General features: G+C 37.4%; 1 protein-coding gene across 4 annotated transcripts; it reads right to left on the minus strand.

Moving 5' to 3' along the window:
• Positions 1-21,808: 21,808 nt before the first annotated feature.
• Positions 21,809-54,953, minus strand: LOC5578271 (pyridoxal phosphate homeostasis protein). Of its 4 annotated transcripts, none has more exons than XM_021837250.1 (6): positions 54,851-54,953; positions 39,305-39,441; positions 34,116-34,328; positions 33,891-34,044; positions 32,827-33,068; positions 21,809-22,229 (listed from the first exon to the last, which is right to left on the minus strand). In XM_021837250.1, the coding sequence occupies exons 2-6, from the start codon at positions 39,395-39,397 to the stop codon at positions 22,155-22,157; spliced, it is 777 nt and encodes a 258-aa protein (XP_021692942.1). In that variant the 5' UTR covers positions 39,398-39,441; positions 54,851-54,953; the 3' UTR covers positions 21,809-22,154. The 4 variants fall into 4 exon arrangements, with proteins under 4 accessions (XP_021692942.1, XP_021692940.1, XP_021692943.1 ...); XM_021837248.1 differs by lacking the exon at positions 54,851-54,953 and adding an exon at positions 39,569-39,679; XM_021837251.1 differs by lacking the exon at positions 54,851-54,953 and adding an exon at positions 39,569-39,617 and having other exon boundaries at positions 39,305-39,464.
• Between the last annotated feature and the right edge of the window lie 17,136 nt (positions 54,954-72,089).

Consider the following 72,089-nt stretch of genomic DNA (forward strand, 5'->3'; position numbering starts at 1 on the left):
TAAGAATCAAAGGCCGATTCTTTAACTTCAGCATAATCAACGTGCATAGCTTACACTCCGGAAGCACTGATGATGACAAGGACGCAGCTCGAACGCGAGTACGACCGCTGCCCAAGCCACGACGTCAAGATCATCATAGGAGATTTGAACGCTCAGGTTGGCCAGGAGGAGGAGTTCAGACCGACGATTGGAAAGTTCAGCGCCCACCGGCTGACGAACGAGAACGGCCTACGACTGATAGATTTTGCCGCCTCCAAGAATATGGCCATTCGTAGCACCTATTTCCAGCACAGCCTTCCGTATCGGTACACCTGGAGATCACCTCAGCAGACAGAACCGCAAATCGACCACGTTTCGATCGATGGACGGCACTTCTCCGACATAACCGACGTCAGAACCTATCGTGGCGCTATCATTGACTCCGACCACTACCTGGTGATGGTGAAACTGCGCCCAAAACTATCCGTCATCAATGATGTACGGTACCGACGCCCGCCCCGGTACAATCTCGAGTGGCTGAAACAACCGGATGTCGCCAATGCGAACGCGCAGCACCTTGAGGCAGCGTTGCCGGATGAGGGCGAGCTCGATAGGGCCCCTCTTGAAGACTGCTGGAGGACAGTCAAAGCAGCCATTAACGACGCTGCCGAAAGCATTGTCGGATATGTGGAACGGAGCTCAAGAAACGATTGGTTCGACGAGGAGTTCCAGGAGGTTTTAGAGGAGAAAAATGCAGCGCGGGCTGCAATGCTGCAGCATGGTACGCGACAAAACGTGGAACGATACAGACTGAAGCGGAAACAGCAAACCCGCCTATTCCGGGACGAAAAGCGCCGTCTGGAAGAGGTGGAATGCCAAGAGATGGAGTTGCTGTACCGTTCTCAAGAAACGCGGAAGTTCTATCAGAAGCTCAACACATCCCGCAAAGGCTTCGTGCCGCGAGCTGAGATGTGCCGGGATAAGGATGGGAGCATCTTGACGGACGGACGCGAGGTGATCGAAAGGTGGAAGCAGCACTACGATGAACATCTGAATGGCGCAGAGAACACAGGCACAGAAGGTCAGGACAACAAAGGCGATGGCTACGTCAGCACAGCGGACAGCGGAAACCAACCAGCTTCCACGATGGGGGAAGTTATGAATGCCATTCAACAGCTCAAGAACAACAAAGCCGCTGGCAAGGATGGTATCGGAGCCGAACTCATCAAGATGGGCCCGGACAGGTTGGCCGCTTGTCTGCATCGGCTGATAGTCAGAATCTGGGAAACGGAACAGCTACCGGAGGAGTGGAAGCAAGACGTTTTATGCCCTATCTACAAAAAGGGCGACAAACTGGAGTGTGAAAATTATCGTGCAATTACTATCCTAAACGCCGCCTACAAAGTGCTATCCCAGATTCTCTTCCGTCGTCTATCACCTATAGCAAACGAGTTCGTGGGAAGTTATCAAGCAGGTTTCATCGACGGCCGCTCGACAATGGACCAGATCTTTTCCGTGCGGCAAATCCTCCAGAAATGCCGTGAGTACCAGGTCCCTACGCACCATTTGTTCATCGATTTCAAGGCGGCATACGATAGTATCGACCGCGTAGAGCTATGGAAAATCATGGACGAGAACAGCTTTCCCGGGAAGCTCACAAGATTGATCAGAGCAATGATGGACGGTGTGCAAAACTGCGTGAAGATCTCGGGCGAACACTCCAGTTCGTTCGAGTCTCGGCGGGGACTACGACAGGGCGATTGACTTTCGTGCCTGTTGTTCAATATTGCGCTTGAAGGTGTTATGCGGAGAGACGGACTTATCAGTCGAGGCACGATTTTCACGAGATCCGGACAATTTGTTTGCTTCGCGGACGACATGGATATTATTGGGAGAAAATTTGAAACGGTGGCAGATTTGTTCACCCGCCTTAAACGTGAAGCAACAAGAGTCGGGCTAATGGTGAATGCGTCGAAAACAAAGTACATGCTGGTTGGCGGAACTGAGCGCGACAGGACCCGGCTAGGAAGCAGTGTTACGATAGAAGGAGATACCTTCGAGGTGGTGGACGAGTTCGTCTACCTCGGATCCTTGTTGACGGCTGACAACAATGTTAGTCGGGAAATACGAAGGCGCATCATCAGCGGAAGTCGTGCCTACTATGGGCTCCAGAAGAAACTGCGGTCAAGAAAGATTCACCCCCGCACCAAATGTACGATGTACAAAACGCTAATGAGACCGGTATTCCTCTATGGGCATGAGGCGTGGACTATGCTCGAGGAGGACTTGCAAGCTCTTTGGGTTTTCGAACGCCGAGTGCTAAGGACGATCTTCGGCGGCGTGCAGGAGAACGGCGTGTGGCGGCGAAGGATGAACCACTAGCTCGCTCAACTCTTCGGCGAACCCAGTATCGTGAAGGTAGCTAAAGCTGGAAGGATACGCTGGGCAGGGCATGTTGCAAGAATGCCGGACAACAACCCTGTAAAGATGGTGTTCGCTACGAATCCGGTCGGAACAAGAAGGCGTGGGGCGCAGCGAGCTAGGTGGATTGACCAGGTGCACCAGGACCTGGAGAGCGTGGCTCACAGTCGAGGATGGAGAGAAGCGGCCATGAACCGAGTGAAATGGCGAATTATTGTTGGCGAGGCTTTATCAGGATAATTGATGTAAAGCCAAATAAGTAAGTTAGTAAATATCGATAGAAATTTCCGCAGTTACCGGATTAAGGTATTTTGTTGATTCACTGAAATGCTCTAATATAACAAAATTTCTTTTCGATGTTTTATGGAATATTTTGTAACTTTACTCATTACTGTTAACCTTATCAATCCAAACAGATTTTTAATTTTTTTCGACATTTTTAGAAGTAAACTTGTTTTAGAATTTCATGGTAACAACAGCAAAATACTACAAATTAAATTTAATCTGCATAAACTGGAAACCAAACATGACATAAACAGGAAAAAAGTTTGTTTCAACTGTTTTTCAAAAGACTTTTGAACGCTATCATTCCACAATCAACTATAATTTTTTAGATTATCCTGAATGAAATCAGTAATTATCAGTAGGGGAAGTGGTGGCAAAATGAACAGGGGTGGTAAAATGAACACCGTGCCATTTACCGAGAAAAATAAAATTTCAATGAATTTTTATCACGCACGGACGGTTTGGAGCATAAATCGGAGTGTTCAGGTTAATACGGAGGTCAATTTAAATAAAAGTATCATCGAAAATTAAGATTTCAGAAAACAACGTTTGAAAATTAGAACTGACGTAACTTTTAGCTTGTAGGTCTTGTGGTTTTTCAGTGAGGTAAATATCGTTATGTTATGATGTCGAATTTGATACTACTAGATTTCTTTTCGAATGAGCTACAATCCTTCATGGATATATATTCGGATAGACAATGAAAATTTTCAAAAATATTTGTTTTGTTCACGTTTTTTGCATGATGTTAATTTTACCCACATAGTGCAGGTAAAATGAACATTTGCATCGTTTTTTGCTAGCGATGAAAATATGTGAAAATTAAGCTATTTCAATATGAGTTCGTGGCGCTGCTATAGATAACATCCCTATTTTTGATGATGTGCGATAAAACTATATAAATTCCTCGTTTTTCTACCAGAAACAAGATGATATCCTTAACCCACCGTCGGTCGCCCTAGTGTACTGAGTACACGCACTTTGCGAAAACTCGAAAAACACGTTGAAAACCCCTTCTAATTGATCCGGGTGTTGGTCCTATTCCAAGATCTACTCTTCTTCTTGCTTGTAGGAATGAAATTTTTCGAAAAAATCATCGAAAAGTATTCGAAAACTTTGTGTTTCTAACCTAAGTTTTTACGCGTGTACTCAGTACACCAGTGCGACCGCTCGTGTAACTTTTTTTTACCGGGCCAGTCACACGAGCGGTCGCATCGTGTACTGAGTACACGCGGAGCATTTTGATTATAAATCTAAAACTAGGTAAGATAGAATATTGATGTCTTCGGCAAATTTCTTCAGTTCAGCGATACCAATCGGACAGCGGACAAATGAAACTTTGAAAACATCCTCACCCTTCAGTGGCCATCGGAATGTGTCCCGGGGGAACCGGTGAAGTGGACATTTCGCAATGCAACATCTCGAACACAAATATCTCAGAATCTGGATTTTTAAGCAAGATGGGGTTTTCGGCAAAGTTGTTCAGTACATCAAGGACTAACGTGTGATAGGCTGCTTGTTTCGGAATTCTGGCACCAGTTGGCGCTAGTGAGCATATAATTTTTCAAACACGATATCTCAGTATCCTGATTACCTAGAAAGATGCGGTCTTCGACAAAGTTGTTTAGTAAGTCAAGGACTATCATATTATAGGCCATCTAACTTGAAATTCTGCCATCAGATGGCGCTAGTAAACATGCAATATTTCAATCACGAATATATCAGGATCCCGATTTTTTAGAAATATGGTGTTTTCGGCAAAGTTGTTCGATAGTTCAAGGACTAATATGTGATGATCTATTTAATTCGGAATTCTTTCACCAGATGGCGCTAGTAAGTATGACATTTTTTGACACACAGATAACTTAGGATCCCGATTACCTAGAAAGCTGACGTCTTCAACAAAAGTGTTGAGTAGGTGATATGCCATGTGATAGACCACCAAACTTGAAATTCTACTACCAGATGGCGCTAGTGAGCATTCTGTATTTTGATCGGGGCAAGCTGTAAAGTACCGTTTTGATTCATATTACGGACACTTAAGGCCTCAGTGAAGTATAACCCAGCATGAACCATACAAAATAAATCATTCTGTATGATTTTTTAGCGTTATCGAGCGTCGGAAGCCCTTAACTTTCGGATGGTGGGTAAAGAATTCGTGCCCGCAACTTGAATAATTTTAAATAAATCAAAACGTGTGGCCTTTTCATGATTCTTATTCCGGACGCTCCCTCACTTTTGCCTCATATTCCGGACGCTTTGATTCGAATTACGGACAGCTCATGATAATCATTAATGGAACAGTCAAATCATCAATTGAAATCGTTCAACCACTTAAGAGACGTCTAAGGTAGTTGTGCATTATAAATTTGCAATGATATTTATGAAAAAAACCTAATAAAACGAGCCTCGAAAATGAGAACTTTTGGACGGCGAAAATTGAAACATTTCGTGTGAAATGTTTCCCATACAAACGAGAGTGTCCGGAATTTGAAGCTGTCCGTAATATGAATCAAAACGGTATATGAAGGACAGAACATGTGATGTGCCGTTTGATTCGCAATTCTTCCACTACACGGAGTTAGTGATTATTAGAGCGGTTCATAATTTAAAAAAGTTTGAAAATCCAATCTCGCACATGTTTGTTACTATAATTACCATAAAAATAATGTTCTGTGAAATTTTCAGTTTTCTAGGTGGTTATCATCCCCTTTGGCCACCTTTAAATCACCACCGAAAAAGCTAAAAATTTCACAGAACATTAGATTTTTAATGCTAGATATACCTCCATCAGGCTACGCTAGAGGTCCTAATTATTTTTTTTCTAATGCAGAATCTCGAGTTCCTGATTATTCTTCAAAGTTATTCAGTAAGCAAAGTGCTGACATGCTATGGGAAATTATATTTGGAATTATGTAACCCGGCGAAAGTGAGTATTTTATTTTCTGAATATCTTATGATTCTGATCATTTGGGCTATCAGTGCACGTTTTGTCAAATGTTAAAATATTTCACCACCAGTGAAAAAAGAAAGCACAAAATTAAACGAGAGATATAAGGTTCATTATCGTTCAAACTCTAGATTCAAATTGATCAATCTTATTTTTATATTTAGCCTATTAATCGAACTTCTGATGAATACATTGATTACACAGATAAAAATATTTAAATTTCAATGTAGAGTAAACTGAAGTCTACTGTAAAAATAAATCAAATCCGTGTATTGTTACATTATCATGTAAATTTAAATGAATAAACATTTAATTTTCAACTAAAAATGCTTGAATATTACATGATCGTGTAAATTTAAAGTGAATTCGATTGAAAAATAATGGATTTGTCGTTGAAATTTAGGTTTATTTTGATGCTCCAAATATGTGCATGAAAATAAACTTAATTTTACAACATTTTTTTAGCTGTGTATGTTGCGTGAAAAGACTTCGTAAAACGCAAAGCAGTTCTCCTCACAAAAAACGCACTATATCTACGCGATATACAGGTGAATGAAGATCCATACGAAACATTTCGCCAAGAACCCAAGAGCTGAGAATTCGGTAATTTTAAAAATCGAATCTTCGAACATAATCTACCGAGATGTCGGCTAACCAAATTTTTCACAACATAATTACTGTTCGATTTTGGTAAGATTCGTTTTCGACACCATGCCAGTGTTTCATAAATTTGTTATGATACCAATATAATATAGTATCAATTATGAACAAAGTATATAGAAAATCAATGTTGAAGGATGATTTTCTGTTTTATTGTTTAGATAGTATGAGCGTTGACTATAATGATAAACCCAGGGAATATGATTATACTAGAGAAGCGCTGAGAGCATTTTGAATTTATTTTTAATCAACACAGGCAATAACTATAGATCGTTGCACGCCTGACATAACCTCAAAACTCTATAAAAAACATATGTCAGCAATTCCAGCAGTGAACGCCAATTCCATATAAAAAATCGAAACAATTCCAGCAGTAAATTTCAAAGAGCAGGACAGTCCATTGAGCGTGATGAGAGAGGGACAGGGAAGGGGAATTATTCGTGACGTCACCATGCACTCTTCTATCACATTCGATGATTCGAGCAATGTTGTAGTGTCATCCTGTGAGTTGCCATAATAGACCTAGCTAACCGGTGACGCCACTTTCAAGTCGCTTTGCACTAACTCACACCCAATTGTTTTTGTGTAACAGCTTTCTGCCGCAAATTAGACAGGCCTTTTCATGAGACAGGTCCGTGTTTCCATTTGTTTCTATCGGTGGAGGACTTGTGCATACAAGGGATCGTCATTTCCATACAAGATTGTCAAAAACCTTCCGAATCAGTATATTTGACACATCTCGTGAAAACGCCTATTGTTCGATTGGAACCGCGTTTGACAGTTCTTTGATTTCAGTATTCGCGCTTCTCTATATAAACAAATTCTGTAGATAAACCCTACTTTCTTGATAATCTTGAGCTTCAATTTGGGTGAAGTGAATGAAAGCCGAATTTATTACTGTATCATTTAATTCCACTAGAGTGTGTATCTTTTGACAGATACACGTATTTCGATCTCCATTATAAGCCCGTCTTCTGTATCGTGTACTAGACTCGACGAAGACTCAACTCGTAAAGTGATTCTATAAAAAAAATTAAGTTAAAAGTGAATAGGAGGACGAATTTTATAAAAAATTGTTTATACTAGTGCAGCTGATAAAGAAAGGAAAATAAATATAATTTCTAAATGTGTTTCCTAACCTGTTTATCCAAGATTTCTTATGGTGTTTGTATTGATGTGTGCGTTTGAAATGCAAATATCAAATGCGGGAACACCAAACGCGGTAAGATTTTTAACAAGGAACGCGAAGTCAAAATTTGGGTTTCTTTGCTGAGTTAGCGGTGATATGTGTCATGGTTGCTAAGTATCCTTTGTATACTTTGTGTTCGCGCATTTGAAGCTCACTAAGACTGGATTTGCACGTCAAATGCAAACAGCAATAATAGAAGCCCGGAAGCAGTTGAATAATATTTGTTTCAAGAAAAATCCAACACAGTTTGTAAAGATAACAGAAAACGCCATATATCTAAACACTGTCAAACCTCCATAAATCGATGTTCCATAGCTCGATATCGACTCATGAAACAATAGGCCTCTGCACTGTTTTGATTTTGTATGGGATTTTGACGTTTACTGGACTTGTTGTTTACTAATTTCATGGGAGAGTGAAAGAGAGGGAATGATTTTTGTGCTGAGCCCCATACTTGAAACAAAAACAAAAATCATGGTTACTATGATGCACCCTTCAATAAGCTTTCCAAAGAATGATCCCTTAAATATCGACTGGAAATTTGACTGTAGTTAAGATTCTGAAGTATTTACTTATGGAATTTTCATGCTGAATAGCGCCGTTTGGTAGCATAGTTTTGAATCAAATGGATTATAGTATGTTAAACATACTTTAGCCTTGGACAGAATAAACAACTTTGTTGACGACATCATTTTCATGACTATGCAATCAAGATCCTAGTATTTGGGTTGGAAATACAACATACTCAGTATCACCATCTAGCGGAAGAATTCCAAACCAAGTGAGGCCCATCACAAGTTATACTTTATTTACTGAACCATTTAGCCGAAAATTTCATCTTTTGATGTAATCGGGATCCTTAGATATTAGTAATAATAAATATACATGCCCACTATCGCCACCTGTTGGATGATTTTCAAAACATGAGGTCCTTCGCATTTAAGCTTCTGTCTAATGAACAACTTTGCCGAATATGTAATATTTCTTAGTAATGAGAATATCTCAGGATCATTTTTTAGGAATGGGATTCAAAGATATCTGCGTCCTTGATCTACTAAACAGCTTTGCTGAAGACACCATCTTGCTATAATATCGCTATCCTGAGATGTTTTTTACAATAGGGAACTGACTGCAAACTGACGCCTGAGAAGGTAACTCAGGCAGTATGGGGTTGCCGCACCAACGACAACCCACTAAAAACAGGCAATGCACTGTGCTTGAGCAAATCTTGTTGAATTGCTCAAGTGGTGTCGACATTACCCTTGGCCTCAGACCCTTATCTCCCCGGACCCACCTTACGCTATTTCGGTATGGTACTGCTATCCTGAGATAGCCGCGATCAATATACATCATGCTCACTAGCGCCATCTGGTGGTAGCATTTCTAGTTGGGTGGTCTATCACATGCTAGACCTTGACGTACCAAATACTTTTGCCGAAGACGTCAACTTTCTAGGTAATCGGGATCCTGAGATATCTGTGTTCAAAAAATGTCATACTCACTAGCGCTATCTGGCGAAAGAATTCCGAATTAAATAGATCATCACATATTAGTCCTTGAACTATTGAACAACTTTGCCGAAAACACCATATTTTTAAAAAATCGGGATCGTGCGATATTCGTGATTGAAATATTGCATGCTCACTAGCGCCATCTGATGGCAGAATTTCAAGTTAGATGGCCTATAATATGATAGTCCTTGACCTACTAAACAACTTTGTCGAAGACCGCATCTTTCTAGGTAATCAGGATCCTGAGATATACGTATTTGAAAAATTATATGCTCACTAGCGCCAACTGGTGCCAGAATTCCGAAACAAGCAGCCTATCACATGTTAGTCCTTGACCTACTGAACAACTTTGCCGAAGACACCATCTTGCTAAAAAATCTAGATTCTGAGATATTTGTGTTCGAGATGTTGCATTGCGAAATGTCCACTTCATCTGTTCCCCCGGGGAACAATCCGATGGCCACTGGAAGGATAGGATGTTTCAAAAGTTTCATTTGTCCACTGACCAATCGGTACCGTTGAACTGAAGATATTTGCCGAAGAAATCAATATTCTATCTTTCATAGCTTGAGATTGACAATCAAAATTGCTCCGCGTGTACTCAGTACACGATGCGACCGCTCGTGTAACTTTTTTTTGAGCGACTGACGGAAGGTTAAGGTGTTCATTTTACCACCCCTTCCCCTATAAAACTTTCTATTGAAATTCATATATATATAAATAAAAATGGAATGGTGTTTGTATGTCACGAAATGGCTTTCAACAGCCTACTTGATGGCAAGACGAACTTTGCTGGGACCACTAGTTTTAAATAAAAAAATGTTGTTTGAAGGGGTGGAGGGTATGTATTTTCCTAGGGGGGTATCAGCATTTGTGACTAAATGCCGCGAGGGAGGGAGGTGTCTAAAATCAGTGAAAAAATGCTACGTTATCTATGGACGGCCCCTATAATTGAAAATTGAAAAATTTGAAATTTCATAGGGATATGATCAGTCAGCGTGAGTAAGCAGTTAACTTATAAGCAAATTGGCTATTGCCTATCGGGGTATTAAATTGAGAAGCTTCCTGGTGCGCATTCTCAAAATGGAATTGCGTTAAGAATTTTCCATAAATGATGTGAACTTGCTATCCAGTGCTATCCAACATGCATAAGAGATGAAAGTTTATAGCAAGCTGTGTTTCAACAGAAATATCCAAAGTTTTCAAAGCGAGCATGCCATTATTTAATACTTCATTTGAAAAACAAATTTGTTATCACTCACTTGAAATTGGAAGCCTTGTTTTAATGCATATAAATATCGAATCTTTAGCTTAACGAAGTCGTAGCCATAATTTCTGGAACATCTTATATGCGTCAGTGAAAATGTTTTTGCAGGGTCAAAATTTAAGTGCTTGACAAATTTGCAATTAACTGCTGCTGCTTGTTTGTTAATCTCTCCACTAAAATTTTTATTGATTTTTGTTTCAAAACTTTTTGTGTACGCAAAACCCTGAACGCACTTAGTTATCGCGGTCATGTCATACATCGAATCAACCTATTTATTTCTAACCGTCATTTTTATTTCGCCTATTCTCTTACACGCGACCTACATCCGAAAATAGAAACCCTCATTTTCCAATGCAACCATCCATCTCTCAGCAAGCATAAGCGAATCTTTTGGTCTCCATATCTGCTGAGCTAGATTCAATGCAAACGGCCGACTTCCAGAACTGTCCCAAATCTAAATATAAAACGATATAACTCAGAATTCAGCTCTATCCATTGAACTAGTTTGTTTCCCTTAAGAGGAAACTCATTCGTAGTGTTTGTACAATCATCGGGTTCAACCTTTCATTCAGAAGTAAACAGATTTTTCCTTCGTCCGTGTAGTCTGAGCTTAGTCGAGGTCAGATAGTTTGAACTGTCTTTTGGCGAAATGCGAACTCCTCGAACTGAGAAGACAGTCGTGCAATCATCACCGTTACCTTCGTCATCGTCAAACCACAGACAAACAGACGTAACATGTAGAACACATTTTTTTAAAATTTATCGCCCATTCCACATGATCAACTGGTGAGCATGTTGCACGGAATACTGTTTTATGCAACAATACCTGCAGAAGCCGCTAGTGTGAAACGTCAAACACAAAGAAAAGTGATGCGCGCGCCTCTGGTTGTGAAGTTTGAAACGTAGTAAACATGAAATGATGATGGCAAAATCAATGGTCGATGAAAGTCTTATCAATGTTGCGTCTGTGTGTCTGTGATCAAACGGGTCAACTCTGAGATAAAATTAGGAATCTTAAAGGAAGCGAGAGTTCGGTTTTTTTAAATTTTGGGAAATTATCACTCGCTTGTAAAAATAGGTTTCAAGCTCACAGAAATGTATTCCTTTTTTTACCGGAGAAATCAGGACCAACGATAATGCACTTGCGTCAGCTATTTGCAAGAATTGTCGATTTTCATGGGGCACCATCCGAAACAAGGTGTGAAATTTCGATGCTGGATAAAAACCACCCAAAGCCGTGCGACCGTGAAACGATTTGGCAAGAATTGGAATTTTGCGAGAGCACGCGAATTAATTCCGTCTGGTCCGGCAAATGAGATAAATTTTCCGAAATTCCGCCCAAAGCCCATCTGTTTGAGTTGCAACTCAAACCAGCATCTGTGTGCGGGGGGAATCATTCACGAACGGTTTCGACGGTTCGGTGCCATTTTCCGAGTGTAGGTACGTAAAAAGTAAATCCGATGGTGTGTTGTTTTTCAAATATTTCTGCGTGGTCGAAGCGAGGAGTATTATTTTTGAACGTCGTTCGAACAGAGCTCGTTCAATCATACCGAACAACTCGCAGTTTGGCGCAGTAAATGACTCATTCAGGAATGCTGTTCAATCGAATAATATTTTGTTAGTTATGGTATTGCTGTTTTGTAAATTTCAAATTTGGAATTAAGTCATATATCATCACTGAATCGATTGCTATTTTCGTCATACATTGCACAGTTGAGAAAGCAAAAAGCAACACCAAACGTAATCAGAATTTCCGAATTCACTGGATTTAGGCAGGAGATCTTGAAATCCATTTAAGGAATCAAGGTTTCTTCCAAATCGTAAAGAAATGGGACTATCGCATTTTGTCTGAATTTCTTCAACATTTCTAACTACTTATCGAACATCTTGGAGAGAAGAAATATTGTTTTACTTGTAGGGTAATTGGCCTATTATTGAGTTATAACAATGAAATCATCATTAGTAATCCAATTATAATAATTAGTTCCCTTATTTTTTATGGATACTATTGATGATGATGAAAGCTTATAATATTCCCAGGCTGGATCAAACAAATGCTTTCAAACTATTCGATTTTGATCGTTTAAAGAACAGTTTTAAATGATGCATCAAAAAGAGTCTATTTTTTGAACCGGTCCCTCTATCAATGGAACGAATTTTATAAGCGTAATTTTTCAATTATAGTTCCAAAACAATTTACATGTGGCAAGTACATCAGTTCATGATAGATATAGTTACATAATAAACATTCAACTTTTAATAAAAATTCTATATTTTTTCAGAAATATATACCACAATAATAGGACTGTGAAAATAGCTAAATGCAGCTCTGCCGTTATACGCATAATTGTCCCATGTTACTTTTGGTGATTTTTAAGTTTTTGTAGCCAAAAAGTATATTTTAACCTTTATTTTTAGGAAACAGTTTTAAAAAATATACTTTGCTCGAACACGAAAAGCATGTCAAGTCAATTTGCCCACTGTTGAATTTCTACACATAACTGTCTCGCTACTAAATTTCTACGCGCAACTTTCCCTTAGGGATCGACAAAATTATTGAGAATTTTTTCCTAAATTCAAATGCTTGAAACTTTTTAAAGAATGACCTTAATTGGATGCATCCAGAAGCATTCGACGGTATATTTGATCTAATTTCAGCAACTTGCTGTATATTGGTCACCGGATACCTTAGATGTTTCTGATTTTCGAGTTCATGTCTTATTCACATTCCTTCTGTCGCTCAAAACGTATGGAAAATAATAAAAAACGTAAATTATTTGCAATTATGAAACAAGATCGAAAAAATAGTTATGAGAAAACAAGCTTAATGTGAATAGATAATAGATAATAGATAGGGCCCAGATAGCCGTAGCGGTAAACGCGCAGCTATTCAGCTAGACCAAGCTGAGGGTCGTGGGTTCGAATCCCACCAGTCGAGGATCTTTTCGGGTTGGAAATTTTCTCGACTTCCCAGGGCATAAAGTATCATCGTACCTGCCACACGATATACGCATGCAAAAATGGTCATTGGCATAGTAAGCTCTCAGTTAATAACTGTGGAAGTGCTCACAAGAACACTAAGCTGAGAAGCAGGCTCTGTCCCAGTGGGGACGTAACGCCAGAAAGAAGAAGAAGTGAATAGATAACTTTTCATGTTTAGTTCATCTTCCATGGTGCTTTCTTTGCTTCAGGGTTTTCACTACCACTGAGAAAGAGCCATCGATGCCTTTTTGGTTTTGAATATCGCCCTATTTGGAACAATCCCGAAACATATCAATATGACTTTCAAATTTCAACGTTTTTCCATGAAGTACTTTTGAAAGAGCTTTTCTCTCGCCTACCTCCTACTTTCTCTACATTTCACAGACGACTTTTCCCTCAACTTTGCATTCAAGTTCCGGTGTGTCCTGTCTAACCCCATTTATTCACATACCCATATACGGCTCCACTTTGCAACATGCCACATGAGCCTTTGTTTGGAATCTTAGGCTTTACAATACACATCTTCCACTTTCGGTATAAGACTCACGTCAAATTTACCATCAAGAGTAATGTGCTTGGTCAATATCGGTCTGCTACAATAAGTGGGACTCTTATGCGTAGAAATTTCCCCAAAACGCGGTATTTCTAGGCATAACCGTCCCACTTCAAAATTCATAGCGATATTAAAAAAAATTCACTAGAACCAATTCTTGAAAATAAAGAACACCCATTGTCTTATATTATTATAAAGAAATAATTCAAATTTGTGATAACCTTCACCAAGACGGAGCATAAATGTGCCAAAATCTTTAATCGCGTTTTTCTCGGTTTCATATTTTGGAACATGGGACAATTATGCGTATAACGGCAGTGCAGCAGCTGTCATTTTCTCAGAGAACCTCCCTTCTTTTTAAACAAAGGTTATTCTGTTGAGTTATGGGATTACACACAAAATATGAATTATGAAATAGAATTCGTGTTGATCGATATGTTTAACAGTTTGAACATTACTATTTGTTTTAACCCTTAAAAGCCCGAGACGAACCTTGAATTTTACAATGACCACAATTCAGAGACTAGTGGATTAATTAATTTGAAATAAATCTTGAAGTACATGCGGTTAGTTGGTCTTACAATCCTATGGTGAGACATCCCCCCTGTCCCCTCCCTCCCTCTTCTTCAAGTTGTTGCATGTTTTCTGTTGTAAGATGTTATTAAGTTATTAATCTTATACTCAAAGCGTCTCTATTGCTCATTTTATTAATTTATTATATTCTGGAGACGCAAATTGATTATATATGTTAGATTTACTACAGGAGTATCATGGAGTCAATATATCAAAGATACTAATTGAATCACTGCGCTTCATTTCCGGATCATACTTTGCGAGATTAAAATCATCATATCCATCAAATAAAATAATTTTAACTCCTTATAAATCATATATGAACATAATTTACATTATTATAAACATCTTTGCATCTATATATTTTTAACATGTTGGGAAGTGGGAGGGTGCATCAGGGCATCATTGAAGTTGCAGTTGGAAGATGGAGTGGAGTGGGTTTCGCGTGAGTGTCTTTGCTTTCGGATCCGCCACGCCACTTTTGGCCCTTCATACAACGGTATTATGAATACAAATTAATAATGAAAATAAGTTTTGCTATCCAGTTGAACCGCATGCAGAGCAAGATTCAAGCAAGGATAATGGCTATGTACATACATACATACATACATGCATACTTTTTATCTGATTATCTAAAAGGGCCTGCAAACGATATTTTTATTTTATGTATTTTTTCAGGATATATCAGCAATTTATAATGCAGGAAGGGCGACAAACTGGAGTGTGAGTTATCAAGCAGGTTTCATCGACGGACACTCGACAACGGACCAGATCTTTTCCGTGCGGCTAATCCTCCAGAAATGGTGTAAGTACCAGGTCCCTACGCACCATTTGTTCATCGATTTCAAGGCGGCATACGATAGTATCAACCGCATAGAGCTATGGAAAATCATGGACGAGAACAGCTTTCCCGGGAAGCTCACAAGATTGATCAGAGCAACGATAAACGGTGTGCAAAACTGCGTGAAGATCTCGGGCGAACACTCCAGTTCGTTCGAGTCTCGGCGGGGACTACGACAGGGCGATGGACTTTCGTGCCTGTTGTTCAATATTGCGCTTGACGGTGTTATGCGGAGAGCCGGACTTAACAGTCGAGGCACGATTTTCACGAGATCCGGACAATTTGTTTGCTTCGCGGACGACATGGATATTATTGGGAGAAAATTTGAAACGGTGGCAGATTTGTTCACCCGCCTAAAACGCGAAGTAACAAGAGTCGGGCTAATGGTGAATGCGTCGAAAACAAAGTACATGCTGGTTGGCGGAACTGAGCGCGACAGGACCCGCCTAGGAAGCAGTGTTACGATAGACGGAGATACCTTCGAGGTGGTGGACGAGTTCGTCTACCTCGGATCCTTGTTGACGGCTGCCAACAATGTTAGTCGGGAAATACGAAGGCGCATCATCAGCGGCTCCAGAAGAAACTGCGGTCAAGAAAGATTCACCCCCGCACCAAATGTACGATGTACAAAACGCTCATAAGACCGGTAGTCCTCTACGGGCATGAGGCGTGGACTATGCTCGAGGAGGACTTGCAAGCTCTTGGGGTTTTCGAACGCCGAGTGCTAAGGACGATCTTCGGCGGCGTACAGGAGAACGGCGTGTGGCGGCGAAGGATGAACCACGAGCTCGCCCAACTCTACGGCGAACCCAGTATCGTGAAGGTAGCTAAAGTTGGAAGGATACGCTGGGCAGGGCATGTTGCAAAAATGCCGGACAACAACCCTGTAAAGATGGTGTTCGCTACGAATCCGGTCGGAACAAGAAGGCGTGGGGCGCAGCGAGCTAGATGGATTGACCAGGTGCACCAGGACCTGGAGAGCGTGGGTCACAGTCGAGGATGGAGAGAAGTGGCCATGAACCGAGTGAATTGGCGAATTATTGTTGGCGAGGCTTTATCAAGATAATTGATGTAAAGCCAAATAAGTAAGTAAGTAAGTATAATTGCAGGAAGCCGTCATAAACATTTAGCGTTAGCGTAGTTCAGGAAGCCGTCATAAACATTTAGCAGTATAAACATTGTCATTGTCATTTTGTTTCAGGCTTGTTGGAGCAATCTATTATTATGTATATAATATTATTCATTTTTCATGTAACGATTCTAGGTCAAATCATCGAGGTGTTGTATGATCTCTTATATTTTTTATATTTTATATTGTATTTAATTTTATTACATAACAACCATTTTATTGAATATAACTGACATTGGGAGGGTGCATCAGGGCATCATTGAAGTTACAGCTGGACAATGGAGTGGAGTACCAGCCGGAGTCAAGGGTTGAAGTAACCGTAACATCCTTGTAGATGGGTTTTTCTATCCCAACAGTTGTAATGGATTTGACGCGCCCTTCTTATAACAAACCGTCCCGTGTATAACTTGACAGGTATTGCAAATTTCATTATACTTTCTATTTCCCGCGGGTTTCGCGTAAGTGTCTCTGCTTACGGACCGCCACACCCCATTTTGGCCCTTCATACAATGGTATGTTGAATTCAGATTGATAATGAAAATTGACTGTACTGTTAAGTGGAACCGCATGCAGAGAAAGACTCAAGCTAGGATGGTGGCTACCTACATACATACATACATAACTCGAAGGAACATTCTATATATGAAACGAAGGCAATCAACCAATGAAAATATTGACAGTCTGGACAATGATAACTCCACCAGAATAATACAAATAAGAGAAAGTAAAAATAAACAATAATTAATTAATTTGAACTTTATGCTTTAGTAGAGTCTTGATTGGTATGCTTTTCTTGTTCTTCTTCTTTCTGATATTACGTTCCAACAAGGAGAAGGCCTGCTTCGTGGCTCAATGTTTATACAAGCATTCATACAGCGATAAACTGAGACTATTCTTCGCCAATTGACAAAGAAACTCTACGCCCTGAAAAGTAGAAGAATTCTCCAATCCTGCTGATTGAGAAACTTTTCTTCTCAACCAGAAGGATTGGAACCTGTGATCCTAAGTTGCGGTGTTGCTGAATAGTTGTGCGTTAAACACCGCAAAAAAACACAAAATCCGCATATGTTTATTTTCGTTGCATTCCGGGAAACAAGTAATTCTGGTAAATGGTTTCCGGGAAATGTTTTCTTCATTGAGAAACTGTATTTCCTTAGATTTAGGGGAAATATCGAATTACATTAACTTAAGTTCGTTTATTTGAGGCTTAATCGTTTCTAACGCTTTACGGAAATATTTGTTTTTGGAATTCTGCACGGGAAAAAATGCGGCACTTTAAACAAGGAAAAAAGAGTTATGATTTCGGAAGGAATGTCTTTTTTCATGTTATGAAATACACCATGCCAAAAAGTCATGAAATCTCGCGGAACATTACTAAAGGACCTATCTAACATTGAGAGGCTCTCTTTGTTTACTTTCTCTTTCATTAATAACTGAGCCACATTAATCTCTTCTGTTGCGTTTTTTGTGTGAAACGCTAGTCAAGGAAATTGACTTTCAATCTATAGTGAAAAACTTCCCAAAATCTTTAGTGTTCCACTGTTATAATCGAAAAAGAACGAGAGAGGAGAGAATCTCTCATTTGTACATAGGTCCTTTAGTAATGTTCCGCGAGAAATCATTTATCGTTTTACCGTAACACCAGCTGTACGGTACGTTTTCAATTTATGGCGAAGAAAAAATGACAGTTTGAATCATTAAATCATGAAGCATGTAAACTGTAACCATGCCTAAAATTCATGAAAACATAGTGGCAATTTTGGTCGTGATATTATGGAGCAGCATCCGGAATCATAAATACAGTTCATGAAAACATAAGCACTCCTCATGAATTTAGATACCTGTCATTTATGATTTCGATTTTGGTTATGACAAGTGGAAAGTTGAGTCATGGAATCAAGAATTTCCAATATAAGCATTATCTAATAAATGGACGCTGCCTGATTTCACAGGCAAACACCACCGATCGCAAAAGACGTGTCAACTAAGATGAAAAAATGATAGCTAGATTTGTGTAACGCCCTGAACATACAAATTCTTAAATAATAGTAATTGGTTACATGACTCTTAGTCATGATATGATGAAACAAAAAAATTTAAAATTTCATGGCTTTTTGTTCATGAATCTGGCAAAGGATTTTTTTACATGTAGTATATACAATTCATACAATTTTGGACAGCCAAAGATTTTTTGTTTATTTTATGGGAAGCCTTATACAAAGCCCGATATGTACTGCAAATATGTTGAATGGATACTTTTTTTGTCACAATAAAAATCGCGTTGGTATTGACCACCAGCATCAATAATGGACAAATATTTCCTTAATTAATCAATCAAGAAATCAGCTTTTGAGAGTGGTCTAATTAGGAATACTCAGGCCATATGAGGCGTATAGAAATTTAAATTATAATGATAATGAATAGTTTTCTGAATACCGAATGTTGCATACTGATTTGCTTTGAAAAACAGTGCCACTATGGCTTCAATTGGCGATATGACCAAAAACGGTGCTTTTACCCTACCCGTGGCAAATTAGTCAGAATTTTCGAAGTAAGGTCATGGTAAGGATTTGTTTCGGGGTTCTCTACAAGCTCATCCATGTTCCGAACATCGATTTTTCATTCCGTTTATTTCATTTCATTTATTTAGTTAACATATAAACAGATAACACTGAATCAAGAATTTCACGTCACAATACTCGGTTCTTGGCCGCATATCTCCATCCTCGGTTCTGCTTCACGCTCGCTAAATCGATACGCACTTGATACGCCCAACTAGCTCGCTGCGCTCCACGCCTTCTTGTACCAACCGGATCCGAAGCGAACACCATCTTTGCAGGGTTGCTGTCCGGCATTCTTGCAACATGCCCTACCCATCGTATCCTTCCAGCTCTGGCCACCTTCTGGATACTGGGTTCGCCGTAGAGTTGGGCGAGCCACACACCGTTCTCCTGCACACCGCCAAAGATCGTCCTAAGCACCCGACGTTCGAAGACTCCAAGTGCTTGCAAGTCCTCTTCGAGCATCGTCCACGTTTCATGCCCGTAGAGGACTACCGGCCTTATGAGCGTTTTGTACATGATACATTTGGTGTGGGTGTGAATCTTTTTTGACCGCAGCTTCTTGTGGAGGCCATAGTAGGCTCGACTTCCACTGATGATGCGCCTCCGTATTTCAGAGCTAACGTTGTTGTCAGTCGCCAGGAAGGATCCAAAACAGATGAACTCATCGACGAGGCGAGGCCTGTCGCGCTGGGGCATATTACCCCTTCCTCTCACTCCTCCGGTGGTGTTCTGTTTCTCAGATTGTACATTGTACTCATCTTTATGCGTTCTACTCCGAAACTAACCTTACCAGCAGCTTAATTGTTCATGAGCTGGTGAATGGCATCCTCAACCTCCCTCAAAGTAGAGACTGATTGGTTTCCACCGTCCGCAGTACTGTCAAAGACATTTCCTCCGTTGTCACGGCCTTGTAGCCTGTGGTCTCTTTTACTTTTCGATCACCTCGTGTCCATCCATCAACCTTTTTTCCCGACACATTTCAGCTCGCGGTACGAAGCCTTTGCGGGATGCGTTGAGCTTCTAATAGAATATCCGCGTTTCTTGAAAACAGTACGGCAACTCCATTTCTTGACATTCCACCTCTTCTAGGCGTCGCTTTTTGTCCCGGAATAGGCGAGTTTGCTGTTTCCGCTTCAATCACGTATCGTTCCATGTTTTGCTGCGTACTATACTGCAACATTGCAGGCTGCGCTGCGTTATTCTCCAACAATACCTCAAAATGATAATAGACTGGTTGTTTCAGTGGCGCTAGATTGTACCGAAGCGGGCGTCGGTACCGTACATCGTTGATGACGGATAGCTTTTGGCGCAGTTTTACCATCATCAGATAGTGGTCGGAGTCAATATTAGCGCTTCGATAGCTTCTGACGTCGGTTATGTCGGAGAGGTCCAACGATCAAAACGTGGTCGATTTACGCTTCTGTCTCTTGAGGCGATCACCAGTTGTACCGATACGGGAGGCTGTGCTGGAAATAGGTGCTACGAATGGCCATATTCTATGGCTGCAAATCCTATTATGCGCTTATCAATCTTCTATATGTTTCGCCGGAAGCGTAATACAATGCATAGTGAATGATAACTTGCAACATAGGTCATTTACAAGAAGGGGTTATGTACCAGTATTCGCCACCTCAAGGAAATATTCTTTTCATAAATTAATCCACAAACTTATGGATATTGTCAATGTTTTAAACGAAAGCTATCAATCCAAGCTGAACAGGGAAAATACAAGAACTGGTTAGAAAGGAAAAATATAAGCACTAGTTCATTGTTTTCTTATTTTAAATTGAGGTGATACGTACTGTAAACACTTCCACCAGTATTCGCCACGTTTTTTATTTCGGTTCCTGAATTCGCCAGCTACGCCAGTTTCTTAAGGAAAATTATATATGTGTTTCTATTATTTTCTCAATTAATTTTAAGGTTCCTGATAATGTTGCCATATAATTTGAAGGCGATTAAATGGGCACTAAATGATTTATAGTGCAGTGAAACGACAAATTCCGGTACGCCTTCCCCACTTCCAGGATTTTCTGAAGCCGTGACCTTATAGAAGAGCATCAATTTAATGAGTGCAAGTCTTCGCCAGAAGTATAATAGAATTCATATTGATATCATGTTGCATATCTCAATATGCAGTGTATTTCACTTCCGGTGGAACATCTTGAAGATTGATGTGTCGCTTGATGATGATGCCCAAGGAACCTCTTCCATTGAATCTGGAATTTTCCATAATGGTGTCATATGTGCTGAAAGAGTCGGAGTATACTAAATGGTCGGAATATACGATTCAATTACAAACACTGTAGTTTTGTTTGATCCGTGCAAAATAATTATGGAAATGTCTCAAATGACTTTCGGACAGACCCTACGGGACATCCGTATGAATCCGGAGCCGACCGCCCGTCCTAGCTTCCAAGTACGACTCATGAAACTTGAATAGTGTTGTGTCAAAATTTCATTGAAGGACAGGATCTGTTATTGATTTCTTAATTTTCAAAAGCAATTCTTGCGTTTAAAATCAAGAAAATTTACATGAAAATGAATTCACTGTATTCTATTCTCCAATCGAAACACACTTTTATCGAATATTTTTTAGTTTTAAGCAGAAAAACGTTCTTGAAGTTTTGATGATTACGATGATTACGATGACGGTTCCGTGAACGTTAAAATAGGCTGAAAATTTTGATAATTAGAGCCAAAAGATCATGAAAATTTGGTTATAAAAAATAGGTCAGGGATGCAAAGGTTATCCATCATTTACGATTTACTATCGATTTTTAATAACAATGTACGATAAATTAACAAGTTGCAGGAATTCAAATTACCCTTGGTAGATAGCCGTTGATATGCTCGAAGTAATAATACGATTCTCAATCGTAAAGAGACATGACAAAAAAACAATACAATATAACGACTGACGCAAAGCGTGAATTTTATTTTTATGCTCAACGTCCCATTCATCAACCAATCTCGAACGCAACAAAACTAACGTAGTGGCTCAACTTGTGACACCTTCTCTTCTCAATTTTACTTTCGATATATAAAAATAACAAACAGAATTCCATACGCCACGACCACCTTTTCTCACATCCGAAAATCGGCAAATCGGTTCAAACATCTGTGTGACTAAACAATTGCGCGTTTTCCACCCCCTGCTGGTGCGTTTCCATTCTCCCGTTTTTCGTTCGGTCAGCAGCGCGTGGGTTGCCGTAGTGAAGTGAGTAACGGTGCGATGGGTGAAAAATTCCTATGCTTCGTTTTTCTTCGCTCGGGCTCCGAAAATAGAACTGCCTACGCGTACGATTGTGCTGCCCATCTCGATCTGCAAGAGAGTCCGAACAAAACAATATGCATACATATGAGCGGTAATGGTGATTAGGGTGGTCTACAATGATTAAATTACAAAAATCTTAGGTTACATCTGCTCTATTTGTTCATTTGGATCCCCTGAAGCTACTGAGATAGTTTGTGCGGGATTCGTCATCTCTAAGGGGAGCTAAGCGAACTAAGAGTTTGTATGGAACAAATAGAGCAAACGTGTGGGGAAAACGGTTCCAATGACGTTTTTGACCATAGGTGGAATTTATTTTATTATTGATAATAAGATTCTTCAACCAATATAGAAGAAACTTCTACAAGCTGGATGGCTTTTTATTGAGAAACCAGTAAGTCATACTTAGTTCAACAATAATTTAACTTCGGCTTTCCTCTGGGTGGAACGGACAACACCGCAAGCAAAAGTTTTTTTTTTCAAAAGTGCTCCGATTTGAATTGAAATGTATGAGTCAAATTCTGATTCAATAAATATTAGACCCGTATTTATTGTTTTGGCATAAAGCTGCCCCTGTTCAGTTAGGGTGTCCCAAAAACTTTTTTTCTGCCTGTTTCAATCCGGGTTATATCGAATCCTGCTTTCCTCAGGTATAACTTTTGTGTTTCTTAACGAAAAGACTTCCGGGTTGTTAAATTGATTGGAGAATTTTCAAATCGATTACACAACGTAACAAAAATAATAGCTTTGCGTGTCTCAAGGATCAAACCATGTGTCTCATATAAATTTGGGGTAGCTAAATCCGATGCCGATCGCAGAAATGTTTCCACACGTCACAATTTTGTGCTACAGGTCACCGAAGTTATACTAAAAACTGGTTCCACAAATTTAAACAATAACAAACTTTCTAGTGCCGAATTGGAATTAAATGTTCATGGAGGATATACCATTTTGTTTCAAATTCCGGTCATGACTCGTATTCCGAACACTCGTCTTTTTACATCGATTTTTCATTAAAAAAAACCCTCAAATTTTTTCACAGAATGATCAATTATTTTATAAAACAAGTCCTGTTGCAAACCATCGTAAATTTGGTTTCCAGGGCTACCTCTTTGGTCCCTTGAAACGAAGTTGCACTGATTTTGTGTTCCAAAACTCGTTACCTCCCTAGCTCGATGGTCCATTCATTTATTTGGTTCTACATAAATCAACTTGATAAAACCTCACCAACAATATATCGCCAATTCACTCGATTTTTGGCCGCCTCTCTCCATCCTCGTCGTCGACCCACGCTCTCTGGGTCCTGGTGCACCTGGTCTATCCACCTAGCACTTCTGTTACGCTCTAGACGATATCCCCCTCTGTGCTCATGCACTCTGCGCAGTCTGCCAGTGGTTTGCTCTTGGATGTTGAGCAGCCTTTACATCTTCCTCCGTTTCTTTGTCTACTTCCGTCGTTCATCCTCTTATTTTCTTCTCGCTTCCTTTTCCTACTGACTTCCCCCAGCGTCGAAGGTTGTTACCAGTACCGGTTGGAGAAACGCCCGCATTGATGGTGCCCCGTCTACCGGTGGCTAACGCAGGGGAGATCTTCGTCAGGCTGACTTGAGTACCGAGGTCGGTCAAACGATTCTGGTTGGGGATTGACACCCGGTTCATTAGCATATGCCTGGCACTACTCTCTGCCTTGCATTCCACTGCTTTTCCAGTCAGTTTCTCTACAAGGTAGACGTTATCTCCACCACGATATTGTTCACCAGATTCCAAGGGTTAGGATCGCTTACCATTCTGTGTGCATTGTAGTCCTGTCCAAAAGCAGCCGCCGTCGCGCTTCGTTTCATGTTGAACCTCGGGCAATCGAAAACAACATGTTCTGCCGTTTCCTTCCTCTCACTACACAAAGGACAGAACGGTGACAGCGCGTGGCCGAACCGATACAAATACTGTTTGAAGAAACCGTACTCTGACAGGAACTGTGTCAGGTGGAAGTTCACTTCGCCGTGCATTCGGGATGAGTCGGTGGGTCCACCTTCCTTTCTCGGAGGCATCCCATTCTTGCTGACACTTGACCAGTGATCCGATCCTCTTCAATTTCCTTGCCTGTCTAATGCCTCTCCGCTGATATCACTCGATGTATTCTCCCAAGGTGATGCAAAGCGGAATCATCCCGGTGATCACACATACTGCCTCCGACGGTATTGTCCTGGTGCGCTTGCAATTCTCATGACACCATGGCTGCACCCCAGACCGGAATTCCGTATCTCAGTATCGACGATGATACGCTTGCCAGAAGACGCCTCCTACTGCTTATCTGGCCATGAGCGTCCGGCATGATCCTGGTAAGTGCGTTGGTCGCATTTGCCGCCTTCTCACATGCATAGTCGACGTGACTGTTGAAGTTTAGCCGATCGTCTATCATCACGCCCAGATGTCTAAGCAACCGCTGTTATACTATGACATGTCCCCCGACGGTAATCTCAGCGTGTTTAACCACTTTGTGATTGCTGACTAGTAGCACCTCCGTTTTGTGGTGGGCGGGTACGCTAGGATCGCCACTTTAAGGGCCACATTCGGTATACCATCCGGTCGGGAGGCCTTTCTCACCTTCAATGCTTTCGTTGCTGCTACATGCTCGTCATTGGAGATCTGACGACTTACGGCGTTTACTTCTTCCTGTTCGACATACGGTGTTGGTGGGCACGTTGTCAGATCATGCTCATGTCAGACCCTCGACAATAACCCTCAGCTTATGAGCACACGTTTCAATCGCCATTGATGGACCCTTGACTTTCGCCATGACCACTCGATAAGCGTCCCCCCAGGGGTTGGCGTCAGCTGCTCGGCACAGCTTCTTGTAGCACTCGGACTTGCTTAGCGTTATCTCGCGCTTAAAAGCAGCACTGGCTGCTTAGAATACGACCTTTCGCTCCTTTTTGACTTCTACGTTCCTTGCTCTTTGGTAACGCCTCTTTTCTTGTTGAAGCGACTCGAGCTGCTTGGCGTATCTTTCAATACTATTTGCTGGCCTTAATCGTACTTAACAAATCGGAAACTACGTGTAATGATTGGCTCTGAAAAATCAGTTGAATTCAACAATTTATCTGGTGTACCACAAGGAAGCAATCTCGGACCCTTACTATTCTCGCTTCATCAACGACCATCGGCAATCGTAATTTGGAGCGTATTGACCACGTACGGGACTTGGGCGTTATTTTGGATACTGCTCTCATTTTTCGCATCCATTTTGAAGACATTATTTCCAGAGCTAATCGACAGTTAGGATTTATCATTAAAATCTGTGACGAATTCAAAGATCCTCTGTGTCTCCGTTCACTATACTGCGCACTTGTACGATCACTGTTGGAATCCAATGTTGTTGCCTGGTGCCCATATCAGTTGACTTGGATAAACAGAATTGAAGCTGTCCAAAAAAAATTTATAAGGCGTGCACTTCGCTTTCTGCCCTGGCGTGATCCGGTGAACTTGCCTCCGTACGAGCATCGATGCCGTCTTGGACTTGATACACTGGTCAGCAGAAGATCCGCACAGCAGGCTGGATTTGCAGTGAAGATGATACTTGGAAAAATAGACGCACCAGAAATCCTGTCTCAGTTAAATTTTTATGCACCGGAACGAATCCTGCGACAGTGAAACTTTTTCATGGCTGGAGGCAGCAATACGGTTTACGGACAACACAACCCGATCAATGCCGTACAGACGGTAATCAATGAAGCATATGAATTGTTCGACTTCAACATGACTGCAGCTGCATTCCAGAGAAGTGTACTGCAAAGGGGTACCCATGGAGCATGAATGCAACATTAGATTCATCAAACAGACTTCCAGGCGAGAATATGTCCAATAACTTAACGTTAGACAAAATTAGCTACATGTCTCTTTTTGTTTTTTTTTTTTTCAGATGCTGACGGAGAATACCTCTGTATATTTGCAATATGTACTTGACTCATTTTTAAATTGTATGTCCTGCTTACTTAATGTGTTTAGTGTATTTTTATAAGTCATGTTATTTTATGTAGAAAGATATTTGAAAAGATGCGGGGTTTTTACGTCTTTTGGAGACTGGCCACCACCTCAATATTCATTAAGACAAAAGTCAGATGAAGGAAATAAAAAAAGGCAAGCAGCGTGAAGGGAGTTGAGTGTCTCTTTAAGAGATAGCACAGTACAGTTTTCGGCGAAGTTTCAGTACGGTCTACCTTTAGGAGTTGAGGATCTGGGCCTTCAAATGTCAGTGAATTTCAATTGAAATGGCATTTTAAATTCGTGAATTGCATCGCCTTTTTTAAAATTTTCAAAACCAGTTTTTTTGCTCAAAATTTAAGCAATGTTCAAGAAAATCTATCAATGCATTCAACTTGCCATCTGGATTGCGATGATAGATTTTTATGAGGATTTCTTTAAATTTGGTTTTTCATTTTTGAAGATTGCTGTTGATTGAATGATGGATTCTTGAGCCTTAAAATATATAATTATTGAACCTAACCATATCGTTCTGATATGTTCGATTACTATAGTCGGCAATGCTTTCCAAAGTAAAATCTCCAATGGAAAATGTGAAAATCAGTTTTTTGGTACAGTATTTGACATTTTCCGACTCTGTTGAGGATCACGCTTTTATTTAAGAACTTGACCGGTACATGTGTATTTTCAAACTAGCACTACATGAACCTTGAGGTACAGAAACGTAACCTTTGGAACATATGATATCTCAGGATCCTGATGACTTGGAAGGTTGTTGTCTTCGGAAGAGTTGTTAAATTGTTCAAGGGCTGACATGCGGTGGTCATTCAGATACGGAGCTCCGGCAGCACGTGGGCACGCACCATGAATTTTACCGATATCTCAGGATCCTGATCCCCTAGAAAGAAGGCGTCATTGTTGTTGTTCATTAGCTTAAGGTGAAGATGAATCGAAGCCAAACCTCAAATTTTCAAGAGCACGGATCTGGAGAACCAAACACTCGTTTAAGCTGAAAACTTAATCGATTGGTCACTCGCTGGTGGCGACCAATCGATTAAGTTTTCAGCTCAAACGGATGTTTGGTTCTCCAGATTCGTGCTCTTGAAAATTTGAGGTTTGGCTTCGATTTATCTTCACCTTAAGGACTATTATTATTTTAGCCAAGAGACTCCACATTTTGCCACCAGGCGACGCAAGTGATCATGAAACTTTTGTTTTGCAGATATCCGTAGGATCTTGACCACATTGAAAGAAGGTGTCTTCGGCAAAGTTGTTAAATATATCGAGGATAATCATTGTTCGAGCTAGTTGATTCAAAACTTTGCCGCCTGGTGGCATAAGTGAGCTTGAAACTATTGTTTTGCGGATATCTCAGGAGATTGACCACATAGGTAAATTGCGTATGCGGCAAACTTGTTCAGTAGGTTAATCATAGGACTATCATTATTTTAGCCAAGAGATTTGAGATTTTGCCACCTGATAGCGCTAGTGAGCATGAAACTTGACCTCTTCAGCAAAAATGTTCAGTAGCTCAAGGGCTATCATTATTTGAGCCGTAAGATTCAAGATTTGCATGAAACTTTTGTGAAGCTCAGAATTGTTGTTGGCAAGCGGGAGCACCACGAAGAACCTTGCATTCCATTCTGACATTACTATAGGAGTGAGGCGTCGAAGTTGTGCCATGCCTACTAGATCGTTTGATGTCCGATCCGATGTTACATTCTCGGAGTTCTTTCAACAGGCTTTTGATTGTCAACCATCATAACAGGGTTGGAAGACAAGATCTATGACAATGTTCATTCAGTACCACACATCCTCCCTCTTCTCAGGAAAAAAAAAAAAGTTTGAAGTGATGAGTTTTCACATCGTTTTCGTCATCACGAAAGCTTTCAGGAATTCAGGATGTATATTGCACATCGCTAAGAACTTCACCGATGTATACTGTTTCATATCTCAACTGTTCACTTGTACATGCGACTTTGAAACATTTTTCCGTTGTAGGATACCCACACAATCAGAACGGCGTTGAAATTATTGATCGGTTGAATGTCGTTCCATACATTAGAAACGGCAAGCTAATTATATGAAATGACATATCTAAGACGAATTTTGGACAAAATATTGCTATCAATAAACTGACATATATGCGTTCAACAGAGTAGCATCAGTGTTTGACTTTCATCTTGTTGTACATTCAATCCACCGTACTTTCACGGAAATACTCACTCAAAGACTTGTTTGACTGTTGCTACTTGTTTTGATATAACATATCTACTAAGTTACTAGCCATCATTGTGCTTACATATTTTATTCTGTAGATACATTTTCGACCGCCAGTCGCGCATGCATGTGAACATCACTTTTATTAGGAACCAATTTGTGACCACTAGTCGCGATAGCAAGTGTACACCACCATTACTTAGAGCAAATATACGACCACCAGTCGAGTTAACAACATCAATAGCAGTTACTATGAACAAGTATGCGACCACCAGTCGCGGTAGCAAGTGTACACCACCATTGCATAGAACAAATATACGACCACCAGTCGAGCTTACAACATCAATAATACTTGCTAGGAACAAGTATACGACCACCAGTCGAGTTAACAACATCAATAGCAGTTACTATGAACAAGTATGCGACCACCAGTCGCGGTAGCAAGTGTACACCACCATTGCATAGAACAAATATACGACCACCAGTCGAGCTTACAACATCAATAATACTTGCTAGGAACAAGTATACGACCACCAGTCGAGTTAACAACATCAATAGCAGTTACTATGAACAAGTATGCGACCACCAGTCGCGGTAGCAAGTGTACACCACCATTGCATAGAACAAATATACGACCACCAGTCGAGCTTACAACATCAATAATACTTGCTAGGAACAAGTATACGACCACCAGTCGAGTTAACAACATCAATAGCAGTTACTATGAACAAGTATGCAACCACCAATCGCGGCAATAATATTTTTTTAATTGCAACCACCAGTCACGTTAAGGACATTTTTTTTCAAACATGTTATTATTTTTTTTAACATGGCATTTACAGTATTGGACAAAACATTTGCAACTTTTTCGATTTTCCATACAAAATGACCAACTTTGGTAAGCTATATCTTAGTTATTTATAAACCGATTTGAATGAAATTTTGACAGAACATCAGATATAACTTGAATTTTAACATATATTTTTGTGTATTTTTTCCAATCACAAGTTCAAAAGCAGTAACGGTTTGACTAAAGTCAATATTTTGACGATTTTTTATAAATGACATAACTGAACATATTGAAGGAATAGCTTCATGGTATCTTCAGCAAAGTTGTAGATTTTAACAAGGTGAACAAGTTTGCTGAAGACAGTTTTTGTGTAGGGCTATCAGATTTGGAGATAAATAGTTTTGAATTTTTCGTCGAAAATTACGCTTTAGATAAACCGTTATAATTTATATACCCATGATTGGAAAAATCACTCAAACATATATGTTAAAATTCAAGTTATATCTGATATTCTGTCAAAATTTCATTCAAATCGGTCTATAAATAACTGAGATCTAGCTTACCAAAGTTGGTCATTTTGTATGGAAAATCGAAAAAGTTGCAAATGTTTTGTCCAATACTGTATTTAGAAATAATAATGAATTAAGTAGATTTGAATAGTTTGGATCTCACCGGTTATCGACACAATATTCACAAATTTCACCGATTCAGTATGCTTCACACTTAACTTGTTCGTTGAACATTACGGGATACACAATGTACTGAAGCAAATAGGAAAGAAAACAATCATGTGCATTATTGGTCAAATTTGACCAAAACATCGATAATACTGAATCGATTAAAATTCGATTCGTCCTTTGTATCGATTTTATTTAAATCGATTCGATTTCTTCACTCGTAAGCAAATTTACAAGAACAACGACTCAAAATAAGATCAAATCCCTTGTTTTAGGATTTCATGTTGTTTCAACATCAAAAAATCGATTAATTGGAACGAAAAATCTACTTTTGGAACACCAATTCAAAATCGCCCATGGTTAGGAATATTTGCACACACTTACATTCATTTTTTCACTCTATTTTATTTTATTGAAATTATTTTGTTTTTATTTGAAAGCAGGAGAGATAAGATATAGAAATGTGTGTATCAGCACAGAAGAAACGATGAAATGATCACATACAACCAAAGCGAAGTTTTATTATTATTTATACAGAAATTTGCACACTTGATAAATGTTACGGAGTTTTTTTTTTGATTGAAATAACTAATTGATAAGTTATACAAATTGATTAATATTCATGAAAACCACTAATAACTTTAACACTTCAGTTCTCTTCTGCAAAATTACATTATTTTACAAATTATACTTAATTATACAATATTTTTTTATACACGTTTTGTACGGATATGCTCAATTGACTTCTGCAAAAAAAATAGTTCAGTTCCTAACGTTATTCTTTTTTCCGTTCAACCTATGCAGAAAATAGGTCCCTGATAAAAGCAGAATGCGCACTTCATAACTTAGATGAATCAGCTCGAAATGATCATAATCTTTGAATCGGATAAAATAGATGAAACACTTTCTACTACATTCAAATATTTCCATCGAAGCAATCTGTTTGAATTCAAATGCAAATCAAAATATTCACTTCAAAGCCTGCATCGCGCAACTCAAATAGTTGAGGTGATGCTGGTGTTCAATAAGAGCAACAACAAGAACAGAGAGAAACATTGCTGGTTCAGCGAGTAGTGATGCGGCTAATGCATATTAATGTCATATCCTCTTCAATCAGTTTTCTATTATTCATAGAAAATACCACATTGCTGTTTACTTACAGATGCCTTTTTATCAGATTCAAACTTCACTGCACAATCACTCTGAATACATATTTTCACACGCGGTTTAAGAAGCACTCGGCACAAATACATTTCCTAGTGGACATTCCCGCTTGCTATCGAATCCAGGCTCTCCAGGAAAAACGAAAATTTATTTAAATTCTGGCAGGTTCGCCAAATGTGAAGCTCAGAATTGTTGTTGGCAAGCGGGAGCACCACGAAGAACCTTGCATTCCATTCTGACATTACTATAGGAGTGAGGCGTCGAAGTTGTGCCATGCCTACTAGATCGTTTGATGTCAACCATCATAACAGGGTTGGAAGACAAGATCTATGACAATGTTCATTCAGTACCACATAACTTTTGTTTTGTAAATATCTCATTGAATTGTACTTTTTTCCCCGAAGAAGCCATCTGTCTGACCATCCAGAGTACAGAGACCACTCAGGGTCATAAGATATCTGCAATACAAAAGTTTCATGCTTGCTAGTACCATCAGGTGGCAAAATTTCGAATCCCTTGCCTAGAGTAATGGCTATCATATTGAGCTACTGAACAAGTTTGCCGAAAACGCCATATTTCTAAGTAATCAGGATCCTGAGATATGCGCATAACCCTAATGGCAGCATTCCGAGTGTTATAGCTTAAGTAACGATAGCACTCATTCTGCTGAACAACTTTTCCGAAGACTAAATCTTTCTAAGCAGCTTGGATCCTGAGATATCAGAAAAACAAAATGGCGATGCCTACTAGCGCCGATTGGTTTGCTAAATTCCGCATATCTACATCGATTTCAGTCAACTTGCACGCAAGCTTGTATGCAGATTTATGTGCTTATTTTTCCATAAAAAAACAGTTAACAGATCTTACAAATACATACGTTGAAACGAATTATGCAATACTTCCATGATTGAATAAGTATTATTTAATGAATTGTAGAAGTATTGTAAATGAATGTAAAAGAAACGAAGAATTTTGTATGAAGACGGCAAGCATGTCCAAAAATTCGTTTAAATCGATAATAAATCGAGCAACTTCAATTAAACTATGTCTTATACAAAAGTTCAAATTGTACTTTCCATTCTTAGTTGGTTGAATAACGAAAAATAATAATGCATCACAGTTTTAATTTCATATAAACATGAATAAAAACATTCAATTTTGATGAGCTGTACCACAAAATTGTGACGTACCGGAACATTTTTAATGGTGGTATCGAATTCCTCAGGCCCAAATTTTCTAAAGACACTTATTTTGATCTTTGAGACGCGCGGAAAGGTTATCTTATTTTTATTCAAATTGACCAGAATTTCGACCAGAGAATTTTGACATTAAAAACTTGAATATTGGTTAACTGGGGATAAGATTTTCAATTTAAGGCTAAGTAGCCCGTCATTCGTTTTGGCAGCCTTGATGACTTTTCAGCTTGCAATTTCAAATTGAAAAAACTCAGTCTTGACTGTTTATATTGACTTGAAAATGTATCACTGCATACGCTAACATGCATGAAGTATGTTGATACGATAAGGTTCACACCAGCTAAATATATGACCGTTGAACAAATTGAGTTTCTGGGATACCCTATGGAAATCCAATACAAAATTTATATATCTCAACCTTTTTGTCTAACCCCTGAATTAAGTCGATTTTCTCCAAACATTATGAAGCTCATTTAGTCCACCTTCCACTCTAACTTCCATAGTAGCTTTGGGTGATCCAAATCTGGGAGATATAACTTAAGATTTTCATAATTTGATTGTTTATATACAAAAATGGACCACCCTAATGCTCATTATAAAATTCGAATCGCAATCACCTACCGCCTGAACAAAGTCGTCGGACATTCCCATCGAAACCTGCAGCTCGGCTGGATCCCGTTCAAAGGTGCTACAAATGTCCTGATGGCACTTCATCAGTTCGATAAAGTCAGGATTCGGTCCGGTGGAGTAGTCGTGCCCAAAGCGACCAATCGTCATCACACCGTGGCATTTCAGGTTGGGACATTTCTCCGTCACAAAGCGGTACAGGTTCACGGCTTCGGCCGGTTGAGTTCCGTTTTTCTCTGTGGAAAGAGTGAATGGGGTGATTTAGTTTTGGCACAGACAAAATGACGTAACACTAGGGCGATTCAAAATTATAAAATGTTTGAAAATCCAATCTCCCATATCTGCCTTACCATAAAAACAGTGTTCTGTGAATTTTTCGGCTTTTTCGGTGGTCATTTTATGGTGGCCCAAAGACAATATGGGTTTACATGGAATTACTATGGAGAAATTTTGAAAAATGTTCCAAACAATTTAGTACTGTAATGTAAGTACAAACTAATCATAGGCTGTTGCTGAAAAATCAAATTCCTTTTCAGCTAATTTTGTTTGCGATTTTTGCAGGGCTATAATCCCATATGAAGCCATATAATAGCAAACAATTTCATGAATATCTCTTCTCCAATCCGTCGGACTGAATTGCTCTATTCAGAAAATTTCTTTATTAAGATCTTAAGAATGAGTTTTTACTATGGGATGACATGTTTGCGCTTACATTCCAGTACTAACGTATTTAGAACATTTCCCAAAATTTCTCCAGTAATTTCTACATAAATCTATAAAGCTGAAAATTTCACAGAACCCTATTTTTATGGTAAGGATGGTATAAAAGATAGGGAGATTTGGATTTTCAAACATTTTTGAATTTTAAACTCACAACCAAAAGCACGCGCATCTTTTTTTTTCGAGTTTGACAGGTCTTGTTACACAAAACAGTATTTCGTGCAGCATGCTCACTAGATGATGTTAACTAGGCAATGGTTCTCAAAGGTATTTGTTCTTAGTAATACGTCTGTTTGTCTGTGGTCTGAGTTCAAGATTTGAGAAAAAATTAAATTTACCATCCTCTCCGCTAGTATTGATTTGTATGAGAACATTCAGATGTTGTTTCTCCGGTTTCTCTGCTTTCGTCTTTTCCCAGGCTTTATTAAGACCCTCAGCAAGTTTTGCATTGTGAACTGTCTGAATCATGTGCAGATTTGGGAGGTTTACGATCTGTGAGAGTGTACATAGATATTAGGATTAGACTAGCAAAAGAACCTACTATTAACTTATTTCAATCGTACCTTGTTGATCTTGTTTGTCTGTAGATGACCGATGAAGTGCCATCGGATATCCTTACAATGTTCCAAAATCCGTGGGTCGTTTGCCTTCTCGATCAGTTCCTGGACATAGTTTTCACCGAAGTCACGCTGCCCGATGGAGTACCCATCGAGGATCAATTCAATCGGTTTGGTTTTGCTTACGGCTACCAATAGCGGCTTGGGAGCGTTGATTGTCTGAAACAGAAGTGTTTTAGGAATAGATTATAAGAATGGCAAAATATTGATTTTAGACTCATTTTGCAGAAGAATGCTGGTTAAATTTTTAGCAGCAGAATAATGTTAACATAGTTTAACTTCTCCAGTGTACTAATTGCAGGGTGGCCAGTGAAAAGTAAATTTGAAATTCCCGGTATTTTATCAAACGACTTAAAGTACGAGTTTGATGGTCATACACCAAAGCACTCTAATCAGGGATAGGTGGAAAACATTTTTATAAGAGTAAGATTAATTTTTGTCGCGCATTTAATTTTTTGGACCCACAACTGTTTCTGCTATATTTTAGTGTGATCTATGAAACGATATTTTGTCGTCGGTCGTTTTAAGTACCTAATCGTAGAATTTGTTGTGAAAATGTTTAGTGTAAAAAATTGCTTGAACATTGTTGGTATGATGGGGTTTAGAATGAATCATAGTTTTAATATTAAGGTGAAGATGAATGGGAACCATACCTTGAAACGTCAAGAAAACTTGATCAGCTTAAAGCGCTATCTAGTTTTTAGACGTGTGTTCATGAAAATGGCTTCTATGCATCTTCACCTTAATCAAACTGACACACAGTTTTAGCTTACTTTAAACTTTTATCAATTGCCATACGTCAACATATAGTGATACCGAAAAATGATTGAAATACTATTACTCCCAGGATGCCAAAAGCATGTCTTCAGCAATAAAAAAATAGAAGTATTAAATGGGGGGGAATTTTAGTTTAGATTCATAGAAAGTTTCGAATGTAATTAATAAGACCTCATAAAATTCTTCATGCAACTTTATTAAAAAAACACTATTTGCTAGGCTTTTCTGTATTGAAAGGTTTTAACTTGTAGTGCAATCAATTATTATATTAAATAATTCTTCTGTAAGGCTATTTCTAAAATATCGATCAAATCTGTTTCAATTGCAAACATTTGAATAAAGATTCTGTTTTCATATACTATCCCTCGACTTTATTGACTAGTTTAGGATTCAAATGTTGAAGCTATAGTAAAAATCCACTAAACGATTGTATTGGAATTGTGCTGGTTGGAACATTAACTGTTATGCCAAATTTTCACCAAACGTTTCTGAAGATGTCAACAACCTATCCATGAAGCGGTTACCACAACGGCGTGGAATGTGATTGGCATCAATCAACGACAAAGGCATATCGACTGGTTCAATGAAGAGTGTCAGAGAATGACAGACGTGAAGAATGTAGCCAGAAGCCGGATAGAGTAAAGTGGGGCAAAAGTTCGAGTGGGGTAAGAGTTTCTTTTTAAGATTTCTAGCTCAATTCAAAACAAATCTTATAAATGTCATGGTGGTTCGAATGCTATTCAAGTAAGAGACTTTCAATCCAAATATCATAAAAATCGATTGAGATTTGGAAAAGTTATGGCTATTTGTTGTTTTGCGACGTGAATATTGTAATTTTTGTTCAAACTTTCGTTGCATGGAACCAATTGAAGATAAAATCTTTTTCAATATTTTATATAAGGGCGTTTCTAGACCTATCATAAGGTTGTTTTGAGGTGTATTAGTTTTTGCATAAATGCTTGAAAACAATTTTTGGCCCTTAGTGGGGCAAAAGTTCGAATCAGCGGGGCAAAAGTTCGACCCATGCATAAAATCACGGAAAAATTTGCAAATTGCCTAAAATTCACATATTATCTTCAAATTTAGTAAAATTTGTCTGATCGTGTGAAAACTGTCACCAAAATTTTACATTTCCACTTAGTTTTGCGAAAAACTGCTATTTTTCACTATATTACAATTAACCCGGTCTTGGGCAATTTTTTGATGAAAATTTAGTGTGTATTTTTCGTCAAACTTAAGTTTATGGCTGGTGTAAAGTATGCCTGTTATAAAAGTATCGATATTTTTTGTTTTAAACAGCGAACTTTTGCCCCACACTAGATTCGAACTCTTGCCCCACCGGTGGGGCAAAAGTTCGAATAAGACAATCAATTTTGAAACTGTTATAACTAAAAATGGGTAAATATTTTGACACAAGTTTGTTCAGCAAAATTATAGTCCATATGTTGAAGGTTCACTGTATGGTATTTGTTTTGTTTCAACTGCTATTGTATTCCTGGAAACTTTGATTATACCACTAAGGTCGAACTTTTGCCCCACCTTACTCTACTTGTGGTCGGTACCCGACACCACAGGAAGCGGTACAGGACAGTGAGAGCTGAAAAATAAACGAATTCACCTAATAAAGAAAAAGCAGCACGAAGTAAGTAGAGCAGCTTAAGCACAAGATAGGATAAACTGGAATGATATGCGGAGATTTTATGCAACGGTCACAATACCGTAACAGTGCCCGCCAGGTGCAGTGATCGAGACGGAATTTGCTGAGCACTTTCAGCAATTGTTGAACGATGAAAATGGAAATGTTGCAAAAAAAAAGGATGAACATTGATAATGACGACCAAGCTGTGGAGCAACCGACCATAGGGGAGGTTAAAAAAGCTATCAGCGAGCTGAACAACTGCAACTCTGCTGGGATGGACAAGATCCCGGTCAAACTTCTCAAGCACGGAATTGAGAACAAAAGAATGCTTACCGACTGTTCACGGAGCTTTTGCGACCTTTTGCAGACATTCGAGAGTCTACGTGGTTTTTCGCAGAACAAAGTTGATATTCAACAACTCTTACTGACTTTCTTGGGCTATGTGGACATCCGTAGACATTTGAAACATTTGTGGACATAAGTGGAGCTTAGCCAATCCTCGAGCCTTCGCTGGCTTTTACCAGAGATCTTAATTATCAAGGTAAACACTGTTTCTTCCTATTGGCCCAAACACTTCCAATTGCTCATAATTATTCAAATAAAATATGATAGATAACATAGGTACGTCACAGAATGATATAAATTTCATAGCTTCTGAGATATTTTTATCTTATATCAACCGTAAGAGCACTTATTTTGCTTTTGCTTTTCACATTATTCTCTAGTTATTCTATGGCATTATTCCAACGTATAAGGAGTATACTTGATGATTGAAGATCAAATGGTTTTCTACCCAATTGACCCTTTGTCCGTGTTTGGGGTCAATATGACCCCAGACCACTTTGATGGGGCTGTAACTTTTTTGTTAGTGAACGAATTTGGGAATTTTTTTCACACGTTGGTGAGTACGTTGTCTAGGCATTGGGGTCATATTGACCCCAAATTTAAATCGCTGTAAATTCGCGAAATACAAATGGATTTTCGATTTTTCTGCTGTTTTAGATAGCGAACTTAATCGAGTTTTACAAAAAATATAAGAAAATTTAAAAGGGGGCTGGTTTATCGCGAGGGGGAGGGGTATTGTAAAAAAGGTCCAAAAACAGCTTATTTTTGAAACTTTGGATGCATCTATGAAACAGTTATATATAAAAGTGTACTTTCTTCGTAGAAGATTTGCTTAAGGGAATGGACCCACATAGCACACATTAGTTAGTTTGAAATTTTACCGTGCGGTGGCACAAGATGCTTAGGATTTGGATGAATGATTTCTTCAGCAAAGTTGCTTATTGAATCATGGGCTACAAGCTGCAGGTCTGCTTTACTCAAAAACTGCCACTAGGAGGCGCTGGTGAGCATAAAATGTTTCACACTTATATCTCAAGTTTGAGTTATATTAGAAGACTTTTGTGTTTGGCAATGTACCGATGCACCAGTTCAGTATTTGACGTTTGAGCGGTGCCGTGTTATTTACGTGACCATGGAAACTAGTGAATTCGGTACCGCTCAAACGTCAAATTAGTGAACTCGTGCATGGTGTTAATTTCTTCGACGGCCACAAAATGCTTTTTCAGTTGCCATTAGGAGGAGCTAGTTGAGCATTGAAATTCAAAACTCACATATTCCAGGATGAAGAACAAATAGCAGGCTATGTTTTCAGTAAAGTTGCTAATTAACAAAGCCATGAGCAATGATTAGCATACCTGATTAGTATGAAATAGTGTCACAAGTTTGCATTTATGAGCATCAAATATTTAAAATCCATATGCCTCAAGATTCTTTACTCAATCTTGAAAATTTGTGCTTTCGGGAAAGTTCTACATTCGTTCACTATTATCGAATCAAATCAAGTTCATATGTGGGTTCTCCATAATCAGGCATTACGAAAATATGGTGAAGCAAACGAATACCAAAGGTTTCTAAAACCGTTAAATTCAATGCTTCCCAACTGAGAAGCAACGAACATTTTGTCGACAATACCTACAATACCCAGGGGCCTTCCTTAGCCGAGTGGTTAGAGTCTACGACTACAAAGCAAAGCCATGCTGAAGGTGTCTGGGTTCAATTCCCGGTCGGTCCAGGATTTTTTTTGTAATGGAAATTTCCTTCACTTCCCTGGGCATAGAGTATCATCGTACCGGCCACACGATATACGAATGCGAAGAAGGCAATTTTGGCAACGAAAGCTCTCAGTTAAAAACTGTGGAAGTGCTCATAAGAACTCTAAGCTGAAAAGCAAGCTGAGTAGAAACAGAAATTCGCCTCCGAATTAACATTATAATATCAAAGTTATTTGAATAGCAAATCAATATCATGGAGTTATTAGTTTTCTATTCAAATAACTAAGTTGGAAATTCTCGTGTTGTTTAAGTAGCAGATTTAAGTTATTAATTTTAGTGATCAACTAAATCATCTGAGTATTGCATTAAATTTTCATGTACCGGGATAGATTTGCTGGTTAAGCCGCAAATTTGGAAACACACCCTATAATGAAACAATCAAAAGCAAATATTTCAATCGCAATTACTTTCTGATCCAACTGAATTACATTATTGCTTTAATATTGCTCTTATTTATTTTAAGATTAATGTGATGAGATGTGCAACATTGTTGCCCAAAAAATGCATATTCATGCCATTCCTATCTATAGACTACATCAGCCACAACTCATTCCAATACGTGGGTAAATAGATTTTGCCGTAACACTTTCAAATGTACTCACCTGGGACCGCTTCCCGAAAGCATCGTCAATTTTGGCCAGCGTCTGACGGATTCCTAGTTTTACGTCCACTTCACCCATGATGCGTCGAATCATATAGCGAGATGGGATCGAGGGTCACGGAAAGACTGATGAGAAATCTACAAATGTAGGGCATATAATGCTAAAAGTTAGAGAAACGCCGTCGCGAATGTCACGTTACAATTTGTCAAACGGATCTGGAAGCTTAGGAAATGGCAAAATGATAGTGATGGAAGAAGAACTTACGGAAATCTCTTATCAGCCGGCTGGATGATGGAGTGGATGGGACCGAGTTATGTCAACAATAATAACAATAACAAACGCCATAGAAACACGAAAAGAGATTCTTGTTGGAAAGTGACCAACTCGTAGGTGGAGCGTTTATAAATTGATCAATTTGTGCACCAGCAGATGAAGTCGAATGTTGCGTGCAACTTTGCTTGGAAAAGCTTGTGTACAATTAATCATTTCTAACTGGATTCTTATTGGATAGCTCTACTAATTGGATTGAAATAAAAATGCCAGTAATTTAATTTTAACATAAAATCTTTCTGATATTTTGAAGCTACGGTTTATGCATATAATAAACATGTAACTTTATTTAAATTTGATGATCCATGAAGAAAAGCCAATAAACTGTTAGAACAAAAGGTTATCAATATTGCTTCAGTTCATGCTGATAACACTCGCTCATATAATTATGTGTGTAATATATATTTTTGATGAAAAGCAAACGAGAGTTGCATAATTTCAAACTAAAGAATTGAATTATAAATTCAAATCATGATTATTTTATTGTGTGTTTATACTAAATTGCGATACCACTTCTTCTACGGTTTAACGAGATCCAATAAGACCATAGGCCATACACGATTCACATCAACCAAAATGATCTTACACGATCGTAACCATAATTGCTGTAAAAGTACGATAACACTATTATAAAGTGTCATCGTCCCTTGCAGCATCCAAAACTTGAACGAGATTTCAGATCATAACGAGATCATTCACTGTTGTTGGTTTGAACTCTGTGCCATTTTGGCAGTCATAACAGAACGATTAAAGGTGTGAACGAAGACAAAGTGCTCTTGTACGGACTCGTGTTAAAACATGTTCTTTTGGCAGAGATCAGTTGAGAAATTCTTGTTCTGTTTTTTCAGATGAGGATATTGCCCGCCTTGCTTACCCATAATCACATGGAGACCGAAACTGGAAATGGTATTCTTCTGAAATTTGTGTTTTTTTTATTCATACACTTTACTTGTAAAAACGTGTAACACCGTATTGTCAACTAAAGTTACAGATCAAAACAGTTAAGCTATCAGTACACAAGGGCAAATACAGTCAACTCTGCAGAACTCGATATTGAAGGGACCATCGAGTTAGGGAAGTATCGAGTTACAGAACACAAAACCGGTGTAGCTGTGATCAAAGGACCTTTCGAGTTAGCCATGAAAACCGACTTTTACTATGGTTCTCTAACTTAACATCGAGATACGCAAGTTGTGAGAGGAGTATGTCTTTGTTTGGATTTAGATAGAGCCAAAAACTTGCTTGACGTTGTAAAAAAAATGTCTAAATAGCAACTGATGTCCGTCTGTTGATTAACACACTAAGTTTTTTTCGCCGAATATCGGTAAACGGATTTCTAAGATGGGCACCGCTGGTGCTCGGCAATCATAACGCCAAAAACTGATTTTATCGAGTCCCTCAACAATCATGACATAATCCATATTGTCTTGTTTTATTTTTATGCCGGAAATCTCAGCAAAAAAATTTGCCCATTAGCGGCGATCGCCTGTTGTAAAATTCAATTTCGACATTTGCTACTGAAATGAAAAATCATTGAAATATTGATTTAAAGATCAAAAGAGAACATCAGTCAATTGGATATATTTTATCAATTATCTACAGCATCGGACATATAAAATGCACCAAAGCCGTTTTCCCATACAAAATGGTCAACTTAAGAGAGCTATATCTCCGCCGTTTCTCTGCCGATTTTTCTCTTGTTTTCTATGACGAACTACAATTTGTGAAAACTATTGAAAAAGTTGTGTGAAAATTGTTGGTTTAAGAGTTACACATAGGTTGAATTTTGACATAAAAATGCACCAAGATGAAAAGTAATGTATCAGACAAATTATGCGTCGTATCATTTCGGTGTCTTCAGCGCATTTGTTCATTGCGTGGTAAGGACCAAATGCGTTGAAGACACAGAAAGGATAGACGCATTTAACTAGTATATCGGTCAAGGAGCAATTGCTTTCAGAAAAGCACATAAGCTTCACTCTCGGTCAACTAACAACTTCCAGAATTAGCTATATGAGCCTTACCCAAGGCTCATGTCTTCGTCCATTACTTTATAAATTTAACGTTTCAGATATTGATAATAGTTTGGAAGATCTATGCACGTTTGGGCAACTTGCAGATGATGCTATAGTCTCTGTAAATAGCCCCCGAGCGGAAAGTATTCAAGGACTATATCAAAATTACACTCTTAAAAATAATGAAAATTACTGCGGACGTAATTCACATTATGACTGAATGACACATGATGTGTTCTGAAAGATGTATTGAACGAAAAATGTAATTTTACATGATGAAGGTCATGAAAACGATGCCACTAAGATTGACATTTCCCGAATCAGACACCATCCTTTTAAAATGTGACACAAATCCACGTCATTTGGCTCGCATCTTTTATGTGCATCCAAAAGACGTAAAATCAAATGATTTTTTCGGAGTGTGTACCTCGATAATAATCTATCCACTTAGGCTAGTAATTTAGGAAACTGAGAAAATATTATTATATTTAAACTATATGTTTTAGCCAAAATTATGAAAAATTGTAAGCCCTTAGTAAAAATTGCAATATTTAAACAAATTCTGTAGATTTTGATCAAAATTATAGTAAATTTTAGATCCCATAAAATATTAATACAAAGTTATAAAAAAATGGCTCAAATAGAAAGGAGTACAGTAGAACATGGAGTTATCTAAATTTTCGTTGAATTTCAGATGTGCTTGATAGAAGTGCCTTGATAGTACAATCAAGAAAATGTATGAATTATCGAGTATATTCGTCTCTTCAGGATCATTTCAGGACATTGAGCACTGTAATTATGACAGTATCTTTCCAGAGAGCTGTGATAGTTTGCTGTATATTGATCCAAGAATAGTTTCAAAGTTTGTAATATAACCTTGATTGTTTTTATTAGTAAATAGAATGATTTTTATTGGAACAGCTAGGGCTCAAAGTTAGAAAATAGGAGATAAAAGATAGACAAGAGCACACAGAAGACAGATGATAGAAGATAGAAGATAGAAGATAGAAGATAGAAGATAGAAGATAGAAGATAGAAGATAGAAGATAGAAGATAGAAGATAGAAGATAGAAGATAGAAGATAGAAGATAGAAGATAGAAGATAGAAGATAGAAGATAGAAGATAGAAGATAGAAGATAGAAAGATAGAAGATAGAAGATAGAAGATAGAAGATAAGATAGAAGATAGAAGATAGAAGATAGAAGATAGAAGATAGAAGATAGAAGATAGAAGATAGAAGATAGAAGATAGAAGATAGAAGATAGAAGATAGAAGATAGAAGATAGAAGATAGAAGATAGAAGATAGAAGATAGAAGATAGAAGATAGAAGATAGAAGATAGAAGATAGAAGATAGAAGATAGAAGATAGAAGATAGAAGATAGAAGATAGAAGATAGAAGATAGAAGATAGAAGATAGAAGATAGAAGATAGAAGATAGAAGATAGAAGATAGAAGATAGAAGATAGAAGATAGAAGATAGAAGATAGAAGATAGAAGATAGAAGATAGAAGATAGAAGATAGAAGATAGAAGATAGAAGATAGAAGATAGAAGATAGAAGATAGAAGATAGAAGATAGAAGATAGAAGATAGAAGATAGAAGATAGAAGATAGAAGATAGAAGATAGAAGATAGAAGATAGAAGATAGAAGATAGAAGATAGAAGATAGAAGATAGAAGATAGAAGATAGAAGATAGAAGATAGAAGATAGAAGATAGAAGATAGAAGATAGAAGATAGAAGATAGAAGATAGAAGATAGAAGATAGAAGATAGAAGATAGAAGATAGAAGATAGAAGATAGAAGATAGAAGATAGAAGATAGAAGATAGAAGATAGAAGATAGAAGATAGAAGATAGAAGATAGAAGATAGAAGATAGAAGATAGAAGATAGAAGATAGAAGATAGAAGATAGAAGATAGAAGATAGAAGATAGAAGATAGAAGATAGAAGATAGAAGATAGAAGATAGAAGATAGAAGATAGAAGATAGAAGATAGAAGATAGAAGATAGAAGATAGAAGATAGAAGATAGAAGATAGAAGATAGAAGATAGAAGATAGAAGATAGAAGATAGAAGATAGAAGATAGAAGATAGAAGATAGAAGATAGAAGATAGAAGATAGAAGATAGAAGATAGAAGATAGAAGATAGAAGATAGAAGATAGAAGATAGAAGATAGAAGATATGTATCATGTTGATAATTATATAATATTTACAAAATGGGATGAAACAAACTTTCAAGGATATCATGAACAGATGTAGGGGGAGTATGATATAAGGAATTGATTTTCAAATACCGTAAATTTGGTGTACACAAACACAATATGATCAATATCTTCATTAAATTCTCCAAAACCACATAAACTTGAATCCTTAATATTTACGAAACATAAATAACATAGGTGGCTATGATGCGCTTAGTGGCTACCACCAAGCTATGTTGCAGAAATACGAAGCAGTATTGCATGATGTACTTCAGATAGTTTAAACACCAACTTTATCAATTTTAATCATGATACAACCTTCTACAATATTGCTCGCTATTATATCAAGTAGCGTTTTTGACATTCTGGGCTCAAGTGAACGCGATCAACAATTTTCCTGGACCGAACAGTAGATGATATGCTGTGTATCATATGTTTGAGCTGAAAATCCCATATTAACTTCACTTCAAATGCGCCAGCTCATGGAACGACCAAACGAGCTGAATTTCTCAGAAATGCTTCCTTTAACCCCAAGGAATATGCCTGGGGGGTGCCCCGTGGAATCATATAACTTTATTTTTCTCCCATACTAAGTAGGGCCAGTCTAGTTTACATATTAAATAACTCATAAAGCATGAAACGAGCTCACCGATTGATAATCTATCGTTGATGTGGCAATTGCCGTTCACTTTCAATTTCGTCACCAGCATGCTAGCACCCTCATCACACGGAAACCGAAAAACCATTCACTCTGACGGAGAAAAAACGGAACCGCTTGCTTGAGCTTCTGATTGATTCGAATCAGAATGATGATTTTTAAAGCACGAGTCGTACACTTATTCAACGAGGCTGTAAAAATTAAATTCTGCAAACGAGTTGCGTACAACCATTTTTGCAATTTCGTAGAAGACCACTTGAGGGTATCAGAAATCATATCGGGATGCATTTAACAGTATTTTATAGTTTCTGAAAATTGTTGTGTAATGATTCATTACGCAACTCAAAACAGTTGCGTCATGAAAAAGCGTTGCGTAATAGTAATTACTCAACGGATTCCAGTTACGTAATGCCTATTACTTCATTGCATAGCTCAGTGTAGGAAAGCAGGCCGTTTGATGCCAGATTGGCGTGATGGAAAACAGTCTATCACGATGAGAAATTGCAAAATAGTAGTTTACGGAACAAGTTGCAGAATGATGATTTTTTTCAGCACGAGTTGTAAATTTATAAATAATTTATAATTACGACGAGTGCTGTAAAAATCGAGTTATGCAACGAGTTACGTACAACTTTTTTTTACAATTTCGTAGAAGACCGAGGGTATCAGAAATTATATCGGAATGCATTAACCATTATTTTACAATTTCTGAAAAATTGTTGTGTTATGATTCATTTCGCAACTCAAAACAGTTGCGTAATGAGAAAGCGTTGCATAATGAATCATTACAGCAGTGATTTCAGTTGCATAATGACTATTCCCGCACTGTAAACTTCAGTACAGGAAAGTAGGCCGTTTCATGACAGAATGGCGTGATGAGAAACAGCCTATTACAATGAAAAATTGCAAAAAAAAAATATTTTTTGTAGCTCTGAGACATAGGGGAACTTACGTATTCTCGGCAATCTAAGCCGATGCCGCGCTTCTTCTGAAATTTTCTCGGACATCAGCAGACAAAGTCAGTGTTTGTCTGTTTATATTTATGCATTGCTCAATTCTCTATCGATTCACACCGACAGACTTGTCAAAATGCTTTTGGAAACGTTTTTATAACTCTACGAACATCACTGGCAACACTGTTTGAGACGGTTAACATATTGTGTAACTTAACTCCAACTTATTTTAACTGTTATCCTGTGCAAGCTTATTATTAATTCTGTGTATGTGATTCGTTGTGAAGATAAGTAATTACTGTTCAAATCTATACTAAAATCCAACGGTAAGCAAAAGCTACTGCTAAGTAAAAGCCAATATTAATTTGTGATCAATACCTTATCGAAGTATGGCAGCTTGATAGTATCCAGATATATTGTAGATTTCTCATAGTTGTTCAATAGCTCACTGTTGTGGTGATTCTTCCTTGTGTGAGTTTTGTGACGACATAGCAGCCTTGTTAACATTCTAGTACGTTATATCGCAATATTTGTTAAGTTGATGTTAGTGTGCAAGTTTTCTGTTATTTAATTCAAAAATAAATTCAAGCTGGTCTGTTAATTGATAGAGCGTTCGCTGCATCATTTTCCAATCAACATTAAGAAATCGACTTACCAATATACATGAATCACGTTGTAACGATAATTGTTCCAAGCACTGTGCGCAACATTTGCTTGACTCTGATTGGCTCGTTGCTTACAAGTGTTCCTACCAACCAGAAACTATTAAGCTAGAAAAGCCTCCGCGCAATTAATATAAATAGAGGCTGCAAATACGCAAACCATGAGTATTTTGTGCAAACCCGTGACGAAGATCAGTTCGATCCAGAAGTCTCCAGCCAGAGCAGAAAACCCTACCTGCGAAGCAGAAGTGGTTGTGTGTCCAGCAACCGTGCGCAAGCTGACCAGAGACGCAGTTCGTCCAGTCGAACGCCAACCAGCCTGCGGAGCAGAGCACAATCAAGCCGACGGCACCGAGGTGGATTAATTCGCTAAGGGCCTGGTTTTCAATCTGTAATTTTCATTGCAATGAAACCAGAAGAAGAGTTACTGAAAAAAATATTCTTATACAGTTGCCACCCCACCGGTGTCCACCGATATTTGGGCGCATTTCGACTGCATCGGATTTGCTCAGCTGTATTGCATGTGGAGGGAGAAGTGATTTTGTGCACGTGTCGACAACCGACGTAAGTCAGGCTGGAAAAAGGACCAAAAATGTGTAGTAATTGTGACCTCTTTAAACAGTGCCTAATCGCAGTCGGTTTTATTGCACGATTTACGATCCGACTTCTAAGCGGCTGACCAGAGCAGAACATCGTTGGATGTGGTTGCTGCCGGTTCCTGCCCAGGGCGGATAGGTGGTCGGTGAAACAGATAAGTGAAAATGCATGCATGAAGAAATGAAAAGCCAGTATTTGTGCACGAACTCTTGATTTTCCTGGCAAATGGTTTGCGCGTAGTATCAGTATCACCTAGTACGATAAGATCAAAATTGTGAATTAGCATTACAGTTATTTTTCGTTAAAATTGGCCAATATAAGCAATAGTTGATGTGGGTGAGAACACTTTCGGTTAATACAGTAGTTTTTCTCAAGAAGTGATTGGATTTTGATTTTTATGTGCGACGGTGTTTTGAGCAAATTTCTCTATAGAATCGAGTGTGGTCGGACCTACGACTGGCCGACAGCTAGCGGGCATCCTAAAGCGAAATTTCGGCAATCCAACTTTTGGATTGGCGCTTAAGCTGAGATTTTTCCAACGAGATTTTTATTGTTTCGGGCATTCGTTGTTTTGCTGGAGGTTTTTGTGGTCCCACCGGGAAGAAACGTTACAACGTTTGTACGTTACTATTGCTGCTGCTGTTGCCTACGCTGTTGATGTGATGTGAATCATTCACCAATTGTTTGGTTCTGTGGCGCAAAAACTGTTAGATGATTATCTCGTGTCAGTCAAGTACGTATTTTACACACATTGTGGTTCGATCGTGGCAGGCAAGGGCCTTTCTCGCTGTACACAGTTGTGCTCAGACAACTTGGGTACATACAAGAGTAGGCTGTGGTCAGAAAAGCGATTGATTTAGCATACACTGAAAAATTAGTCTAGTACGTCAATTTGCACACATTGTTGGTTCGGTCGTGGCAGGCAAGGGCCTTCTTGTTGTACACGGTTGTGCTCAGACAACTTGGGTATATACAAGAGGAGGCTGTGGTCGGAAAAGCGACTGATTTAGCATACACCGAAAAGCTAGTCTAGTACGTCACTTTGTACACATTGCTGGTTCGATCGTGGTAGGCAACGGTCTTTTCGCTGTACACAGTTGTGCTCAGACAACTCGGGTACATACAGATAATACTGTGGACGAAAAAACGATTGATTTAACACAAAAAACCGAAAAACAGGCATGTGGATTGAATCTGGCGCAAGTAGTGCTGGAATCCTTGGTTGAATGTTCCTCCATCGATTAGTGATACAAATAGGCTACAAATTTGATCTTGTAACATTTGCTTGAATCCCTCGTTGTTGTTGCTGTTGCTGTTGTTGGTTGTGGTGTTGTGAGTCGCTCTCTCATTGCCTTCAGTTTATTGGATCTGCACACACTTGTTGGTTCACCAGTGGTTCCTTACGCGGTTGTGCTCTCAAAGCCCATGCATATATTAGTAATCTAGTCATAAACTGAACGAGGTATTTGCTAGAATAACATGCTCGCAAGATCCGTCAATGAATGATCACCTTATCAGTACGCAATTCATATTAAATATATTTATTTGAATTTTCTTGACTGCTTCTGTACTTCGTAATATTGATTTAACGTAATAGTGAAACAATTTGTTGAGCTTTTAGGTTGTCCTTGTTTCGTTCTGTTGAATATCTGTTTTTTTTATCTTGCAGCCTTGCCTCTGATACGTATATTAACATGGATAACGAACCGATCTGCTGTGTCGTATGCAAAAAACAAGAACCAGAGAGAAACAAACTCATTACATGCATGTACTGTTTCTCTTCTGCTCATTTCAAATGTAGAAACATTATTGGAAGCGCAATAAATCCGGTGAGAGCAAATATGTATTTCTGCACCACTAGTTGCTCAGAAATTTACAAACGGATTGTGGACATGCAGACGAACCATTCGTCGATGATTAGTTCTTTAACATCTGAGCTTAAAGCAACGGTATCGAGCGTCGTAGCTGATCAAATGGTTAACGTTAAAAATGAGGTTCGGTCTGTAACTACAGCCATTGAAAAATCACAAGATTTTTTGTCTGCGAAGTTTTATGACATTGTGTCAGACTTCAAAGATCTCAAAGCAGAAAATGAATGTTTAAAGCAACGTATCAATGAACTAACTGAATCTCATTCAAAACTAACCAGTTTTGTCCATCAGTTGGAAGCGAATGTAGATAAATCTGACCGCAAAGCTATTTCAAAAAATGCTGTTCTGCTAGGGCTCCCATGTATACAAAATGAAAACGTTTTAGCTACTGTCCATAATACTATCGCTCAAGTCGGAGCGCAAATAGAACATGACTCGATAGTATCAGCCACTAGGTTGTTTGTCAGCAATAAATCTAATGTGATGATTCCAATACAAATCGAATTTAAAGATGTGAGTGTTAAAGAAATGGTTCTGTCCAAGAAAAGAGAGTTTGGTAAAATTGTGTCAACTAACATTAATGAAAACTTTTTAGTAAATGGAAAACCAACTACAGTTAGTATTAGGGACGAATTGACTCCGCTTTCATTGGAGCTTCTTCGTAAAATGCGCGAGTCCCAGGAACTGCTGAAGATTAAGTTTGTTTGGCCTGGAAGAGGCGGAGGGATACTTGTTAAAAAGCATGAAGATTCGAAACCCGATGTAATCAAAACCAGAGATGATTTGAACCGTATTATGAATGCTTACTCGGTCGCTATGAACCAATCACCATCACCAAAGAGAAAGAAAAATGTTTATTAGTTTGTTCCATCATCAATTTCAATGTAACAGTAGTCTTATGTGTGTATGTTTATGTCTCAATATAAATTTTATTAATGGATAAGTCTTTAAATTATTATCATAATCATACTGATGAGTTCAATGTGTCTTGTGGAAGAAATTCTTCGAAATATTTGCGTGTTTTACAGTGGAATGTCCGTGGAATAAATGATATGAGTAAGTTTGATAATATTTTGTTGTCTATTGATCACTTTGTGGTACCTATTGACGTTATAATACTGGGAGAAACGTGGATCAAGGCCGATAATACTGGATTATATAAAATAAATGGTTACAATAGCATTTTTTCTAGTCGGGAAAATTCGTCAGGTGGATTGGCTGTGTATATTAGAGACACCATAAAATATAATGTTGTTGAAAATCTATCTAGTGGAGGATTCCATCATATATCTGTTGAACTTAAAATGAATGGGGAAAAGTATGAAATTCATGGTGTTTATCGACCACCATCATTTGACTTCAATGTGTTTTATGAATTCATTGAATGCTGGCTTAATAAGAGTAATAGTCACCCCTGTTTCATCTTTGGCGATGTTAATGTACCTGTTAACCTAATAAATAACAATGTTGTTCTCAAATACAAATATCTTTTGCAATCTTATAACTTTTTATGTTCAAATTCATTTGTTACCAGACCAGCCAGTTCCAATGTTCTTGACCATGTTATATGTAAAATGTCTGATGCCCATCGCTTATATAACCATACTATTTTAAATGATGTTAGTGATCATTCGCTCATATTGTCAGAATTTGGTTTACGTTTCCGTTCAGATAGAGTAGTGCTGTCGAAAAACATAGTTAATCACGATAAACTGCATAGAGATTTCAAGTCTTTTATCGATACCATCGGAGTTATAGACAATGTTGACACTTGTTTGAGTAATATCATTGCTAAATATAATACGCTTTTGAAAAACTGTACTAGAACAATGTCCAAAACGGTTAATATTAAAGGTACGCATTGTCCTTGGATGAATTAAGAATTGTGGTCTTTGATCAAACTTAAAAACAACTATTTGAAAAAGTGTCGTAAATATCCAAATGATTCTCACCTAGCCGAACTTCTAAAACATATATCAAGCAAATAAGATGTCGCTAAAAAGCAAACAAAAAAGAGGTATTATGAGAACTTGTTGTATAACACCACCCATTCAAAATTATGGAAAAATATCAACTCTATCTTAGGAAAATCAAAAACCAATACCGAATTGACACTGAATGTGAATGGTCAATACATTTCTGATGCAAAAATGGTATGCGAAGCCTTTAATGAGCATTTTTCAACAGTTGGCTGTAAATTGGCCCAACAAATTCCATCTACACTTGAAAACCCATTGCAGTACATAAATCCGATTTCGGAATCATGTTTTCTACAGCCTGCTTCTATAAATGAGGTTACACTTCTTATCAACGACTTGAATTCGAACAAAAGTTCCGGCCCAGACTGCATACCGGCAAAAATAATCAAAAACAATGTTGTAGCCTTTTCCCGTATACTTGCGGATTCTTTTAACTTAATAATTGAAACAGGTTTATATCCTGAATGCCTCAAAGTTGCTAAAGTCATACCAATTTTTAAATCAGGAGATCGCTGTTTAGCAGATAATTATCGGCCTATATCCACTTTATCTGTATTTAACAAAATATTTGAAAAGCTTTTGGTGACACGTTTAATGAAGTTTTTCGACAGGAATAATGTATTATACAGCATGCAATACGGTTTTCGCTCTGGGTGCAGCAGTTCAATAGCCATAACAGAACTAGTCGAAAAGATTCTTGAAGAAACTGATTCTAAAAAGTTTGTCGGTGCTCTGTTTCTTGACTTGAAAAAGGCATTTGATACTTTGGACCACAACATATTACTTAGCAAGCTAGATCTGTATGGAATAAGAGGTGTCGTTAATAATATTATTCGTAGCTACTTGAACACTAGAAAACAGTTGGTATCAATTGATGGGGTGAACAGTTCTCTAAAAGAAATATCTACAGGAGTTCCGCAAGGGAGCAACATTGGGCCTCTTCTTTTTCTAATTTACATAAATGATATATGCAAAATTAATCTGAAAGGTACTCCGAGGCTTTTTGCTGACGATACGGCATTGTTTTACCCTAATATAAATCCCGAACTAATAACAACAAATATGTGTGAAGATCTGCGTTTACTTCAAAGTTATTTTGCCTGCAATCTCCTTTCTTTGAACCTGAAAAAAAAACAAAGTATATGATTTTCAGATCACCAAGAAAAGCTCAACCGAATACACCTAGCATCATTATTGGTACTGCTATTATCGAAAAAGTTGATTCCTTTAAATATTTGGGTCTAACCCTTGATTGCACATTATCTTGGGATCAACATATTAAAACGGTCTGCAATAAAATTTCAGCAATGTGTGGAGTCCTTAAACGAGTAGTATCCTACCTTCCACGCAAAGCTTTACTTCTGTTTTATTATGCCCATATTCATTCTCATCTGAATTATCTTACTCTTTCATGGGGTAGAGCATGCAAATCTAAGCTCAAAAAACTTCAAACCCTCCAAAATCGCTGCCTCAAAATTATCTTCAATTTACCAATCCTGTTTTCAACTGTCCGTTTGTATACTGAGCTACCCCATCGCGCTTTACCAATTTTAGGAATCTGCGAACAGCAAACGCTGCAAATGGTTCATAATGTTCTCCACAATCCGTTATTACATCATAACATAACCCTCAACATTGCTTCTCGTATTCATAATACTAGACAATTCAATACTCTCTCTAGATCTAGAGCGCATTCCAATTTTGGTCAAAAACGTTTTTCCTTCCTTGGTCCTTCGAAATATAACGTTTTACCTAGACATCTCCAACAAATTACTAACAGCTTGTCCTTCAAAACTAACCTTAAAGAATTCCTGCGGCGAAGAATTCCACATTTACTTATTTGAATTGAAACTATGTCGTAAAAACAAAAAAAAGTTAATCGTCTCCAAACAATTAGTTTAACTGTTTAGTAATAATAATTCGTATTTATTTATAATTTCGTATTTGTAGTGTAAAATTTTCTTTTTCATACGTGCTTCTTTAAAAGGATTTATAATCCACTAGAAGCACTTAGCTTAGTTATTTTGTTTCAAACTCCCTGTTGTTGTCATTTTTGATTATTCTCAGCCTCTTATAAATATTTGTTTTCTTAATTTAGTGTTGCCTGTGGCTGAGAATTGAGTGTCCATTACCAGGGGGCTCGTCATGAGCTTTTTGGTATGGGGGAGAGCGGAGGGTCACTCAAAAAAAAAAAAAAATCTCTTGTCAGTGTGACTATTGTTGGCAGCCTCATTCTCTTCGGCAACTTTTCCATAAGAACTGCTGGTGAACCTCTTCGGCAGCTCCAAATCAGTCGTATTTTGAGGCGTATTTATTTGAATTGACGACATCTCTGGCGAAATTATTTGTTCAGTCTCGGAAATCTCACCAGTGGGAAGCTGCCAGAACAAAGAATTATCTGAATGTTTTCATTGATGTGTTTTGATAGAAAAATACTGCGTATTTGGCGTTTGAAATTCAATTGCCTATAATAGTCGAATGGTGTCGAAGCCGTAAGTCTCCCTACTGCTTTATTGCATCAGGAAGTTTTAAAAACTTCCAAGAGCAGAAAGAATTTGTGTACGCACAGCACAAGGGCTAAAATCGCTCCCTTCCTCATGTTCGATTCATAGCGTTAGCGTTAGCATTAGCATTAGCATTAGCATTAGCGTTAGCATTAGCGTTAGCACTAGCGTTAGCATTAGCGTTAGCGTTAGCGTAGTTACGGTCAGTGTTGATAGACTCACACTCAAAATCTCAATCAATACGCTCTCCCGTGAGAGCAAACTCATTAGAAATCTGCTTCGCAAATCTCACGCTTGAGATTTTGATGCAAAATCAACTCAATCAACTCAAACCGTAAAAAATGATTCAGTCGCAAAACCCGTCAAAAACTCGTGAAACCTGAATGTTGTTGTTTACGTTAGAAAGGATTAACAAAATTTTACCAGACTAACAAGAAATTATTAACAACTACCGAAAGAAATTATTGCCGTGTGTGAGTAAACTGTGGAAACATGAGACAAAGAGTTAAAAAAGTGAGCTAACTCATCCATGATTATTTGACTGCTGAGTTGCATGAAAAATCTCAAGCGTGACTTGTGAGAAATTGAGTTTTTCACAACACTGGTTACCCGAGCAAAGTTGGGTACAAAATGATAACAAGTTGTGTCATCCGATAACAAGCATTTGATAACACAATTTGTTACCATTTTGGTTGAATAAGCAGGCAACATAACAAACGTGATAACATTTTTTTTTTACTAAATATATCATATAAATATCTCATTGTGTTATAATTTGAAACACATTGATAACAAGTTTTGTTATCCAGCCAATCTCCTTCATTGATAGCTTATTATGTTATCAATTAGTTATAAGGATCGAATTATGATAACAAACATTTGACGTTATTCACCGGTCGGTGGCATCCTCGATCTGACAGCTCAAAATTCGTTGATAACAAGAGTCTTCGTATTGATAACAAAAAATAACAAAATGAAATCATGCTTACATCTTGTTATCACTATGTTATGCAGTTGTTATTCGACTTTGCTCGGGTACGGTATACTTCGTAGATTGGATACTAGCAACATTCGTGTCATTTGATAATCTCATCCAGACTACTTTCAGGAACAAGGCTGGGGAGTAAACTTTGTTCCAATCATGAACAATATTACCAAAAGCATGAATATTTCTATTCCTGGACACGTCCATCTTAACCGTATCTTGGGATAAGGGAAGTTAATGTAGCACCTACTTAACGAGAGGCCACCGACTCAGCGACACCCTCATAAGTGCTACGGAGGAGGAGGTTGGGAGAGGTATGAGGTCGGTCAGGATTCGCCTGAAAAGCTAGCAATGGACCCAGAGCATTTGTATTTTAGGTGTTGTAAGTTTAATCTTTTGAATACCGGCAATCAAAAGACAACACATATGTTTAATTAATTAAATGAGGAATAAGAAGTGCTATGCAGTACTCGATTCTTTAGTTTCAATAATTCAGGTCTATATTTCTGCTCAAAAGTAAATATAAGCAGAATCGATCCCTCCAGGGTCATCGGATCGTAAAAAAGAAAAAAAAACACGCTTTTAATATGTGCCAAAAAAAAGTTAAAGACAAAACTTCGAACTGTCAGCTAGCTAACAATCTTTCGATCGCACGCACATACCGAATAAAATGTAAATCTTCGAAAATTACGAAAAAAAAATAAAACCGTTCGCAAGGCGATCAACATGCATACGAATCCGATTTCTAAAATAATGCGATTCATACAAAAAGGAACAAACTCACCGAATTTATTGGAATTAAGTGCCGTCTGTAACTTCCGGGCGGAAAAATACGCTTCGTCGTATACACTGCGGCAGCCAAAATGCAGCGGAATCCCAGCACAAGACACACAATTCATATCACTATTTCACTTCTCACTATAACTTTAATGAACAGAAACAGTAGCATTTAAATATTGTATAAAATATACCTATACATGAACAAACCAAGAAAAAAAATATTTTTAGGACGGCAGCGAAAACTTTTCGCGTCCGATTTTTAGCACGGCACACTTCGATCTCGCTCCCTTCCTCATGTTCGATTCATAAGGCAAAAAACATTTGTTTGTTAGGAAAAACCACGTGATCATTTGGAAGAGCGATTAGTCAGGAGACCTCTCAGTTCAACTCGGGTTTGCTTCGGGGCAGGTGTCATCGAGTTTTCCACGTCGATCGTACCAGTCATCAATGCTATTGAAGGGTTTCTCTCTTTTACGGGTGGTGTCAGTCCCAATGGATAATCGTTTGTATAAGCGTCAGTTTACTGACTCTAAACGATGACTGGCCTCCGGTTATCAGTTGTGGCTGTTCGATAGCTTTGAACGTTAGATGGTCCAAACCGTAGACTTCGACAGTCGTAAATATTAGTAGTAGCGCCCTGTCCAACTAATTTACGTCTCGTTAGAAGAGCACACATATTGGGACCATTGCCACTGGATGGAGGAAGTGCTCTCTTCACGAAAAATGCTCAGCTGGACCTCCGGTTATCGCACCGATTTGTACCAAGATTGCACTCGTTCAACCAGCGCCAGTGTTGAATACCGGGAGGAAGAGCCGCTCTGAAATAATAACAAGTCATTTTCGCACCGCTTATGATTCCAGAGCAGGCAATTTGTATTTTAATTTATGCTAATTGAAGTGGAGCATATAGGGAAAATTACGTTCCGAGTTCCAATTTTCGGTGCCTCCGGGGGCCAACATCTCTTCGAATGTTTGTGGGCAGTTGGGCTAAGCGATAGTAAACGGATGATGTCGAGAAGGGTGATAATCTGGTGGAAAATTTGTGCTTCGTTGAGCACACAATCTCCATTCGTGATCAAACGTCATCATCTCACCGCAAAATCGCTAGTCTTTGGAGGTGATTTTAACCTCCAACTTGCCAAATAACCTCCAAATCATCACCTCCAAGTTAGTTCTAATAGCCTCCGTTGTATGAAATAGGGTGGTGTGTCGATCGTCGCAAGTTTATCGTTAAACAGTCAATAGAAACTGATCAGTTGTAGGAATTGCCGTTATCAATGAATTGCAATTTAGTGTGAATCCCTCACATTTGACTTGAATGCCCTCAATGTGCTTTATGAAAGTTTAATTTCTATCTATCATAAACCTTGGATACTTTCGTTGTGATAACGTGTCTACTTGAAGGTTTCAAATAAAGTTCTTTTGGTTTTTGTTGGAATATCTTATTAAGCATTAGAAGAAATGTTTTGTTTTTGCAAGTGTGAAGAAAAAAATAACCAAACTTTTTTGCGATCTACAACAGGCTTTTAATCTTGGCGGTGAGGCCTGTGTCATTCGCAAACAAATATTTTAACATTACTGAGGTAACTCAGGTAAGTCAGATATGAACATTTTGAACTATATTGATCCCAGAATGCTGCATTGAGGAAGACCTGCTCTTACAGGAAGTCTGTCAGACTTGAAGTTTTCATAATGAACCTGAAGTTTACATAATTTTGAAATATTCTAACAATGTCTTTTTAAATTTTCAAAACGTTTACTGATAGAGAGAAGGAAGGTCACAAGGTAACTGTAAGAAACTTTGGAAACTGTTTGTTTAGTTTGCAAAATGGTTCAACCTTGCAGTTTTTTTTCATTTGACTCGAATATATGCCAATTGAAAACGTTTGAAAAAATATAAAAGGCAAGAATGATTTGCTTCTTCCTGGATGTTTCTTGATTAGAATGGGAAAAAAGCAGGATCTGTCAGCAAAAAGAATTTGTGTAAGCACTGCACGGGAGTACGATGTGCACTGAGGAAAATAAACTAAAAATATATAACACCCTACAACTTGATCATCTATAAGTGCAAACTGGCAACACTGACTGAGGATCAAAAATGTTCTTCTCAAATCAAATCGCCCGAAAACACTCGTCTTTCATTAGGCGCTTCGTTTTCATCGCGGAATCGCCCCCCTAATAAGGGCAATAAATGAATCTCTTCTTCGGCCCATCCTTCCTCCTGATTTGAACCTTTCGTTGTTCTTATCGGTAACCATGCTGCGAGTGAGATCGTTTGCAAACTCTTCTTGTAGCCACTTGCTGTTGTTGTACGTTGAACTGCCCTTATAACCACCGAAAAGAACGCGACGGCATAATTGGCATGTGTTGCATTGTATATCAGTATTAATTTATTGATTGTTTATTATTAACGAGTATGTGCGCCCGGCTTCGGAATATTTTAACAATATATTAGCAGCTTTTGCGGGCTGCTGATGGCAAGGAACTTTTATGCTACGGTGTTATGAGTTTTCGTTCTTGGATGCACGAGTTGATGATGATTTCGAACCGATGTGTACTGTGTTGGATTGTGAAATTAATTTGAAAAGTCGAAGACTTTTCTCATCGATTTCACGTAAGGCTATCATTTTTGAAAAACTTTTGCCTAAATAGACCTATTTTTGGACACGTGATCGAATGTCATTTGATGTAAACTGCATTTGGATTTGGATTTTTTTTATAGGCTATTTTTCTTAGTATTGATTCATTCGGTCTAATGTACTTCGGTCTAATTACCCAGCACCAACAGGGGACAGCCTTGGCAGGGCTAATCCTCTGCAGCCGACTCTTGGTAGGCGCGCCATAGGCGATGCAATTTCAGTGTAATATGAGTGACAGCTACATTGGCGTAGGAACATAGGGGGCCGGGGGGGCCTGGCCCCCTCCAGAATCATCCAGGCCCCCCCAGATTTTTTGATGATTGTAAAAATTAAAATTAAAATTAAAAATATACACGAAGCAAAATCTTCTCAATCAATGTACTTGGCTCTTGAAAGGGACGAATCACCTTCAGGTTAAAGTCCCCCTCATCAAACAACAATAACGTGACTCTTGTTTTTGACAAAAATCTTTTCAGTGGTTACATTATTTTAGAGAACACCATGCTTGTCTTACACAGCATCAGCGTGACGGTTCTGACATCGGTGAAAGCTTAACCGTCCGGCTGTCGATCGATTGGTTACTGTTATAACTAGCTTCTTGTTGTATGGGATCAGCGCAATTTTTCAAAATCTCATTGCAAAAAAAAAATAGGGGGAGATCCCCCAGTACCGGACATTTAAGCCACTAAATTCATAATTCGAAAAATATTAATTTTATGGGCTCGTGTTACCCATTTATGATAAATATTATCATTTTTATAGTGTACAAAAATAAATTTGAAAATAGAAATATGAATTTTGACATTGTGTTTTGATGATGTATTTTAGTACCAAATTGATCGATCTTGAAAGGTGGCACCCAATACCGGACACGATCTGGAAATGCCTCGAATTCTGTAAATTTGAACATCATTGAATGTGTACACTATAGAAATAGTTTATAATCACCAATTCAATGCAATTGCAACATTTACAAAAATAATTTGAGTTTTTCTTAGTTTGCAATATGCCTATCAAAAACCTCTTTCATATATGATGAAAAATAGCACATTTTACGATGTTGTTATGAATGTTCATTCTTCTTAATTTTATTGCATGTTTGATACCATGGTCGACGGAACCCATGAAAAATGAAAGTTTTTTGAGACACTGATGCAATAATTACAAAGATATCATATAACAAATCAAGCTGTCCGAAACTGAGGGACAGGAGGTGCTTAACCAAAATTGTAATTTGTCCATATTTACTTCAATTATGGTACAAAATACATTCATACTATCAAATAAGGATTATGTTCGATCATGCTTGCGGGATCCAAAGTATTTTTTCATATTCAAAATAATTACTAAATAGGCTCAAAATTAAGAAGATACATCAATTTTTTAAAGATTTTCAAACTTTTCTATTTTTTTAAAAAGGCATGCATATTTCAAGGATGTGTTATTCTACGCAAACATTAGTCTACATAATAGCTTTCTTTTCTACTAATACACCATCTTGATTGGACCATGATTTCTCAATGTTTCAACTTTGTCCGGTATTGGGTGCTGTCCGGCACTGGGGGATCTCCCCCTACCGTTGTACAAGCGTCAATTTTATTCCCAAAATTAGTTTCTTTTCTGAATAATCCAAATTATGCTGTTTCACCATAAAGCAGCATATTCACTGCCTTATGATTTTTCATGTTTTTAGGATACCCTACTCGAGGTGTCAGGTAAAAATGGAAAAATAGACAAAATTACTAGAGGAATTTCTCAAACAATGCATAGCGGGAATTCTTGTCGAAAAATAAGGCTGAACTTTCAAGGAGTTTTGGCATGGCCAAGTTTTCTTCAGATGAATGGCAGAAATTTAAACTGGTTTCCAATCCAAACAAATCCATCAAAAAATCTTTGGTTGTTTTTGATTCAATTGTTTAGTTATTTTTACATGAATAAATTTACTGAATAATTTTCTACAGATTTCAACAACATTTTTCAGAAAACTTTTCAATATTCTTTATAGAATTTTAGTGTAGTCAAATTTCTCAAGGAATATTGAAGGGTAGCTTTAGAACTTTTGCAAATTTCTTGGAAAATAATCAAGTAATATTGTCGGACTTATTCAAAGCTCCATTCCTTTCATGTCTTCTTTTTATTGGTAAATTGATTCCGGAGAATGTTCCTGGATTTACCTAAAAAAAAATCGTTCAACAGTTCAGTATTCCCTCGCAATTCCTTCGAAAAGTTATTCATTCTGTCAAATCTAATACTGAGACATTTTGCTGAAAGTTCTACTAGAAATTCTTCTGTGAATTTCTTTAGGTTTTTTTTCCCAAAAATTTTATTACAAATTCTTCCGCAAAGTTCATTAAAAGTCCTTAAAAAATGTGCCCAAAATTCATCACCAATAAATGGAAAGAAAATTGTTTTTGAAATTTCTCTTGCCTTCGAATCTTCAGAGGAAATTTGTTGAAAACCCCCATGAAAAAAAAGATTTATTAAGATATTCATAAAGAAATTTTTATTGATCTTCGCGTTAAACTTCTACAGTAGTACAAACAAAATCGATAAAAAAGTTTGTTTGGAATTCCTAAAGGTAGGGAAAATGAATTCTTTCTACATCAATATGTTCACAGTAGTATCATGAAACTTTAAAGTTCATATAAAAAATTATCTAAGATTTTAGTTACACACATTCAGTATAAATTCCATCTGTTTTAACACCAATCGTGTTCTATCAAAAAATCCCAAGAAAAAAGAAACAAAAATGTCTGTGGTAAATCCTTCAAGGACCTTTTAAGCATTTCTCAGAGGTACATTGTCAACAAGTTTCAGAAACTCTACGGTTTAATTCTTGAATCTACGACAGGGATTTAGTATTTTTTCCGAATTATATTAAAGCTGCAATTATTCTAAAAATTACCAACAAAGTTCCTTCGAACATTTTTTTGTATGTATAGAAAACTGATATGGAGTGATGCGTAGAGGAATTTATAAAGCAATCGCTAAATATATTGAATATATTTTTAAATATTATTTATGGAAGAATCCTGAGATTATCATTCCGAAAAAAATGGAGCTTTTTCTAGAGTCTAAAAAAATACTTGATAAATTTTATGAAGAAATTCTTCGAGAATTTCAAGAATAAATTGCAAAATCTTAGTAAATCTGATGAAAAATTTCTTCAATAAATTCCCAAATTAATTGTTAGAGCTGTTTAAAGAAAAAAAATCTCTGGAAAGTACTGAGATTAAATTTTGGTATATATTTCGGGAGGATCCTAGGAAAACCATAGTACGGTTCTTTAAGAAATCCTTTAACAAATTACTCAGGAAAACTTTGAGTTTTTTCGTGGAAGAGTTTTTGAAAGAACAGTTGAACGTATCCCACTAGTAACTTCAAAGGAATGTTATAATTCTCTAAACACTTTTAGTTAGGCATTTTTGAAAACATAAAAAAATATTTTCGTGAGAGTTTTGAAGGCATGTGGGATGTTGCTGTGGATGTCTTTAGAGAAATCTAAATAAATAATTATTTGTGAAAAAATGCAGATATATCTGCGGAAAACTTCTTTGAGAAATCATGAATAACATTTTCCCAATTGAACTCTTCTTAATTGCTAATGATGTTGTTGTGGAATATTACGAGGAAGCCCTAGAGCAACACCTGGAAGAATCTTATTTTTTTGCAGAAAGTCTGAATAATTATTTTGCTTCGATTTTTTTGCTTCAGCTGTTGGTGAACTCTCTGGAGAATCAGTGAAATGAATTCTTGCTTGGTGATCTTGAAGACATTTTTGGTGAGACTCTTTGAATTTTTAGTAACAATTTTTGGAGAAACGCTCAGTTATTTCTGAACATTCTAAACAAATTATTTATAAACAACTGGAGGATACTTTAAACTAACAATTGCAATTTATATTTGATAATTACGTACAGGGCCTTCTAGGAGAAATGACCAAAAGAATTTCTAAAGTTTTCTCTGGTGGAATTCGTTGAGAATTTTTTAACAATTCGATTTTTCGAGAAATTTTATGGTGAGATCAAAAAGTCTGGGAATGATTTTCTGTGGGAATCCCAGGACGAACTTAGTGAAAAGGAGTTCTTGAAGAAATCACTGAAAAGTACGAAAATAATTTATGAAGAAATTCCCGAACTAGTTCTAAAAGGAATCTCTTCAAACCACATGGTTGATTACCAGAAAAAATTGTTTGACATTCCTTGAGATTTTTTTTGCAAGAATTCTTGAATAATTTTTCACTTTACAAAAAGAATGAATCTTTTCCGTAGCGAAAATATAAATTTACAAACATCATTGATGCGCCGTGAAATAAGACAAAATAACAAATAAATAAAATCAATACAAATCTGTTAAAACTACGAAATTTGTGAAAATCTTGTTATTGCGACTGACATAACTTCTATAAAACTAATATTTGCCAGGCCCTCCCCTAGGCCCCCTCCAGCAAAAAATCCTAGCTACGCCAATGGACAGCTATAGTCACTGCATTCCAGCACTTGGCATCCACAAACATTCTCTGGATTATATTGTCGGGGGATGTGTCCTCTACGCATGTGGCGAGCATGCAATCTCTCACAACAATGAAACGAGTGCAATCGAACACGGCATGCTCCACCGTTTCCTCCACACCAACACAATTGGGGTATGCAGGAAATTCTGAGTGCCTGAACCTACGCAGGTACTGTCTATAGCAACCATGTCCTGGCAGAAACTGCGTCAGATCGAAGTTCCCTTCTCCATGGTTTCTTTTATACAAATCTAACACATTTGGGGTTAGCCGATGGGTCCATCAACCTTTAGTGGAGTTATCCTGCTTCAGTGGTTTTGTGCTTAAATTACAGCAGAGCTGTTATACATCATCCTAGAAAGCACTGCCTCTACTTCCTCATCGATTCCCCATAGACCACTAGGGTGATGTCGTCGGCGAAGCCAACTATCTTAACATCCATCGGTTGGGCAGCCTTAGTGCGTCATCGTACATCGTATTCCATAACATCGGGCCCAGGGTTGAACCCCGTGATTATTCGAACGCTTTTCTACCCCTCCTTTTTATGCTCCATTGCCACCTCATAAGATTTTCGATCTTTTGTCCCTTCTTTTTTGTTCTTCGACCTTTTGTCCTTTCGACCTTTTGTCATAGATGGTGCGGGAGTGATGCAGTTTGTAAAAATAAACGATTTTGTTCGTATACTGCTATGCGACATCTGGTTGTCTGGGTTTTCACCATCGGAAATCCAACGATGACGACGTTTTCCGATAGATCTCTTCTTGGACCTCCTTGGGGACCTGGAATCCCATTTCCGCCGGTTTTGGCGATCTTAGATGCTGTGCCTTGCAATCATCAGAATAGTATTCTTGCATGTGACGTGTTTAACTTTTTGGCAGTAATCGCATTCCAGTCATTTGACCGCCCGCAGATGCTACTCCGTTATTGCAAGAACATCTGTACTTACACAGGAAACCAACAGACACTACTCAGGATCAGTAGCATCCTCAATGTGTAAGAGCACCAGTTCTGATTATTATTACAAACAATACCGGTGCCGGCTGTGTCCGAATGCAGGTCCATTTGGGGATGGGAGGGAAATGTTGATGTGTTACTTGCTTTATGAAAGCCGAGAAGTCCTCTGCACTTCCACTAGAAAACACTGGGAGTTTGGATATGGGAAAGGATTCGTTTTGGTAAACGATAGATATAATTTGAAATTAATATCTGAGCTTACCCACGGATGACTGATACCGATAGTGCGGTTACTACGCGAACTTGACAAGATCCTTATTTCGTTGCTCGACCCATAGGAGCATGCAACAATTTCAACAGATCAAACACCAGATTAAAGTTAACAGGTAGGGTTGTCACAAATTAATCGATTATTTCGATTAATCGATTAATCGACTCACTAATCGATTAATTTTTCATCGATAGCTGACTCACTTAATAATCGAAATAATCGATTAATTGACTTCGATTATTTGACGATTTTTCCAAAATAAAATGACCAATTCAAACAACGATTATGTTTTCCTGTAACACTGTGTTGTGTAAAGCTAAGTATGCTGTTTCACTCAAGAAAAGTAAAGAAGTTTCTTTACTGAATGGGTCAAGAAATTTCCTACAGAGAGTCCCATTTGAAATTACATTTCTCACTGACTGCGTACTGCGATCAGAGAAATGTAATTTCCTGGTCATTTCTGGGAAGAAATTCTCCTCGTACCGAGATAGGCGATTCCTTTTCTTGTCAGTAGCGAACCAGTTTTCCAAACACAGTCCTATATTGCTATACTGCTGTGAATCGCAAGGCAGTCCCATCTGATTTTTTGTCCAATTTTAGTTTATACATGTTTTGAACATATATTCCTATTATTGTATTATTATTATTATATTATATTATTTATGACCCTTCAGCTACACTAACGAGACTGCATAATTTGTTCGGTCAAATTTGTAAAAAAAATACCAAGTCGAATTATCCTATAATGAAATGTGACCTCATTACAGTCCCACTGCATAGTTTTGTAACGTGTTATACAAAAATTAACAGTATTTTGATCATCCTAATATTTCTCTCAAAAGGTGTCAGAATGATAAGCAAAATGTGAAAGTTTCATTGATATCCAAACATGTGTCAATCTCCTGAACTTTTTTTTAAGTATTCGTTTGAATGGAACTCACTTGCGATTCACAGCAGTATATTGTCAATCAATTAAATGGCCATGGGTCATTATGTCATTGCATATGCCACAAAATTTTACTACCGTTTCCATGTTTTACACTTTACAGGGAGAAGAGAAAAATATTCTGCTCAATTTCCTTCATTCACTTTTGGAAAGATTCCACATTCAGCGTTTTCTTGATCTTCCTAAAGTATCTCTTGAGATTTTCCCACATTTTTAAACGAATGTTTACATTGATTTTATAAAAAAAATCTCTTGTTTTTTCTTTGTACATTGGCACTAAAAAAAAGAGATAGTTCTAATATTTCCTTACTTAAGAAAACTAACTTTGGAAAGCGATCATATCCATGCTGCAATAATCTTTCAGTGACCTCGGTGAGCGGCGCTATAATGCTTTTAAACGCTCTCAAAAATTAACTTTTGAACCTAATTTTACTTTTTTTTTACACTCTAATGAAAAGGTATGAGACCCTAGAATAGAGTTCTGAACAGTTTTTGTAAATTTGGGAGTGGTCTGGTAGATCATTGTGTGGACAATTCCTGAACATCATGTTTTACCATTATTCGTCAGCTCAAAATCTATGATTTTTATCCACACTCAGAAAGACGTCATACCATAGCAAATATTAAATTGGTTATATCCGAATTCTTCATTTTATGACAAAACACGAAGATAGAACGAAATTTATATTATTTTCATACAAAAGTAAAAAAACGTAAAACCTGCGATCAATAACTAGAATCATGGAATCGGTACAGATAGAAATATTTATAGTTGTGTAATCCATGTAGATGTCTCTAGGAATTCAACTTGAAGCTCAAATATGAGATTCCTTCATTTTTTTTTTCAGGAATTGCTTCAGAAATTCCTTTATGGATTCCTTCCCAAATTATTTCGTGATTCGTCCAGGCATTTTTTCAAAGGATTCTTGGAATTTATTCAGGAAGTTGGTAGAGATTGTCTCTAAATTCATTTCAAGACTCCTCCAGGCATTAATTTCAAGGCTATTCCTCCAGGCATTTAACAAAATAAATAAAAAAAAAACTGTCGAAATAATCCCTAGCGTTTCCCAAAAACATTCCAAAATATTTCTCTATCACTTCCATCTAGGATTCCTATGCAAGACACTACAAGAAAACCCTCATGAGACCGTACACAACATCCTCTATGTGCACCTGTAGTTTTAGCCTTAAGAATCCTTACAAAAAATGATCGAAGAATTTCACCAGGAGTCGTCCACAGATTCTTCCTGATTTTTCTAGGAATTGTTCAAGGTATTCCCCCAAAAAATCCTATCAGGATTCCAGCGAGAATTCCTTCAGAAATTCCTCCCGACGTTACTAAAAGATTTCTTCAGCGATTTCAAACAGGGCATAAAAACTTTTCCTCGGATTTCTTGGAGAAATTCTTTTAGTATTTCCTGAAAGAAATCCAGGAAACAATCTGGAGGAATTTTTTGAAGAAAACCCAGGAGAAATAACTGGAGAAACTCCGAAAGAAAAAAATTGTCAATTCCAGGAGGAGTTTTCAGATGTACATTGATACATCCTAACTGATGAGTTTTACAGGTATTCTTCAAAGAATTTCAGGAATAATACTTGTTGTTTTTACTAAAGAAACCCTGGAAGGAATTTCAGGATGAATTTGTTGAGAAATTATCGGTTGACTTCATGGAAATCTTGTAAGAACAAATAAGGGATTACTGAAATATAAAACATGAGGAAATTCTGGCCGATTTTAGGAGAAATTACTGTAAAAAACAGGTACAATCCCTTGAAAAAAAATCTGGAACAATTCCTAGAATAAGTCGTAGAGGAATCACCGGATAAATTTATAAAGGAAATTCCTAGGATTTTTTTGGAGGAATTCTTTAAGAACCTCAAAGAGATTTTTTTGAAACTCTGAAGAAATTCCTGAAGGAACTCTTGATAGAACCACAGGAAAATGTTTCGGAGGAGCCAAGTGATGTTTTTGAAGCAATGGTTGGAGAAATCCCTAAACAAATTTCTAAAAAAATTCTTGAAGGAATCCCTAGAAGAATTTGAAACAAAATACTTGCAGCCATCTCTTAAGAAATTTCAGAAGGAGACCCATAAGCAATCCCTAAAAGTTGTACTAGAGCCATTTATAAAGGAATCCATGAATGAATTATCTACATACTTGCAGAACTTTTTAGAGGAATCTCAAAATAAATTCATAGTAAAATCCTAAGAAGAAAAACTATAGCAGCAAAACAGAAACGACTCGTATAATTCCAAGTATAATTCTTAATTTCTCTACCGGCAGCTTCATCTTATCACCAAAAAACAATATTCAAATTGCGATAACTGTTTTGGTTCTCGATATTTTTGCACCTTTTTTCACATATTCTCAACAAACTTTTCTATTTTTGGATTTTCTGTCGATATTGACCATTGGTTATCTAGTTTTGAATATAATCCGGTATTTCTTGGGGGAATTTCTTAGGCCGCAATTTTGTTTTTAGTCGATTTATAAAAAAAAAAATGCGGGCTATACAGTGTCAGGTAATAAAGAGCTTCACTGAAAAAATCATTCAAATCGGTTGAGTTCCCTTCGATAAGTCCAAAACTACAATATTATGTTTTTTAAGTTTTCAAGATCTTATTACGGCCGCAGTTGTACCAAAAGCATAAAAGCTTATTACTCAAAAAACGGTTGCACCGTTTTGTTACATTTTTTCACAACATACTCTCGTCAAAGTATAGTTTTGAAAAGCCAATAATAAAACATGAGAAAAATCTGTAAAGATATAACGTGGGTAATTGGCTACGCGTCGGTCCCCCAAAGAATTTTGGAATATCTCCGGATCCAGATGACCAATGATCAAAACAAATACAGATTATTAAAATGAAGAGACTTTTGAGAACTTGTGGTGGTGCAAATATAGGGGAAGTGTACCAGTTTTGGCCACCCTTAGGAAAAATATTGTTTATAAATAAATCAAACGACCTTTGGTTATTGTCAATACATCAAACGAAAGCTTTCAATCCATGCTCAGCAGGGAAAATATAAAAACTTATCAGAAACTTTGTTTTTGTATTAAAAATGGGGGTGGCGAATACTGGACCAATTGCACCAGTATTCGCCACGATTTTAATTTCGGTTCCTGAATTCGCCACCTACGTTGATTTCTTATGGAGGGTGGCGAATCAGGAACACCATGGCGAAAAATAGGTGCAAAGGAGCAAAAATTTTATGGAAAATGATTTTTTTCTATTATTTTCTGAGAAATTCTTGCGGTTTCCAAGAATGTTTCCGTATCATCTTAAAGCAATTTAGCGAGCACTATACAATTGGCAACCATATATATCGTAAAACAGTATATAATCCGGGGTGGCGAATAACTGGTACATGGCGAATACTGGTACACTTTCCCTATTGAGGAAGAAAAAAGTTATAGCGATTTCAATATTTTTTCATGGCAAAATATTGAAGCTGCTCGTATAGGGGTTAAGAAACCTTTGACACAAAATGCCTAGGGGAATCTTTGGCAGACTTTTTGAAAAAAAAATCGCGAAGGAAAAAACTGAAAAAATCTACTGAGAATTTCTGAAGCAAAATTTCGTGAAGTATTCATGAAGGCATCTCTGGAGGGGTTTCATGTGGACTCCTTGGTAGTTTTGCTGGAAGAATCTCATGAAATTTTCTAGAGAACTCCCTGAAAGAATCCTTGTGAGAATTTTTTCAAGGGAATTCCGTGAGGAATCTTGAGAAACATTCTGAGAGAAATTACCGTAAAAAATCCTGGAGGAGTCTGAGGGAAATATCTGGGACAAATGCATGGAGGAATCTTTGGAAGCGCGAACGATGGTGAAATTTCGGGAGAATTCCCAAAAAAAAAATCCTGTCGGTAGCATACCTGGTGGAATTCCTAAAAGAGTCTCTGGTAGAATTCCTGCTGCAATTGTTTCAAAGCCAATGGCCATTTTCGCCTTCAATGCATGATGTGAAATTTTTGTTTAATACATAACCTTTTGTTTAACACATAACCTTAACAAAGGACCAACAAAAAAAATATCCAGGTTTCCTGAGGAAAAGGTGAAATATCCAGGTCTTACTCCAAGAATGAATGAATTCTTAAAGGATTAAATTCTAGAAATCTATCCAACATTTCCTCAGGAATTTTCCTTGAAGATTTCTCCAGCAGTTTTGCCTGGACATTTTCACGGGTCAAAAGTATCAAGAAATTTATTTTTAAACTACCGTCTAGCTACGATTTCCTGTTAATTAAAAAAAACTGCACATCAAAAAAATGTATTTCTTTTCCAAATAATTTAAAGCTAGCTAGTATACCAATTCGAAGCGTCGCACACAGGGAAACAATTAAAATTTGTTATGCATAACAAAAAAATTATCAAAGCTGTGTTTACATATGTCATGTTAAGGTCGCCTCGTACCATTCAATGTGACTTTTTTCCGTGTGTCTAGCTTTCGTCATTGAAATTCTCTTTAGAATTTACCCCCAGATTTATTTCGTAAAATAATCCAACAATTTCCAAGTCGAGTCTAGTACATGATACTGAAGACGGCGTTACAGTTGAGGTCGAAATACGCGTATCTGTCAAAGGGTACAAACGCTAGTGTGATTAAATGGTATAGTACTAAATTCAGTTTTTCATACACTAATAATTTCTGAAAAACATCCTTGACGTTTCTCTGGTGACATACTTAGAAAATAGACTAAGAAATTTTAATTATATTCAGATGAAATTCCTAGTGAGAATCATGACATAATTCATACAGTAATACGAAAAGAAACACTTATGGTAATGTCGCGAGAAAATAATAAAAAAATAATCTAAAAAAAAACTTCATAGAAATTTCTGGTCAGATCTTATGGTTAATCGATCTCTTCTTTTTCTTCTTATCCTCTATTTCCTGCTGAGTTTCTCTTTGTTTTCTTAACTTTTGTTTGGTTTCTCATTGTTTTTTTTACTGGTTCCAGTTTGGTGTCTTTTTTTCAGGAAAGAACTTAAAAGTTCCAGTCCTAGCTGCCCATAACTGCATATTTGTAACATTCGACAAAAGTAGGCATTAAATAAATGGAACACCAAGTATGGATTTTATGGTAGTATGTTGGCCCGGATTTTGGGGGGGGGGGATGTGCCAAGGGGGCAAATGCCCCACGCCCCCCGATGAAGGGGGCCCTCGAGGAATCAAAATAAAGAACAAAAAACATTTTGAAATACCTTACAATATTTTCTCTTTACACATTTGGACAAAGAAATCTAACTTTCTTTCTAAAGTCATTAATTCTATAGTCAACTTTCCAATACTAAAGTTATTTATTTTTTCTTTACCTAATATAGTATGGATTGGTCAATTATTATCCTTCAATATATTACAAAAAAAATATCATGAATATTAAGCCAAAATTTGATTCTTCTGTAGTTAGTATAAAAAAAAATATTTGAATTTAAAAAGCGCTTAACGTTTTTGCAGGATTTTAAAAATACGGCTAAACCTGTAAAGCACTGCTCTTCATTCAAAGAGTTTATCCGGTTCCTATCAGAACATTAAAATTTTAACATATTTGCAATTCTAACAAAAACTAGGGAAGTTAAGGGAAATTATTTTGTGACGCGGTAGTCATTATTTTTTAATATTTATCTTATCTAATATTTAATATTTTATATTCCATTGTTGATGAAGTTTTCTTTGAATTCAGTAAAGGCTTAAATTTACTGTGTAAAATTTTAATATAATTTGTACTGCCAACAATAAAGTACATGAAGACCGATTTTCATACAAAAATGTTCAAGTAGGGAACTGTATAACAGCTTATAATGAACCGATTGATCTGAAAATTGAGCTACATTTCATAAAAAACTTGGAATTTGATTCATAGGAAATTTATCATTTTCTTTTCAAGATTTTGTAAGCTTTTAAAAATACTATTTTGAGAAAAGTTACAAAATTGTCAAAGATGAATATTTTTTAAATGTGAGCATTTAGCAAAAGACATGTTTTCTGTTTTCAAAATATTTAAGAAATAAATTTTTAAAATTTTTGTCAAAATGGGTGGAGTTTAAAAAGTTAGACACTTTTGTACAGAATATGATGATTTATTTAGAAATCTTATTGAAGTTATTTTCAACATGTAGTTCAAATTTCAGGTCAATCAGCCTCGTATACTATATTCTTGCTAGTACTGTACCCAAGGAACACACATGTTATAATTGATGCATATTAGCTCTTATATGACTAGATTTTGTCATATAAGAGATATTATGCATCAATTTTAACATGTGTGTTACTCGGGTAAATACTTTATTTTTTAGAAAATACGGTAACTCAAGAGAATTGGAAGCTTGTACTAAATAGAATCAAAAGGAGCTTTGGAGAAAACGACTTTGAAGACTTTCAGCAATTCTTCACTTTATACAAATTATGTTGAAGCTAAAAAACGAGCCAATCTCCTACGAATGATTATATTTTTCTCTTTGGTCGCAAAAATCACCTTAAAACATTTTGGAAAGCTAAAAAACAGTCGATTTTTTAAATTTATATAGCTCACAAACGACAATGTCTGACACTACTTTGATTTTGGGCCCCTCGTGTGTTTGGACCGACCATCTCGTTCAAAACTCAAATTCAAATTGGATTGTGGAATCCCAAAACGTGCTGATTTTTGTGATCTGACCCGGGCCCCCCGAAGCCAAAATCCGGCACTGAATATGGGAAGAAAGTAATTTTTTTTTAAATTACCATGAACTCAAAAGTGCTTACTTGAGATTGACATTTTGTATAGACAATATTGCATATTGGGAGAATAGTCAGAAAATAATTCTGATAGAAATTTCATTGCTACAACATTACGAGGCTCATGTATATATTTTTTGACTGTTATGCGATTACAACTGGCAAACAAATTGGTATTTTTTATCGAATTTTCTAGAACAATCTCACAGATTTCAGTAAGTTGATCGTATGTGTTTATCGTTTGATGACTCTCCACGGTATTAACTCGAAATTGTCAAAAATGTAGAAAGTGACAAATATGTAGTTCTGGGTAGTATACCAGTCCTAGTCAAGAGTGAACATGAGAGCGGGTCAACGGATTTGTATTTTTTTTTCACTGATGCATTTGTCCAGAACTCAGACGCATGCGAAGGAAAATTCCATAAACTTTAAAGATAACTTTAGGAAATTGTGTGTTATAATTTGTAAAATAAACGCCCATAAACGTGGAGTATACCGGGATAGCTAGGTTATAATGTAAAAAAAAGCAAACGCATAGATTAATAGTAAAAATTCTATTTATCTTTACCGTTCACCTTCTTGCAGAATTGTGAAACAAATATTCAGAAGGTAGAAAACACTGAAGTAACCTAAACAGAGCTTACCTGAGAAAACTGAAAATCGGTATTAAGATATAAAATATTAAAATTTCTTGAAGAACGAATCGTGTAGAAACTCATTTCAAAATATCCTTAGAATTTTGTAACAATTCCGTAAACATTTTTAGTGGTTCTGATAAATACGAATTGTTTTACAAATTCTTTAAGTTATTCCCTACAACTTACCATGAATAAGAATATCACAAATTTCAATGGAAGTTCGATCTTATTATTCTCGTTCATGTATGCTCTGCATAAATGGGTCAGTCTATGTGTGTTTTTTTCATTTCCTTAATGGAAATCATGAACAATAGGAAAGGAAAGGATAAGCTTCAGAATTATAAGTGTAGGCCATTGGTTCAACGAAATACTAATATACTAAATAGTATACTAATAACGTACTTAAATTCATCTTGATTTAAAAAAAAAAATAACTTGAAGAAACAATTTACTAAGCCATGAACCTCAGCTTCATGCTTCGAAAATTGGATAAATTCTATTAAATTTTAAAAGAATTTTATCGTGCATGTCCATCCGAATTCACAAGAATTTTTCCTATTAGGA

This window comes from Aedes aegypti, chromosome 1 (assembly GCF_002204515.2).
Source record: "Aedes aegypti strain LVP_AGWG chromosome 1, AaegL5.0 Primary Assembly, whole genome shotgun sequence".
In the NCBI taxonomy this organism is placed as follows: domain Eukaryota; kingdom Metazoa; phylum Arthropoda; class Insecta; order Diptera; family Culicidae; genus Aedes; species Aedes aegypti.

Coding starts and splice junctions, on each gene's coding strand:
- LOC5578271 (XM_021837250.1), bottom strand. CDS start 39,397: ATGATTCGACGCATCATGGGTGAAGTGGACGTAAAACTAGGAATCCGT. Junction 33,069..33,890: donor CAATACTAGCGGAGAGGATG/GTAAATTTAATT, acceptor CTCTTTCCACAG/AGAAAAACGGAACTCAACCG. Junction 22,230..32,826: donor CCGACGACTTTGTTCAGGCG/GTAGGTGATTGC, acceptor ACTCTCTTGCAG/ATCGAGATGGGCAGCACAAT.